The 69,806-nt window shown below is 34.4% G+C and overlaps 10 protein-coding genes, 1 non-coding gene and 1 pseudogene across 12 annotated transcripts; 6 read left to right on the top strand and 6 right to left on the bottom strand.

The window, feature by feature from the left end:
• Positions 1-1,035: 1,035 nt before the first annotated feature.
• Positions 1,036-3,485, bottom strand: LOC117925089 (protein STRICTOSIDINE SYNTHASE-LIKE 5-like). Its single transcript, XM_034843936.1, has 6 exons — positions 3,184-3,485; positions 2,875-3,087; positions 2,647-2,714; positions 2,108-2,344; positions 1,661-1,793; positions 1,036-1,561 (listed from the first exon to the last, which is right to left on the bottom strand). The coding sequence occupies exons 1-6, from the start codon at positions 3,364-3,366 to the stop codon at positions 1,289-1,291; spliced, it is 1,107 nt and encodes a 368-aa protein (XP_034699827.1). The 5' UTR covers positions 3,367-3,485; the 3' UTR covers positions 1,036-1,288.
• Positions 3,486-6,175: 2,690 nt separating this feature from the next.
• On the bottom strand, positions 6,176-9,920 carry LOC117925091 (annotated as a pseudogene).
• A 1,542-nt stretch (positions 9,921-11,462) lies between these two features.
• LOC117925130 lies at positions 11,463-12,169 on the top strand. Its single transcript, XM_034844012.1, has one exon. The coding sequence runs from the start codon at positions 11,575-11,577 to the stop codon at positions 11,983-11,985; it is 411 nt and encodes a 136-aa protein (XP_034699903.1). The 5' UTR covers positions 11,463-11,574; the 3' UTR covers positions 11,986-12,169.
• Positions 12,170-13,526: 1,357 nt separating this feature from the next.
• On the bottom strand, positions 13,527-20,599 carry LOC117925129 (aldehyde dehydrogenase family 7 member A1). The gene is made up of 14 exons (XM_034844010.1): positions 20,268-20,599; positions 20,075-20,161; positions 19,860-19,991; positions 18,674-18,746; positions 18,372-18,394; positions 18,205-18,268; positions 17,483-17,528; positions 16,653-16,833; positions 15,863-16,039; positions 15,600-15,764; positions 14,927-15,067; positions 14,731-14,828; positions 13,975-14,124; positions 13,527-13,854 (listed from the first exon to the last, which is right to left on the bottom strand). Exons 1-14 carry the CDS (start codon positions 20,400-20,402, stop codon positions 13,800-13,802), a joined length of 1,527 nt encoding a protein of 508 aa, XP_034699901.1. The 5' UTR covers positions 20,403-20,599; the 3' UTR covers positions 13,527-13,799.
• Positions 20,600-24,915: 4,316 nt separating this feature from the next.
• LOC117925717 (cation/calcium exchanger 4-like) lies at positions 24,916-27,596 on the top strand. Its single transcript, XM_034844805.1, has one exon. It carries the CDS (start codon positions 25,362-25,364, stop codon positions 27,360-27,362), a length of 2,001 nt encoding a protein of 666 aa, XP_034700696.1. The 5' UTR covers positions 24,916-25,361; the 3' UTR covers positions 27,363-27,596.
• Positions 27,597-28,237: 641 nt separating this feature from the next.
• LOC117925297 (copper transporter 5-like) lies at positions 28,238-29,094 on the top strand. Its single transcript, XM_034844283.1, has one exon. The coding sequence runs from the start codon at positions 28,396-28,398 to the stop codon at positions 28,840-28,842; it is 447 nt and encodes a 148-aa protein (XP_034700174.1). The 5' UTR covers positions 28,238-28,395; the 3' UTR covers positions 28,843-29,094.
• A 1,151-nt stretch (positions 29,095-30,245) lies between these two features.
• Positions 30,246-31,834, bottom strand: LOC117925296 (protein LURP-one-related 6-like). Its single transcript, XM_034844282.1, has 3 exons — positions 31,301-31,834; positions 30,675-30,920; positions 30,246-30,486 (listed from the first exon to the last, which is right to left on the bottom strand). The coding sequence occupies exons 1-3, from the start codon at positions 31,541-31,543 to the stop codon at positions 30,343-30,345; spliced, it is 633 nt and encodes a 210-aa protein (XP_034700173.1). The 5' UTR covers positions 31,544-31,834; the 3' UTR covers positions 30,246-30,342.
• A 7,834-nt stretch (positions 31,835-39,668) lies between these two features.
• On the top strand, positions 39,669-43,978 carry LOC117925295 (guanine nucleotide-binding protein subunit gamma 3). 2 transcript variants are annotated; one of them, XM_034844281.1, is made up of 6 exons: positions 39,669-40,502; positions 41,808-41,860; positions 41,988-42,032; positions 42,111-42,155; positions 43,147-43,535; positions 43,648-43,978. In XM_034844281.1, exons 1-6 carry the CDS (start codon positions 40,368-40,370, stop codon positions 43,848-43,850), a joined length of 870 nt encoding a protein of 289 aa, XP_034700172.1. In that variant the 5' UTR covers positions 39,669-40,367; the 3' UTR covers positions 43,851-43,978. The 2 variants fall into 2 exon arrangements, with proteins under 2 accessions (XP_034700172.1, XP_034700171.1); XM_034844280.1 differs by having other exon boundaries at positions 39,681-40,502; positions 43,147-43,821.
• A 690-nt stretch (positions 43,979-44,668) lies between these two features.
• Positions 44,669-47,727, bottom strand: LOC117925110 (subtilisin-like protease SBT1.8). The gene is made up of 2 exons (XM_034843975.1): positions 45,925-47,727; positions 44,669-45,655 (listed from the first exon to the last, which is right to left on the bottom strand). Exons 1-2 carry the CDS (start codon positions 47,537-47,539, stop codon positions 44,982-44,984), a joined length of 2,289 nt encoding a protein of 762 aa, XP_034699866.1. The 5' UTR covers positions 47,540-47,727; the 3' UTR covers positions 44,669-44,981.
• Positions 47,728-54,301: 6,574 nt separating this feature from the next.
• On the top strand, positions 54,302-54,383 carry TRNAS-GCU. Its single transcript has one exon. It is a non-coding gene; the product is annotated as a tRNA-Ser (tRNA).
• A 1,229-nt stretch (positions 54,384-55,612) lies between these two features.
• On the bottom strand, positions 55,613-59,247 carry LOC117925760 (RING-box protein 1a). The gene is made up of 5 exons (XM_034844864.1): positions 59,039-59,247; positions 58,877-58,927; positions 58,696-58,757; positions 56,100-56,169; positions 55,613-55,996 (listed from the first exon to the last, which is right to left on the bottom strand). The coding sequence occupies exons 1-5, from the start codon at positions 59,181-59,183 to the stop codon at positions 55,959-55,961; spliced, it is 366 nt and encodes a 121-aa protein (XP_034700755.1). The 5' UTR covers positions 59,184-59,247; the 3' UTR covers positions 55,613-55,958.
• A 5,317-nt stretch (positions 59,248-64,564) lies between these two features.
• Positions 64,565-66,295, top strand: LOC117924890 (trimethyltridecatetraene synthase-like). The gene is made up of 2 exons (XM_034843619.1): positions 64,565-65,479; positions 65,585-66,295. The coding sequence occupies exons 1-2, from the start codon at positions 65,081-65,083 to the stop codon at positions 66,206-66,208; spliced, it is 1,023 nt and encodes a 340-aa protein (XP_034699510.1). The 5' UTR covers positions 64,565-65,080; the 3' UTR covers positions 66,209-66,295.
• The last annotated feature ends 3,511 nt before the right edge of the window (positions 66,296-69,806 follow it).

The following is a 69,806-nucleotide window of genomic DNA, read 5'->3' as shown; positions in this document are numbered from 1 at the left end:
GGAATGCATTATTCTCTCTCTCTCTCTCTCTCCTTAATGGTCCCAAAAAGAAAGTAGAGTAGACAAAAATGCTTGCCACAAATAGCCCATTTTCATGTCTTCTACAGGATACATGTTCAGTTTGCAAGATGAATAATGGCATCCAATGCTGGTATCCTCGTGTCCAAATATTAAGAATTCTCTCTCTCTCTCTCTCTCTCTCTATCTCTCTCTCTTTCTCTCTCTCTATATAATGAAAACAAATATATATATTTAACTTTTTCTAAATTAATACTTCATAACGTTATTTAGTATTAAAAAATTAAATCAGAAAAACAAACCCACCTAAATTATTAAACTGACGTGGATTGGTCTAACCTTTTGGGAGTCATAAGCAGTGATACCATGGTGGTGATTCTGAGTGAAGTATCACCTGCAATATTCAACCTCCATTCCTCTCATGATCCATTAACTCTATGCAATATTTTGATCCACACATCTCTTGTAGCTGTATGCTCTATTCTCTCTTCATCAGCTCAAGCATTTTCTGGTTTGTTCAGTAACCATTCTCCAACTTAGGCTCTCGATTGGACATGTACGATATTATTTTATCTGATTTGATCTATGGATGAATATGCAAGATTTATGTTTATATATATGGATCCCGTAGCTTTGGTTCAAACTCGTGGCATTGGATGCTGATTTTAAAAGTCCCGAGACATATCGGTCTTGATCTCTCTAATCAACATCGGATAATACACATAGTATGCTAATTTAAAAAACTCTAAAAGATTAATTAAAATTTTTAAAAATAATTATAATTAGATTAAACTCAAAAAAATTCACATCACATTTAATGTAATGTAAATAATTACAAAAACATATCTTGGAATTGGTTTATGATAATGTTAAGAATTATGAAATTTTAAAATAGTGTCATATTCATTTTTGCATTAAATTCTAATTTTTAGTAGTGGTATATCTTACAAATAAAAATGATAAAAATAATTACTTTGAAAATTAATCTATTTGAATTTTTTTGTGTTGAATAGTGAGTTGGTAGAGTGATTCATATTTGAATGGAAATTAAGTTATTGTTGAACAAGACAATACCAACTTGAGTAATAGCCGACTCAAGCGATATGTGCCGATACTTTGTACCATTAGCATGGCAAAGTAGTAAGCATATTCATTGCTTTACCACATTTTTGAGGTCAATTGGCATCGGCCATTCTTCAATATTAGGACTAATCCCTTATCTATTACACACCTTTCTCTTGCTCTTCTTCTTCATTCAAGACTTAAGCAATCATGCAGTTTTCAATGGTAATTTCCCAATGAAGTTGGTGTTGAGACTTCCCAAGTAGAGGTGCTCCTCAAACTCTAAAGCATTGGTCACAAAGGACATAACACTCCCATTAGGATCATTAAACCTCTTCATCATCTTCCCATCAGCTCCCACTTTCACCACCATTGCTTTCTTCTGCATGCCTTGAACTAGCCCTTGCAGTTTCGGAAATGTTGCCACCAGGTGTTTTGATGCCTTGGATGTGTGCACAAACCCCATCCCTTCTCGACTCAACTATAATTCAAAACTTTAATTAAGCTTTTGATCTTCATTTCTCATCAGCTTTTTCGCGACTAATACTAATTTAGATAGGTCAAGTGTTGAATTTGATACCTCTAGTAGAGCGATCCAGAAGGACCCATCGGGAGCGAGATTGATGTTGTCAGGCCCACCGGGAAGGTTATCGACAAAAACTTCTGTTCTTCCTTTTCTCTCCCCTTTGAGCCAATACTTTAGGCACCTAAATCTGATCATAAAGTAAAATATCATCCACATGTCATTATAATTAATGGAACAACTCACTCCCTCCTATGTTATAACATTCTCTTAAAGGGGTTGAAGATCGATTTGTAATGGTTCACTCTCTTTCATGTGAATATCGTCTACTCTATACCTAATAGGTCATCAAAGCTTAAAAAAGCGTCTACACGATTAAAAGGAGAGCCCACTATGTGTATAGTGTAAGAAAGTTCCTCTAAATCGAGATAGGATATTATCATATTACAATAATACCATCATTTTCACTTGTTTTTACTCAACAAATGGATGAAACTCACTCACTTCCATGTTTCACAAACAACCAGAAAATCTTCATCTTGTGAAAGGGCCACACCATTTGCAAAGGCCAGGTTATCAAGTAGTATAGATGTCTCATTCAACAGAGGATCATACTTGAGAAGTTGCCCGTGAGGCTTTGCCTCAAGCACGTCCAAGTACCAGTCATGGAGTCCAAATTTTGAGCTTGCAACGCTGAAATACAGGCTCCCATCTGATGCTTCAATCACATCGTCCGCAAACCTGATCCAACCATTCTTCATTTTTCCAATAAATCAAAGATTATATGGACCACTATATCATAAATTAGGGCTCAAGGGACTCAAAAAAATGTGCGGAATTTAAGTCAAATCCCACTTTGAAGAGAAGGGATGAAGGGTATAAAAAAAATTCAAATCTACAATCTCCAATGTTTTGAACTTAAGATCGAAAACCTAGTTCATAACTACAATTTAATTACCATGGACTTTAATTTCTTCCAAATTAAGTATATATAGCTGAACTTTTGGGCATGCTACGATTGGAAATTAATGAAGAAGTGATACCTGATCTCGGACCCATTAACATGTGATGTAAGAAGAGACACTCCATCTTCTCCAACCTTAAGAAGACCCTGCAAATCACAACAATCAATTTCAGTTATCTGGCGTCAGGACCGAAAGAACAGAGCAGCTCATGAAAGTTGGGGAAGGCCCAAGTCCCAAACCCACCTTGTTCTCACTCAGAAATGGCCAATATTTTTGAGAAATTACAAGTTTGCAAGCAAGTCTAACCTTCTGGGTGTCACATACAATGATGCCACCAGTCCTTGTGGTGGTGACTCCTAGTAAGGTATCACCTCCAATCAGCCTCCAATCTTCCCATGATCCATTTTTATGCAATCTTTTGATCCACCCATCTCTTGTGGCTGTATACAGTATGCCCTCTCCATCAAAACAAACATCTTCCGGTTTGTCCAGTAATCCTTCTCCAATTTTAGCCACTTCCTTCAAAAAAAAAAAAAACAAAAACCCAAATAGTAAAACAGATATTGTCCATATATAAAGCTTCAAGCACAGAGCAAAGGAGGAAAACAGGGGTACCTGTAACTTGTTGCTCGTGGGAAGATTGAGGGCAGCTGAAACATGAGGAAGGTGAAGTGGGTCTGGGGATATGGGTGAGAAGAAGTAGATTTGAAGTGTGAAAGCAAGTGTGGAGGCCAGAACAAAGCTTGAACATGCCTGCAGGCAGTGTTTTGAGGGTCTAAAGCCATTATTGCCGGTCATAGCTAGAGGTTTGATGAGGCGATTGCGTTTTTGGTTGAGCGTTGATAAGGATGTGAAAGGCTCGGGGATCACGAAGTAAAGTATAGATCTGGAAAAAAAATTAGCAAGTTTGTCAGTGTCAGGCCTTCTGCTCTCAAGTCTAGTAATTTAACACGGAAAAGTTTGTTTTTATGTAGACCCTTTTTAAAAAAAAAAAAAATATTATTAGAAAAAAAATTATTACTCTAAAAAGAATAGAAATTTCATGAACTCTTTCATTAAATTAAAAATAGCATCCATTTAAATCAAAGTAGTAATGCATCCTGGGTCTCACTAAGCTGCCCGTCAAAGTGCAGTGTCACTCTTGTTTAATCTGAGATAGTGGCTCTGCCCAGACATCCAAGATTTTAAAGCATAAATTAAAAGACATAAAACAAAGAGAGAATAAATGGAGATTGAAAAGATATCTTACATTCAAGCTGAAAATAAAGTTGATACAAGCTCACACTAAGAACGCCAAGAACACTCACTTCAAGCTTTAGGAAGAACTTAAAAATAACTAAGAAAGGTGTACTAGTTCCTAAAGCGCTTTTGGATCAAAGTAGTAATGTAACATGATATCAGAACCCTAATTTACAGGAAATTATGAGTTCAAGTCCCATTGATTGTTTATTTCATACTGTTATTTCCAAATGGAAATGCAGGCAAGAAGAAAATAGAAACAGAGAAAACAAAGAAAATGGAAAGAAAAAAAAGCAGAGAATATTCTAGAATTCTAGTACAAGCACAAAATGAGTCGGAGACAAATTTATATAGTGTAGGAAAGGTAAAACCAACCATACACGTGGTAGGACCTGATACAAATTAACATTTCCTACTGTTGAGCATAACTAATTGCATTGTTTAACATCCCCCCACAAGCGGAGAGGGTTGTGAAGCATAGTCAGCTTGTTTCGTGGACTTTGAAAGCGAGGTGTAGGCAATGGCTTGGTCAGGATGTTTGCAAATTGCTCTTCAGAAGATGTAAATTTGACCAATAGGGGTTTATGGAACATACAATCATGAATGAAATGATAATCAATTTCGATGTATTTTGTATAAGCATGCAAAATGTGATGAGCAGTAAGATGTGTGGCGCTAAGATTGTCACAAAAGAAGACTGGGGGAGTGAAGAACGGAATGTGTAGTTCAGTGAGAAGTGTTTCAATCCAAATAAGTTCTGAAGCGGCATTAGCAAGGCCTCTGTATTCGGACTTAACACTTGAATGAGAAACAACTTTTTGTTTAGTATAAGACCAGGAAATCAAATTAGGGCCAAGGAAATCATCCGGGTAGTCAACCCAATCAACATCAATATAACAAGTGAGAGAGAGATTGGTAGATGGTTGAAGAGAAATGCCATGAGAAATTGTACTCTTAAGATAGAGAAGAATCCTCTTAACAACTTGCCAATGAGTTGTGGTCGGAGAATGCATGAATTGGCAAACCTTGTTGACAGAAAAACTGATGTCAGGTTGGGTGACGGTACAATGCTGTAGAGCCCCCACAATGTTGTGGTACAAAGATGGATCCAAAAGAGGCTCACCATCATACAAGGACAAGGAAGATGAGGTGCTCATAGGAGTAGAAGCATGCTTACAGTCAAACATTTGAGCCCGATAAAGGAGATTAGCAATGCACTTGTGTTGACATAGATGCAAGGATGATGAAGTACGAGTAACTTGAATGCCCAAAAAATAAGAAAGAGACCCTAAATCCTTGAGAGCAAACTGATTATATAGTTGGTCAATCAAGGAGTTCACCAAGACAGAGTGATTATCTGTGATAATAATATCATCCACATAAATCAACAAAATAATAATGGAGGATCCTTTGTTGGAATAGAACAATGAAGTATCATATTTGGAGCCTTGGAATCCACACTTCAACATATAAGTAGTGAGCTTTGTAAACTACGCACGAGGACTTTGTTTAAGGCCATATAAAGCCTTGTTCAACTTACAAACATAGCCTGGGATTAGTAGCACTGATAAACCAGGAGGTTGCTCCATGAAAACAGTTTTTGATAGGTCACCATTTAAGAATGCATTATGGACATCCAACTGTTTGATGGGCCATTGAAGAGAAAGAGCTAAACTTAAAACAATTCGGATAGTAGTGGACTTAACAACTAGGCTAAAGGTTTCAAAATAATCCAAGCTAAGTGTTTTTTGAAAACCTTTAGCAACTAACCGGGCTTTATATATTTCAAGGGAGTCATCTGGTTTAAGCTTGACCTTAAATACCCACTTGCAGCCAATTACTTTGGTAGAGACGTCAATGTCCAAGTATCATTTCTAATAAGTGCTTCATATTCTGTAGTCATAACCCTTTGCCAGTGATCATATTTGACTGCTTGGTGAAAAGAGGTAGACTAAAAAAGAACAAGATCAGCAGGGAAGTCAAGTGTTGCCACAAGGGTTTTAGGTTTATAAATTCTAGCCTTGGATCTAGTCACCATGGGATGAGTGTTGGTGGGAGGTGGGGAGTGATGGAGAACAGATTATGGTAAGTCAATAGGTACAACAAATGGAATTGGACGTATTGAAGTAGTGGGATGAGTGTCTTGTGAGAGACGAGGAGAGAGAGATATGGGAGGAGAAGAAAGAGAATGAGAAGACAATGGGAATGTAGATCAATGAAGGGAAGGAGAAGAAGAAGAAGGTAAGATAGAAATGGGATGTGGAGTGGTTGAGGAAGGAAAGTAGTGCTTGACATTTTTGGCTCTGATACCAAGATGGAAATGCAAACAAGAAGAAAATCGAAACAAATAAAACAAAGAGAATGGAGAGAAAAGAAAGCAGAGAATATTTTGCAATTCTAGCACAAGCACAAAATGAGCCAGAGACAAATTTATATAGTGTAGGAAAGGTAAAACTAACCATACACGTGACAGGACCTGATACAAAGTAACATTTCCTACAACTGAGCATAACTAAATACATAATTAATTGCATTGTTTAACATTTCCGAACTTATTATGATGATAGGCCGGGGATCGAAAATCCCTTGTTTCGGCTTTTCCAAATCTTGTTCTTACTAAATTGAAACATCAAGCAGCTTTGAGTGGTAATTTTCCTATGAAGTTGGTGTTGAGACTTCCCAAATAGAGATGGTCCTCAAACTCCAAAGCTGATGTCACAAAGGACATAACCTCCCTATTAGGATCATCAAACTTGTCGACTATCTTCCCATCAGCTGCAACTTTCACTACCGTTGCCTTCTCATTCGAGCCGTTAACTAGCTGGAACAGTTTCGGAAATGTTGCCACGAAGTGCTTTAATGCCTTGGAAGCGTGCACAAACTCAAAACCATCAGAAGCCAACTGTACAACAACAATACTTGTTAGTTTTCTCATTCCACACCCGTTTCTAGCTTTAATTGGGAATTAAAGTCATGACTTTTAAATGGTGATACAATATAATTTCACTACAGCAAATAGTAATATTTTCCGGGCTTTTTTATTAAGCTCCTTTTTAAAATATAAGCTCTTTCAATAAAACTAATTAAGTATAAAAACTTTTATTAAGCTTAAAAATGGGTTTTTGACTTTTGGTGTCAACCAGGCATTAACTACTTTTCACAATTTGAATGTTTAAATACCTTAATTAAAGCGATCCAAAACGACCCGTCGGGGGCAAGATTGATGTTATCAGGTCCATTGGGAAGGTTGTCTATAAAAGTTTCGGTTCTTCCTTTCCTCTCCCCCTTCAGCCAATACTTTAGACACCTAAATCTGACACACAACACATGATCATAAAGAGAATCAGCATTTTTTTTTTTTTTTTTGGGGGGGGAGGGTTAACAACATTCACTCACTTCCATGTCTCGCAAACAACCAGAAAATCTTCATCTTGTGAAAGGGCCACATTGGGAAAGGCCAGGTTATCAAGTATTATAGATGTCTCATTCAATAGAGGATCATATTTGAGAAGCTGCCCATGAGGCTTTGCCTCAAGCAGGTCCAAGTACCAGTGATGGAGTCCGAATTTTGAGCTTGCAACGCTGAAATACAGGCTCCCATCTGATGCTTCAATCACATCGTCTGCAAACCTGATCCAACAAAATTTTGAATTAGTGCTTCTCAGCTGTGTGAGGATTCGTAAAAACTGTAGTTCATAGAATGGACAAAATTATTTTCTTCCAAATGATATTCATCAATAGCATCCCTCTAATTTCTTAGTTTTTAAGTGTACAAAGCTGGACTTTTTGGCATGCTATGAATGGAAATTAATGACAAACTGTTACCTTATCTCGGACCCGTTAACATGTGATGTAAGGAGAGACACTCCATCTTCTCCAACCTTAAGAAGACCCTGCAAATCACAACAATCAATTTCCGTTATCTGGCATCAGGGTCACAACAGCTGAACAGCTCATGAAAGTTGGGGAAGCCCCAAACCTGATACACACGCGAGCGAAATAAACGACGGGCAAAAGACGAGATTTTAACGTATTTGGTATCTCCTAACACTCAAGATTCTCTTAATTAATCAAACACTCAAGAATCCATTAATGGTAAAAATATTAAGACCCTATTTAATAACTATTTTTAATGACAGTTCTTAAAAATAGTTTTTGTGAATAGTCTCTCAATTTGTTGAACAAATGTTTATCGGGAACTCAAACATTTTCAATCTATTTTTTATTTTAAAACAAAAAAACTTTTATATGTGGTGTCTTAATTTTAATCCTTTTTACATATTTATATAATTATTTTTAAAAATAATTTTCAAAAAATAAATAAAAAACAACTAAAAATGGTTAAAATTGTTTTTTGAAAATACTGTCAATAGTTTTTTTTATTATTAAATTTGTTTTCTCGTTTTTTTTTTTAATTTTGAAAAATAGAAAAATAAACCGACCTTAAACCTCTAATTCTCCGCTCAACTATGTTCGCAATCTCTAGGATAAACATAACCAAGCAAACTCAAAACAGTTGGACCACCACGAGTTGAGCCGGAACCTCGACACAACATCCTCTTATTAGAGCAATAAAACCGATGTAGGTTTCATATTGCAACAGAACCCACTTGTTACCAACATACCACACTGGAATGGCCACTAACTTTAAGGCTATGTTTGGTTCCCGGAAAATTTGAGGGAAAATGCGAGGGAAAGAAAATACAAAGGAAAAGTAGAAGGAAAGAAAAAGTGAAGGAAAATAAAAAAAATAGATTAAAAGTTGATAAATTATTATTTTTTTTTGTTACTTCAAACTCATTTTATTTATTTTAACTCATCAATATAAAGATTAAATAATTTAAAAATACATAAGTTTTTAATTAGTTTTAATTATATTTGATTTTCTTTGATATTTTTCATAGGACAACCAAACATGAGAAAATCATTTTCCTTAGCATTTTTTTTCTTTCCTTTGTACTTTCCGGGAACCAAACATAGCCTAAGAGACGACAAGTCTAACCTTTTGTGCGTCACATACAAAGATGCCACCAGCCCTTGCGGTGGTGATTCCTAGTAAAGCATAACCTCCAATCAGCTTCCAATCTTACCATGATCCACCCATCTCTCGTAGCTGTGTACAGTATACCCTCTTCGTCAAAACAAAGATCTTCTGGTTTATTCAGAAACCCTTCTCCAATTTTAGTCACTTCCTACAAAAATCAACAGTACACAACAGATATTATATACATAACAAAGCTTCAAAGAGAGAGCAAAGGAGGAAAACAAGGCTACCTGTAACTTGTTGTTTGTGGGAAGATTAATGGCAGCTGAAACAGGAGGCAGGTGAAGTAGATCAGGGGAAATGGGTGAGAAGAAGTAGATTTGGAGTGTTGAAGCAAGTATGGAAGCCAAAACAAAGCTTGAACATGTCTGTGGGTGCTGTTTTGAGGGTCTGAATCCATTGTTGCCGGCCATGTTGATGGCAAAATTCCCCTGCTACAGTAGTCGTGACCAGCAATGGAATCTCGATCAACGCGTTACAGTGAATCCTCCTTCCTCCTGCAAAAAAGATGTCCGGATGGATTGTCCGGACACACCCTCCGATGATTAAGTTAGTATTTTGGAAGCTGTTGGAAAGTAGGGTTTTCCTTTAGGAGTGTTGCTCCGTGATTTTTGTCAAGGATGTTTATCCCTTGTTGCTTATCTCTTACCTTCCTGAGAGTCTCTTTAGAGTTTATATACGAGTCAGAAATTATGGTCTCGTTGTGCTAGCGGGTCTCATCGTCATGATTACGGCTCATAAGGTGACGAAATAATCATGACGTTTTTGGTACGAGGTGACAGTTGTCAGGAAGATGTTTAGGCGATGGATGTCGCCTCAATTTATGACTTTAAATATCGGGGATGTGTCAGGAGACCTGAGAAGACTTGGGAATGTCTTGTCGAATGTATCTTGCATTAAAGATGAGTGACAGATCAGGAGACTTGCGGTTGTGAGACATCCGGATAAAGTGGGATGTTGGCCGGACAGAATTGCGGCTGTGAGACATTCAGATAAGGTGGGATGAGTGAGAATTTCCGTCCAGGTGGAATGAGCAATGTCACATGTCACAAGGGGGACCGTCTACGTGTGCAAGGAAGAGAAAGTCATGTGGCATTTTTTAGGGAGGATCCCACATGCCATACTTAGCTAAAGGATTGACGAGGAAGATTGCATTTTTGGTAGTGTTGATAAGGATGTGAAAGGCCCAGGGTTCTCTAAGCTACAGTATCTATCACACTGTAGCAGTTTTGTCAGTGTCAGTCTTTTTCTCACAAGTCCAATAATTTAACATGGAAAAGTGAGTTTTAAATTTTAATGCGATTTTGAAGAGCAAAAATATTAGAAAAAAATAATACACTAAAAATATTAAAATAATTAATTAAAATAAAATTACTCTACATTCAAATGAAATAAAATCCTAATTTAAAAATAATTCAATAACCTTAAACTTTATTGAAAATTTTATATTTTTTTTTATTGGAAAATTTTCCAAAATTTATATTTTGACCTAAAAGTATATAAAAACAATAAATATTTTGGAATCAATCATTTGAAATATAGAAATAATTTTTTTCTTCCCTTTGACATGGGAATTCTTGCTTGTTAAGGAAAAATATTATTGTGTCAATTCCTTTTTTTCCTTATAAATAGTGGAAAATATCATGGATATCATTTACATTATATTTTCTAGATATGTTTTTTATTATTTTAATTGGAAATTAAAACTAATGTGAAAGTCAACATTTCTAAAGAAAAATGTCGATTTTATAAAAGTTTTATTAAACATAAAATAAATATCATTGAAATTATGATTTATTATTGGCTTTAAATTTTAACTAAAAAAATATATAAAAAATCAAAAGAGATCAAAGTAAATAATAAAAGAAATATCACCAATAAAACAATTCAAAAGAGATCAAAATAAATAATAAAAAATACTTTTCTAAATTTCGAACTTGTACTTTTAGTGTATTTAAATTCTTTCATTTTAAACATTATAAATAGATCTTATAAATCTAAAATATAACTAAAAAATAATATCATTATGGAATATATTTTCCAAATTTTTTATGTTAGAGAAAAAAAAATTTTGGGGTAACGTATAACGCTATAACAAATATTAAATAATAAAAAATATGAGATAAATATGAAAAATAAATAAATAAATAAGATATAGTTATTAAAAATGAGGCTGGTATAAAATACAGAAAGATAATTTTTACGGGCGCGTGGGACTTTTAATTTTTTTTTTTTTTTTCTCCTTTTATAATATCAGAAACTTTTCATGCCTTGGATAAACCCCAGAAAAAATTTGTTTATCAATTATAGGTTTGTCTGTCACAGACTCACATAATCTTTGGTGACAGTAAGTGACTGAGCCGTTGCCACTTATATGCTTCGGAGCGTCAATGGTTGGTGACTTTACCCGTGTCACCAAAAAGGAGAAAACCGCAATCTAATAGACTAAGGCAACTAGACACCTGGAGCCGCAAAGAATATCCGTGCAACCAGGGTGAGATATCGACACGTGTAGGATAAAGTGCAAGGAACCACTCGTCCTAGATGTACAGTGCGTTGGTGCTACCGTTTCACATTCAGTTAAGCAAACATTTTTCATATGGAAAGAGCAACTCACCCACACATATCCCTCTCATCGTCTTCTTCAATTCTGGAGAGAGAAAGAGAGCGAGGTGGGTTAGAGAGAGAAACTGCAGTAATTGGATGCATTTATCATCGTAGCAATGGCGATTTCAGGGTCGGAGTCTCAACTGCCTCCTCTGAAAGTGGTGGTTCCGTCGACGGAAGCGGAGTTCGTGAAATGCGACTCGTGTGGATTCACGGAGGAATGCACGCCGGAGTACATATCCCGTGTTCGTGAGAAGTACCACGGGCTGTGGATATGCGGACTCTGCGTGGAGGCGGTGAAGGACGAAGTCATGAGATCAGAGAGTGTCATCACCATCGAGGAGGCGCTGAACCGCCACATCAGTTTCTGCAAAGACTTCAGATCTTTCAGTCCACCAAATGCAACGGAGCATCCTATCTCCGCCATAGGCCGCCTTTTCCGCCGGAGCTTGGACTCGCCGAGATCTCTCCCGTCCACTCCCTCTGGCGAAGTAGATGTTCCGCCGGAAAGCTGTTTCATTGAGTGACAATGCCCCGGATTCCAAGGTAACAATCATCGCTGCAAAATTTTGCAAGCACTAATTTAAGCCTCTATTGCTATATATATACTGTATGTGATATACGAAGTAACAATAAACCTACTAGTGTTGGGAGATCTTGTATATATAAATACATATATGTTTAAAAGAATTTCGAAATTTTAGGTTCCAATATCTTCTTTTATTTTCCATTATCATAAAAACGGAAGTATGATAATCCAGGGATTGGCTTTGGCCATTCAGCATCTGTATAAATACAACTGAGTGATTCACCTTCTACGAAAATTCTAGTTTTGTCGGGGTTGAATAAGTTAACAGTGGATGATGAGCTGTATCTGTGGGGCGATATAGGATAGATGGAATAGAGGAATCTTACCATGTTGGTGGTCTGATATTTTTGGTAGGATTAGGTGGTTTCAGGCCCGTTTAAGGATTGGCTGTTTGTATAAAATGGATTGTTTGGAAGTTAATTAGATGAGGACAATGGAGATAGTGGCTCAGTATGAATTTGCAGTGAGGAGTTGGAGAGCATGGCGAAACAGTGGGCTTAAGCTGATGTTAAGCATATTTACATTTAAGTTAGGAGCCTTGTATCCTTACATACGAAGGAATAGCCTCCAAAAGTACCCCAGAGAGAGTAGAAAATATTCTGCTGGCAAAGGGAAGGAGGGAAGGAGAATCAAAGCGAATAACAAGACAAAATTGCTTGCTCTGGAAATGGTAAAGCGTCCAAAGTCGAATTAATACCTGCCATCCCTATTCGCTTGCCCTTACTTCTCCACGAGAGAGTAATGAATGTGTTGGACCAACTCTATCATTGAATTTCAAGTACACTATGTGACATCAGTGTGGAGTGGTGAAGCGTAACAACCATGTAAGCCCCCAATTATTGCCAAAAAACCAGACTTCAGCTTGGAGCTTCGAGTTGGGCTTGGTTCCTTTTAGGTCAGGTCAGGTCAGGTCCACCGTTCGTTAAGTCATTTAGAAGTTATCAATGTAAATTGAAGGAAAATGCTAAGCCATAAAGTTTCGTGCCGGAACTTCAAATCTCAACTGTTTATGAAAATTATGTAAGCAAATGAAATCATTTTTATCAACGCAACGGTTTTGATCATCATTTTCCGGTTAGCTTTTGGCACCGTGTAATGACACTGAACTGAATTGCTTCTTAAGCTAAGATTCAGACGACTTAATTGCTGAAACAGTATGGGACCTTTCTCACATAAGTATATAAAAGACAAGTGACTAATCTCAGTCCAATAGACATTCCAACATTCCTTTTGGAACTTTTCACGTGTCTTAACACCTGCAAATCATATAGATACTCCAATGAAGTACCCCATAAGCGTGATTTTACCTGCTTCATCCCTCAGTACCTGTAAATGAATCCTATATTTTTGCATTTGACTGTTTGAAGAAGCTTTGGGGGCATTATAAAGATAACAGCTATTATTATCTGCAGCACTGAATTGACAAAAATGGGGTTCATAATTATGCGGATGCAATAATCCTGTGCCAGAATCAAGCCCTTCGCAAGTTTGATATTTACACCCTTAAAAATGCTGAGAAGTTCAAGTGGGGCCAATGGAACGAAGAGAGTCAACTCACGCTATAAAAATTATTGTTCTGGCTGGTTCTATTTTATTAGAACTGGAGTAAAAAACTAACAATAGTCTTAGAATCTCCATTTACATTGTTTTGACACAGAAGGCCTAAACTTGAAAGCAGAATTTATCTCAAACCATCAATCGGATGGGAGATTATTCCCAATGAACAGACAGTACATACCTCCACAGTGGTTGCTAGCCAAAATTGATACCCTGAGCCAGTGGTAGCTCATTTCCATAATTGATTGTACTGTGGAAGGACAACAATTATAGGTCTTTGTCAAATCCAAAAAATGCAACATAATGATAAATTACTTGAAATATAAGAAACATACACCCCCAACAAAATCAAACGGTTAAACCAAATTACCATGTTGAACGCCGCATGTATTGTTTCCAGGAGTCGCTTCCTGCTTCACGACCACCACCAGTTGCCTTTTCTCCCCCAAAAGCTCCACCAATCTCAGCTCCATTTGTAGGTATATTTACATTCACAATACCACAGTCACTTCCATGTGGCCTGTATAATACTCATATATGAACAAAATATTTCACAGTGACATTAATGCACTAGATCCACCAATCCCTTATGTGTCATGGCATTCAACAACTGCCTCTTCACTCACATTCCATAACAAATTGCAGTGATAGGGGATAAGAAAAATATCTCTAGGCTCCTAAGGTAATCAGAACTAAATTTCAGGAACAGAACATATTCTCCCCACCGCTCCTGTTATCAACTACAACGATTGTTTAAAGATAGAAACAAGGTATGCACAATATGTTACATTGGTACAAGTGTCAAAATATAAATTGGCATAAAGTTTCTAATTCACCTTCTTCAAAAAGACCTAGGATTTAAGGACATGTTGAGCTAAGGATAGCCCAACAGTTTTGAAAGTCCATTAAGTGGCCATGATATTGAGAAATCATGTTTGGGTTTTCCAAGGGCAACAGCTCCTACTCAAAGGGCATTAAAATTTAAAGCACAACAAGACTTGGATGCAAGAGGCCAAAAGAAAAATGAGTCTGATAATATGATACTTCATGCATTATGTTTTATCAAAATAATAAACAAATCATAAATGGCCAACAAGCCATCTTAATACAATCTCACAGTACTCACCCAATCCATTTGAAGATAACTTCAGGTTTGCGAGTGAAGATTGAACTACTCAATCCTTGTGGTACAGAGTTGTTCATTTCAACTGCTTCTTCAAAAGTCTGCACAAAGAGGAGTTTCCAAACATGAAAAGATAAATTTGATCAGGAAGAGAAATAGACCACCAATACGGAGGAGAGTGACATCATTAACAGACTACCTGAAATTTCATCACATAAAGAACTGGACCAAACAATTCTTCCTTAACTACAGAGGCATTTGGAGAAATCTCAACGATTGTTGGCTGCACAAAATTTCCCTCGGATTCTACAGTGGACCCACCAATCAGAATATTTCCTCCCTGAATGTCCTTGGAAGAGTTTAGATTAACAAAACCCAAGAAAAAACGACATTCTGGTAAAATAAATTATATCAAAAATCAATCCAAGCAGCTTTGAGATTAACCAACTAGTCTATAATCATTTTACAGCTTAATCTTTTAACCAGTGCGTGTACATATATACAGGTCCTTGAAGTCCTTGAAGTCCTGCTCTGAATTTCAAGAACCAGGAGATTTGTACCTATAAATTTAAGAACTTGTTTTATGTGTTTTCTTAAAAAAAAAAAAAAAAGAATCTGTACTGGAAAGAGTTTTTCTCATTGCAGCTTTTAAGTGAAGAATATGAAAATCTACGTGCATAATGAAATGGGTACATAGCAAATAATGTTTAGAAATAATTTCACTAAAAGATTACAAATGTACAAGTACAGCAAGGTATTGAATGCTTGCAGAAAAACAGATATAAATAATAATGGGTGCATGTGTCCATGGATGCATGTCCGTATGCTTGTAGAATAGTAACTCTATTTTTCTACAAGTGAAAGATACATGCCTGAAATTTTATGATCTCAATGCCCTTCTCAAAGTTCTCCTTCGAAGCACGAGTATGCAGTGGTCCAACAAGGGTGCCTTTTTCTAAAGGGTCCCCCATTTTGACTTGTTTATAGACATCAATCAGTTGATTCAATACAGTCTCATATATACTTTCATGAACTAGCTGCATCCAAACGGGCAAAAAATTGCCTGAAGAATTTGAACATCCATCTCCACACAAAAACTTATGACATTAAACATATAAAAGGAAATATACGTTACCAGCCTACGACACGTTGTGCAGCGCTGGCCAGCCGTGCCAACAGCAGCAAACAAAACAGACCGTACTGCTAGCCCAATGTCAGCGTCTTCCATGATAATGATGGCATTGTTCCCACTTAATTCAAGCAAGCATTTACCAAATCTTTGGTTGACAACTTGTTGGACCATTAGACCCACCTATAATTGCAAATGCAGAAGATGTGCATATGGTCATGCCCATGGAAAGAAAAACAGAACATGCAACTTAAAAAGCAGTGTAAAGTATAAATTATGGCATGCATGTTAAATCACAAACAAATCAAAGACAAAACTGAGTAAGTCATATGGCTTTGTAGTGAGGTTTACTAATCTAAACCTTTTGATCCAATTTTCACCTCATTTCATCAGGAATGGCATATATTGGCTGGTATTATGCAATCCTCATAAGGTAAAATTGCAATGGTTCAAAGATAGAACTATACTAATAAATCATGTGTGCAAGGCATCAGTAAGAAGGGAGAAACATACAATTTCTTTAATGCCTAAATCATACCCCAAAGTCATTCTGAGATGAGGCTCAGCAAGCACAGAAGACAAATATTAAAACTTGGTATCCACAAGATTTTAAAATGTGGCGTCATCCCAAGTATTTGAGATCGACACTATCAACTACATAAATCCAATTTTACAACTTCTCATAAGTTTAACATTGACAAACCAAAAAGTCCGCATACATTATGGTGAATAGATAAAAACTTGGCATCTCACATAGATGTAATTCCAATAGCGCACAAGTATGTAAGCAGGGTACCTTTGAACTCCCAGTGAATGAAACCAGGGGAATGCGAGCGTCTTTTGATATGGCTTCACCAATTTCAGCACCTCCACAAAAAGAGGTGAATATTGCACCTGGCAAGTTGTTTTTCTCAAGAACTTCAGCCACTAGCTTTGTCACGGCAATGGTGATTAGTGGAGTTGTTGGAGCACCCTTCCTATAATGTAGGTTATAGTAAGTAGTCATTTTCTAGCATAAAACATGTAATTCAAGGAAACAAGAATCTTCCTTCTTATAGAAAAGGATAAAGAGAACAAAATAAGTATTCTCTATTTTACCCATTAGCAATGGGTAACTAAAATTGTTTTGTTAGAAAAGGGAAAAAAAAAAAAATAGTTGGATGACTAAGTATCCATTTGGAACAAAAAATAGTCGTAACTTCTATATAGAATATAAGAACTCTTAAGAGATTTATATTGAAAATGTAATGATTTTTAAAAACTTATTAAAAAATTGAGGAATTAAAAATTTTTTGCTACATAAAATTTTAAAAATTTTGAAAGTAATTTTTAAGTACATAAGGAAAACATATACTTTCTGTATAAGAGTTGCTACTTTTTATATAAAAGTTTATATTTCATAAAACAAAAAACAAGAAGTATATCCAAACAAAACCTGAGTTTACAATTTTTTGAACATGTATCAACACCAACCACATCCAAAGGAGCGAGTGGGGAGTATGAAAAGTCAAGAACTCTTTAAAACACACATGAAAAAACAAGAATAGATGTTGAACAACATCATCTGATGTCATTGTTTCCAACTTATACCTCACACAGAACTCAAGAGACAGATATACAACTTACCACACAACACAATTACCACATACCAATGCGAGGCAGGCATTCCATCCTAAAGCACAACAGGAATAATGAAAATTATGATCAGAAAGGGCAGCAGTATCGGTTATTTCATAAAATAGAAGACAACTTGAAATTTAAAGCAAGACTACTCATAGTACTAACTATAAATAGTTCTAAAATCAGGGAAAACTCATATATTTCTTTCTGAATGATATACAGATTTTAAACTGACAAATTAAAGATATTCATGATTCTATTCAATTTGTAATCCTACAGGCATTACCAATTCAAATAACCTACTAACATGAATACAGAAAGAAAATCCCACCTAAAGAAGGGCTGTGACAAGATATGTGCTTGGCTATGATAATTTGAAATACAATTCAAAACCATCCTTCAAAATTAAACTCCTCCATTTATTAAAAGAAGAGAAAAATGCACTATTTATTGTTAGTAGGAATTAACTAGATAAGTAGAACTGGCTAAGTTTGCAGGTGCTTCATGCTTACTAGCTATGACAATACTATACACCTCTACTAAATGGCATTAAGACTGATATAAAATGGGTTAATAAAGAACTATTACGTTCCCAAAGATTCTCACACAAACGATAGACATGAATTATCACGGTTTTATCATTACATGGATTGACATCAAAGGGAAAATTAAAGTTTCAAAGCTCACTCATAATAAGCTTGTTGGTTAAAACAGGAAAAAGAACGCACCAAGGACAGCACATGGAAAGTTGAAAGCAGTAATCACACCAACTATGCCCATAGGATTCCACACCTGTGGTATGAAAGGCACATAAACTAGGAGCAATGAGAACATAAATAATGTTGACAGTGGCTTTTTAAATTATCTTAGTCCAAAACTGGGTACAGTACTGCACCTCACACATCATATGGTCTGGACCTGTAAAAAATAGCAGATAAAAAAGGTCAAATTTAAAGTCTTGGAGATTTACTTTCTGAGTAAATATAAAGACATCAAAAGGAAAAATAAATCATAGCTCCAGACTGTCTGAAAGCAAATCAAAGATCAGAAGTAAATTTAATCAATTTTCTGAGCTGCCTATAGAAAAGCTTTCATATATAGTCATTAAAGAGCTGTAATAATTCTTGAAGCTTTTCACTTAGCCATCAAGAGAAACATGAAATAAGAAATGACCAGTAATATAATGACTGAGCTCACGTTCAGAAGGTATGATGGATCCATTTATTTGTCGACTTAACCCAACAGCATAATCACACATATCAACAATTTCCTGCAAAGCAAAAATTAAAAAAAAAATTAAAATTAAAAAAATTAAAAAAAATTGGAGTTATTTGAAAATGGGAGAACGATAAACAAGGCCAAAAATTCATCTGAAAGATTATTGAGGTTTCCATGTGCTCATTCAGCTCTATGGACACTGTAAATCATTAAAATACACTCCTGCAAGTCTGTCCAGAGTTGACCTTCTTTAGGGTACTGTGACAGGGCCCATGGCAATTCTGAAATATGAACTTATATGTGTAACTAAGAGTCTGTTTGATAATGATTTTAAAAAGTGTTTCTAATCATTTTAATACTTAAAAGATAAAAATTCTAAGTGTTACAAAAGTTAAAAACACTTTTTAAAATTACTACCAAGAACTTTAAATCCATTGGTGAAATAGGCAACCAAAGAAATACACTTTGAAAAGTGTGTTGAAGACAAGCGGAGAGTTGGACCACCATTTCATAAATTCAGAATATGCTATCGATTAGCCAAATGTAAGGAACCATCCGAGCTATTGATATGTGTAGTCAAATCCAAACCATTGAATAAAGGTAAAATGATCTGAAATGAGAGTATAAAATATGAGATCCTATTAAAAAGAAATGGGACCGGTTGTGAGTAGACGAGACTTGGGTACAAATAAATCACATCTAGACTAAGGTATAAGCAATTGGGCCCATTTGCCATGTGGTCTTTCAGGCCACCACTTTTGTACGTTTCCAGCCATAGAATGACCCTAAAGATGCACCAATTTGGATAAACACAGTGACTGGATAGATTTTCCTCTTACTAAAAAGCCAAAATAGGTTGAAACTTCCTTAAAAATAATACAAATAACAGATGCGTCATCTTGTCAAGTTGGTTTTTGACTAGTTGAACATATGCAGCACAAAGTGACTAAGTAAACCCCTCCACAAAACCTCATTTCCGGCGGATGGACATAGAACGATGGCATGGAAATGAAAATGTTTCGATTATAACGCGGAAGTAGTTAAATAAACAGAGATTCATGCATTCACCTGAGGCTTGTCTTAATGCAGCACAAAAGGACAATGCCTCAAGGAACACTGTCAACATCAATTTCTAGCTCGCTTGTGAGTAAAAGAAAGGTTATACCTGAACCTCTCCGATTCCTTCAGCCAGTATTTTCCCCATCTCCAGCGACACAAGCCGACCAAGACTCCCCAATTTCGCTCTAAGCGCTTCCCCAATCTGCCTCACAATCTCACCTCGCTTCGGCGCCGGAATCTTCAACAACAACAAAAGAAACTGTCAACAAAACCAAAACCAGCCGCAAAATTTTCGCAACGACCATGCTCAATTCCACAAACCTTCATCCACATCTTTGCTGCTTCACTGCAAGCCATCAGCCCCTCCTCGTAATCTTCAATAGACGCCTCCGTCACCACCGCAATCCTCTACATCCAAAAACCGAAAATATTTTCACAAATTTCCAAAAACGAATCAATTACTCACATCTCCGTGATTCAAAGCTCCAAACCGATCGGATTCAAAGCGCGAAACCTGATTGTTCGACGGATTCACAGAAGAGACGAGCGGGCCGCGTGCCTTCCACTCTCCGTTGATGTAACATCCAGGATTCGCCGGACCGACTCCGATCTCCGCCAGAAATTGGTACTCTTTTCTCTCGAAAGACATCTCCACAACTGCGATGATTCTCTAGGATTAAGATCAAAACCTCAGATAACAAAAACACCTCAGAAATGCAATTGAGATTGGGAACGAGAGACGATGCGATCAGGGAGAAGAACGACAAGGATTCACCGATTTAAGTAACCGGTTGAAAGGATAAAATTTGTGTGAGTGTCTCCTTCTTCCATGTTTTTATTCGACTATTTATATGGGTTTTTAAATAAAAGGTTATCTTTATAAGAAAAAAACGAAGATATATCTATCAAAATAAGGCCAAAAATAAAATTATTTGAGGTGGGCGCCACTGGGAAACCAACCCGGGCCTAATGGAGCCGTGCGTGAACTGACCATGACGTCATGTGCACTGATGATGTGTCAAGTAGTGGCTGGGTATGCTTGGAGCTGTCGTGTCGCCCCGTCCAAATTGAACTTTTTTATCATAATGTACATGGGCTTTGTAATGCAGGCCCACGGTGGATCGAGCCCAACTTTGAGGGTGGGGCTCGGTAGTCCCCATCCGAAACAAAGGTTTCATTTTTGTACGTTATTGAATTCAAGTTAGAGCCTACTTTTTAAAAATTTAGGAAAACAATTCAAGTGTTTTTTTTTAACGAAGCATTTGGGAGGTGCTTTTTTAAAAAGACACTTTAAAATATTTCAAATATTCCTAAAATACTCTGAATGTTTCTTGCTACCCTTCTTTCTCTTTCGGCTCTCTTTAATTTTTTATGAAAATTTCTCATCAACAGTCAAATAATTAATATCTATTAATAATTTTGAAATTTTGTACAATTTCATCGAAAATCACTATAAGCTTATCATACAATAAATTCAATAATATCAATTTCTAATTTTTTTTATATAGTCTACATTATTTCTATTTTCATAATTATAAAACTAATTTTTTTTAGTTTTTTTAACAATATAAATATTTACATATTTTTTTGTAATAATTTTTTTTTGTAATTAATATCATTTTTAGTAATTTTTTAATATTAAAAAAGTTTTTTTCAAAAGTGTTGTAGGAAAAAACTCTTATAGTAAAAACACTTCTGCTAGAAGTACTATAAAATACTTTTCATCTTCGTTTGCATCATTCCTATATAATATAATAATTTAAGTTTTTGAGTTAAATTGTTAAAGATCATATCAAAGCCTAGATTTTCAATTTTTGACAATCATATCTAAAAAATCAATTAGTGTTTAATGACAATAGACTCAAATCTCCTTTGATGGAATGGGTGACCTATCATTGGTTTAAGAGTCAATGTTGTGTTCTTATATAAAAGTTGTTGTTAGTTTGGTAGCCTATTTAAATTAAATTAATAATTTTGTTTTATTTATCTTTGCTCAAGATTTTGCATACATTGGCTATAACAACTAGAGATAGCAGTGAAATCAATCCAAAATAAAAATAAAATAAGAATGATTGAATTTATTAAAAAAAAAAAATGTGAGAATTTCAAAGGGATAGTTTTACTCATCATCCTTAAATTTTTAGCTTAATACAACTAGTTTGTATTAGTTTAAAAATTCGTGAAATACCCTCATTTTTTCAATTAGTGAGAAGGAAGATGAAAATATGAAATGAGAAAAATAGGAAATATATATGACAAAATTTCAAATTAATGAAGGGTAAGTGTATTTACCTAAAAACTTCATGAAAGTAAATGAAATTAACCTAACTTTAAAATGAAATATTTTTTAATTACAAAAAAGTTTACTTATATTAGATTATAGTTGTGACGTATATTAAATTTATTAGGAATGTGAGAATTTTAAAAGGAAAATATTTTCAAATATTTTTTAGAAAGTTTACTTAGTTTTGGTTATAACTTGTTTTATATCCACAAAACCTCTCAAAAGCTTTTATGGATGGTTTTCATAAAAATTATATATCTTATAATGCAATTGAAATTCTTGATTTATTGACTAACGATTTAATTAATTAAAAAAGCTTTAAAATAAAAAAAAAGTTATAATTGGCGGATAAAAAACTACCTATTCACCGGCCTTTTTTAAAATGTACTTGATGGGTTTTAAAATGTACTTAATGTGGCTTTATATGAGTTTTTATAATTTTATTTTATTTTTTATTAAAATAATATCGGAATCTTGGTCGCTAGGAGTCATGAATTGTAAACCTCCTTGCTTTGAAGATTCCAGTTCCACTGGTGGAACTTCTTCCCAAAGTTTAAAAGAGCCTTTTTTGAGGGGCCCAAATTAATTTCATATATTTGATTTAAGGAAAAGTTTATAGCACTCAATAGGCATCTTGTGAAAGTTGTATATTATAATCATATTATACTATGATATTTTCACTTCTTTTAAGTTCAAATTTGGTTAAAAACATTTGAGGAATTCAAATTGGCCGGATTTGTTTGATTGAGACACTGTGTTATTATTCTATTCTAATTACATTGTTTTTACTTAATCTTGTTTGTCACATTTTTCATACTTTTCTCATATTCTTCAAACTCTTAGTTATATCATTCAATCCGTTGTCATATCGATCACATCCTTATTTTAAACATATCAATTAAGATTAGACAATAACATATCTGATTGTATAAAATTTTAAAATTTTAACCGTTGACCCCAATATAATATGCATTACAAGCATTTTCATAAATTTATGGAATTCACATTGATTTGATATATTTGATTTAGTATACATGATTGTATGTTTCTTAAACCCGACGGTTCATGATAAATTAACACATCTTTTAAGGATTACTTTGATATATATTGATAACTCATTATTTAATATTATCTTATTATTTCTTAAGAACACATGTGATATATTACTTGTCACATTTTTTATACTTCTCTCACATTGTCCAACCTCTTAATTATGTTATTTGATCTGTTGTCACATAAATCACATTCATATATTAAATGTTTTAATTGAGATTAGACAAGAATATTTGTTATGATATTGAATCTTTTGATATTATTTATTGACCCTTATATAATATATATAATAGATATTTCCCAAATTCATATAGTTCACATTGATTTTATATATTTGATTTAGTATATATTATTTTATATTTTTTAAACCCGATTGTTAATAATATTTGATCTATTATGATATCATTTCCCGATATTTTTTTTTAATATTAACTATGTAATTGGATTATTTGGATAAGTTACTTTCAAATTGCCTCTTATTAGACTTAGACATGAGACGACCGGCTATAAAGGGTTGAGATCTATTTTTGTAATTTCAAATACGATCCAAATTGTTTGGTAATCTTTTTACTATTAGAATTTGAAAGTTAGTTGATTATCGGATAGCTTCGAAGGAGCCATCGCAATAATTTGATCGCTTTTCAACTGCAAGTTAATGTTTTTATGCGAGTGCTAATGTTTTTTCAAGATGATGTCGTGTCAAGAAAAGTGACGCTGCATATTGGAATGAAGAAAAAAGGGAGATATTACGGTGCACGACTTCAATCATGCTATCTAATCATTTAATAAACACGTGGATCCTAGGATGGACATATGACTCACACGTGGTGCCAGAGAAGGAAGTAGGTTGGAAATTTCAGAGTCGTACTTACTATTTTATCATATTCATTGAGTGTAAGTTGAGGTTTCTTTTATTTTGTTTGAGGATTAAGCTATGGACTAGCCGACTCCCATCCCGCCTCCACCTCATTATTACATTTTATTTTTAATATAATAATAAAATTTAAATCATATTTGGTTAATCATGTAATAAAATTTATTTTGTTGATTATAGAAATAAGATATTATTTTTTATTATATTTTATATTCAAATATGAAAATATTATAAAACATTATATATATATATATATATATTAATATTAAATTAAAAGATGAAATATAATATTACGTGTATTATAATTTTATTATTTTCATATTTTTTATACTAACTTTTTAGAATAAATTTTTTGATTAAAAATAATAATTTATCGTTGAAAAAAAAAAATATATAAGAGAGATTTCTTCTATGATATAATATCATAATGCCATGTCATATTATACGATCAGTTAAGCAAATTAACATTATATTTAACTAATGAGATATAATATGAGATAAGATAAAATATCGGATAATATGTCATATAAAGGAGTGAAATGACATATTATAAATAAAAAAGTATTAATTAAAAAAATTATAAATTTGTGGTTACCAATTTCAAGCAAGTTTGGAGCATTTTTTTTTAAATTTTTTTATAAATTAAATATAAATACAATATAATATATGGATATCATATCCTTAAACATCCGTATCATATTTTACCATATTTATTCTATTTTTATATGGATAAGATATGCTTAAACATGCATATTATATTTTATAATATCAAACTAATAAAATAGAAAATTATAAATGAATACATAAAAATTAACAAAAACAATATATAATAATGGGGTTGGCCGCTTGAAAAAGCCATGCCATGCAGAGAAAATGAATTAAAAAATAAATAAATATATATATATATATATTCCAAAACCACAGGATCAAAAAGCAGACGTGTGCCACGCGTTTGTTAGATACGCCACTATGCACGCGCTTCATCCTCGTCGATGACAAACAAGAAACTACGCAGAAGCTGCTTCTCTTGTTCACGACGTCTCCTCCGATTCCCCCTTTTTCGTCTTATTCTTCCTTCTTCTGTAAGCAGTTTCTGATCCTATGCAACCCACCTCTCGCTTTACAAAGTATTCTCGTCTGTATTTTTTTTTCTTTTTATTTTTTTCCTTTTATTTTTTTTATTTTTTTCTATTTGGGTTGTGAATATATTCGAATTTTGGTCATTACGTCTTCGTCCTTGACTCTGGTTTAGAAAATAGGGGTCTGGTTTGCGGGAATTTGAAGCCTCCTGGACCTTCCGTTTTCTCTCAAATCAGGCTTTTGATTTCTGGGTATTATGGAACAGTGGGTGTCAGGGTGTTAATTTGGTGGGAAGTTAGGGTTAGAGGGAGCGGAAAATGACAGAGTCTAGAGGCGCTTACCGCACTAGACATTCTCGATTTCGTGGAGCTTTTAATGGAATTTGTGCTTTGGTTATGTTTCTGTTCTTGTTCTTTAACCGGAGCGATTTTCTGGCAAAATCGTTCGTGGTGAATTCGCCTTCGGTTCTTCATCCTCAGTGGAGATTGAGAGGCGGTTTCTACAGTAATGGGGTTGAGGTGATTCGCCGGAGAACTGCCCAAGAAAATGTTAGTTCGTCGGATTTTGATACCACTCTCGGTGATGATGACGACGAAGAAGACGGGGTGTTCCAAGGCAATTTGACGGTGAAAAATCCAAAATTCTGTGAAGAGTTGTTAGAACACAAGGGTTACCGGAGCCGGTGTGAGTACTTGATTGCCCATCCTGGCTGTAACTCCGGCGGAATTTTCAATTACATTATGTTCTTCTACTGTAACTGCGAGTCAATCAGCTTTTTGGGGTATTTGCTATTGGGAATTTGGCTCGTGACTCTGTTCTATATGCTGGGCAACACTGCAGCAGACTACTTCTGTTGCTCTTTAGAGAAGCTTTCAAGTCTCCTGAAGCTTCCGCCCACTGTTGCAGGGGTTACTCTCCTCCCACTGGGGAATGGGGCCCCCGATGTGTTTGCCAGCATTGCTGCTTTCATGGGGAAAAATTCAGGTGAAGTGGGGCTCAACAGTGTGTTGGGTGGAGCGGTCTTTGTTACCTGCATTGTTGTGGGGGCTGTTTCTCTTGGGGTTGCAGATAAGAGGGTTCAGATAGATAAGAAATGCTTTGTCAGAGATATGTGCTTTTTTCTATTCACTCTCTTGTCTCTTGGTATTGTTTTGCTTGTTGGTGAGGTGAGTGTTGGAGGGGCAATTGCCTTTGTTTCAATCTATATTGTATATGTTTTCTTTGTTGCTGCAAATGAGATTTTGAGGAAACATGCCAGGAGCTTGAGGTTGGATGCTGTAACCCCATTGCTTCCGGTCACAGCATTTATTTTCTCCCATGGAAACGAGGAGAATGATTCAGTTTACACCTCATTGCTCGAGTCTGACTCTGAAAATGATGTGCCGCATCTCCAAACCAAGCTGCCCCAGTGGATGTGGGCTTCCCATATGGCAATTTACTCGAACCAATCTCTGAAGTCTGGTGTAGAAGAGAATTCAAAGCCTGTCTGGGGTTGGAACGATGGGGACACGATGAACAACAACCCATACTTCTCTTGCTCTAGATTATGCTCATTTCTAGAGATGCCATTGATCCTGCCACGGCGACTGACAATCCCTATAGTTGAAGAGGAGCGGTGGTCGAAGGGGTATGCTGTGGCCAGTGTCACATTGGCCCCCATTCTTCTTGCATTTCTATGGAACACCCAAGATAGCCCATCTGTTTTGAGTGGAGGAATCACATATCTTATTGGTGTTGCACTTGGCGGTACCCTTGGAATTCTTGCATACCTTTACACTGTTTCTGAGGAGCCGCCTCGCAACTTCCTACTTCCATGGGTTTTTGGAGGGTTTTTTATGAGCATAGTCTGGTTCTACATTGTTGCAAATGAGCTTGTAGCTCTGCTGGTGGCATTGGGTGTGATATTTGGAATCAACCCATCAATCCTCGCGATAACTGTACTGGCATGGGGTAACTCAATGGGTGATTTAATGTCCAATATTGCTTTGGCAATGAATGGGGGAGATGGAGTGCAGATTGCCATGTCAGGATGCTATGCTGGTCCTATGTTCAACACACTTGCTGGCTTGGGGATCTCAATGCTGCTTGGAGCCTGGTCTAGCAGGCCTGCCTCATACATAATTCCTCGAGATGGCACCTTGTTCTACACAATGGGGTTTCTTGTATCAGGGCTTATCTGGTCACTCATTGTGTTGCCGCGAAGCGATATGCGACCTACCAAAACATTAGGATTTGGCTTAGTTACCATCTATTTGATATTCCTCCTAGTCAGGGTATTCACCTCTATGGGTGTCATGTCATTTGATGGTATTAGTTGATGAACCGAAAAACTAGTGAAGTTTGATGATAAAGGCAGGGAGCTGGAGCAGTGGGAACTGGGAAGCATCAATCCTTATCTCAGCAAGGATTAGAAGGATGAAAATCTTGCAGGGCTTGTACATTATTAAGTTGGAATGAGAATGTTGATGCCTTAGTTGTATCCCACAACAAGTAGATTACAAATTCCATACTAATGCAGAAGTTTAGTACCAAGTCGTTTTCTGTTATTCCTATTTCTCGGTTTTCTTAATAGATTTGGCTTCTTAATAGTTTTAGTTGAATAAAAATATGAAATAGGGTTCAAAGAAAAATGTGAAGACATACAAGATATCTAGCTATGAGACAAATAATGTACGGTGCAAAGAATATCATATTTTTATCATATGATTAAAATCGGGAATATGACAAAAGTAGAAATAATTATAATGAATATGAAATTTAATGAGTTATTCTTTGATTAATGTATTAATAAAAGCAATTGTGATGGAAAATACGAAGAGTATCATCGATAAATACAATAAAAATTATAATAATCAATCTATTTATTTTTTTATTGATATATTAATAAATGTGGATGTGACAAGATGTAATATAAGATACGAGGAATGTCATAAAAAATATAAATTATGATAAAAAAATATTTAAAGGTTTATCCTTTGGTAATAAAAAGGGCTGTGATAAATAGTAGGTATTATATGTAAATAGTTGAATTTTATTTATTTTTAATTATAAAAGGCCTTTATAAATATTTTAAAATTTACGACGGCCAGGATCATCCAGTGAAACAATGAGCGAGATCTGAGCCGTCAAACTGAACGCTGCAAGGGAGAATCTTAGCTGCGAGTCAAAGTGGAGTAGTTGGTTTTTAACTTCTATCCACTCGTGGAAACGCCAACCGCCTCGGCCCTCAGCTTCAGTTGGTGTACATTTCTTCCCCCGATCCAACCTCTGAATTTTCTGATTTGACGGAAAATTCGAGTCCGGCGCTGCAAGATCCGATTTGCCTCGTCAAATCCGGCTAAAAAACCGACCATGATGCACATGACTCTGTACTGGGGCACGCAGGTGACCCTCCTCTTCTCCTCCTGGAAGACCGATTCATGGCCGAGTTACGCCCTCACTTTACTCGCCTGCTTCCTCTTCTCCGTCTTCTACCAGAACATGGAAGACCGGAGGCTCAGATTCAAGACTCTCGCCTCCACCCCCGCCGCCGCGCCGCCCTCGCAATCGGCTGCCACTTTTCTCCTATTCAAACTCGGACGCGGCCGCACCCGCTGGGGCAACCCGTCAAGGATCGCTGAGGCGGTTCTGTTCGGAGTGAACTCGGCGATCGGATACTTGCTTATGCTGGCGATCATGTCGTTTAACGGAGGTGTGTTCGTGGCCATTGTTTTGGGGCTTTCGGTTGGGTACTACTTGTTCAGGAACGGAGATCAGGAAGAGGTGGTGGAGGTGGAGAACTCGTGTGCCTGTTCCTGAGATCTTGATCTCCGTTTGGATTCCGAGAAAAAAAGGGAAGAAAATTTACGAATTTGTGTTAATATCATAGGTTTTGGTTTTGTTTTGGCTCTGTTTGAATTGCTCTTGAAGAATGTCTGAATCCGAATTTTCCCTCTATATGTTGTCTGTGTTCTTGTAAATGCAATTCTTTCCTTTCTTATCTTACATTTTCTCACCAACCAAACATGCTTTTGTGGTGAAGTATAAGGACCTTTCCTAGGTTCACATTCATTTTGGGTTGCGTTGCTGATTAAGATAAGCACCTTACTTGTAGAAATTACTACTTACCTTTTTTTTCTTTACATTTTTCTCATTAACTAAGCTTGCTTATCATGGCAAATTATAGGACTTTTTTCTAGGTTCACAATTACCTTGGGTTGTATTGCTGATTAAGATAAGCACCTCAGCTATATAAATTGGAAATGACCTTTCTTTCCCTACATTTTCTCAGAAACCAAACATGCTTTCCATGGAACAGTATAGTACTTTTTCTAGGTTCAAATTCGATTCTGGACCTTCTGGTCGCATTCCTCATTAGGATGAACACCTTAGCTATAATATTAATACCCTTTCTTTCCTTACATTCTTCTCTGTAACCATACATGCTTATCATCGAAAAAGTGTAGAACTTTTTTTAGGTTCACATTCCATTTGGGTTGCATTACTGATTAAAATAAGCTCCCTTGCGATATAAATTAGTAATTACCTTTCTTTCCTTGCATTCTTCTCTATAACCATGCATGCTTATCATGGAACAGTGTAGGACCTTTTCTAGGTTCACAATCTATTTGGGTTGCATTCATGATTAAGATAAACACCTTAGCTATATAGATTAGTAATTTTCTTATAAATTAGTAATTACCTTTCGTTCCTTACATACTTCTATGTAACCATACATGCTTATCATGGAACAGTATAGGGCCTTTTCTAGGTTCGCATTCTATTTGGGTTGCATTCATGATTAAGATAAACAACTTAGTTATATAGATTAGTAATTACCTTTCTTTCTTTGAGTTTCTTATAAATTAGTAATTACCTTTCTTTCCTTAAATTCTCTCTGTAACCAGACATACTTATCATGGAACAGGATAGGACTTTATCTAGGTTCACACTATATTTGGGTTGCATTACTGATTACGATAAGATCCTTTGCCATATAAGTTACTAATTATCTTTCTTTCCTTACACATTCTTCTCTGTAACCATACATAGGACTTCTTCTAGGTTCACTTTCTATTTGGGTTGCATTACTGATTAAGATGAGCTCCTTTGCCATATGAATCAGTAATTACCTTTCTTACCGATCTATGTTCGATTTGGGTCATGTTGCTGATTAAGATCAGCATCTTAGCTATATAACTTGGTAATCACTAACACTGAGATTACAAGATAAATCATTGGCTTTTATTGCTAAAATTCCATATACATATAAGTACAAACCAGAAAACAAATGAAAGTATTATTTGCAAAATTCCCGATTCAGCACCTGGTAGATTCTCCATATATGTAGTCAAGAACTGCAATAACCCCGAAAACAAATGCCTGGTCAATGCCCGGTTTAATCACTACATGATACAGATCCTTGCTTCCCATGAACTCATCTACTTCCTTCTTCACTCCCACCTGTACTTAATTAACACCAATTCTACAAGTCAACATCTCTATATATTTTCTCAAGTTTGTAGTTTGTCTTTCAGATGGCCAAAATGATAAACTTTGCATGTATTTTGAAGAGTTTGAAATTGGGTATTGCTTCAAATATAGGTTTTACAGTTGGGCTTTGAAGAGGATTTTGGATTGTATAGTTTTACCTGTGCAACTGTATTGCCTTTGGAGTCAACAATGCTGCAATCTCTATCAGGGAAATACCCATTGATCTCAAAATCCCAGTTTTTGTGTCCCCTGTTGTGTTCAATGGATGTTCTGATTGTGATGTTGTTCCTTGCAAGACATGATTTGGGTTCCTTCAAGCTGAAAACCAATTTCTGCAATCCTTCGTAGTCAAAACTGTAGCCCTTCCATTGCCCATGAATGCTTAATGCCTGAACCACCCCTCCCTACAACACACAAAAAAGCAACTCAATATTAACAGCCTATTTCTACACCACAAATGCTATTGAGGTTTCTTTTGTTTCTCAAATAAAATATTGAATGATACAATATTTTCCATTGTTTTTAGTTTTAATGAAGCAGGTCTTTTCTTAGATTGTTTGCCCATCCCATCTCCCACTTGTTGATATGGTGTTTTTTTTCTTGTTTGTGTTCCTCTCTTTTGTCAAAAGGGTGTTAGAAAGCTAGCTCAAATTGACTGACGGATACAAGTAAAACACCAGAGCAGGTGTTGCTCGAACCATAGGTGTAAGCTTGATTTTTCCCGAAATTGACATGGTGATGGATAGAGGGTCTGCTAAAGTTTGTAGGGAAGTTGAGACTATACCTTCCGACGGATGAGAAGCAAGGCACCTCCATCACCATCCCTAACAATCAGCTCCCCTTTTGTGCCAAGAACCCCACATCCATCCACCTTGAACACAACCGTCTGGCTAGAGTCTGTAACCACAAAGCCACCTCCATTGATAACCCGGGGTCTCCTCCTCACCACAAGCACCACCTGAGAAGAAGAGCAGAATAGCTTGCTGATAATGGGCATGGCGTTTGTTGCCTTTCCACCCATCTCCATCAACAACTTGCTTCAATTTCAATGTTCTTCTGATCCCACCAATCTACTTATATAAAACCTTGTCAGGAAAAAAGGAAGGTTGCTTGGTTGCTCTGAATTCAAAGGTTTGGCAAGCTTTGACCCTGAAAAACTTGCCCCAAGATGGAAGAATAATCAGTTTTTTTGAGTGTTGGCATGCACCTCATCCACTTCACCTATGGCTTCACTTTACATTTCTTTTTAATTCAGGTTGCATCAGTTTCTTCAAACAACCTAGACGAGAAATTCAAATATAGGGTTAGTAATCTTTTTGAAATTTGGCACCCCAATGACCAAAAAGAGAATATGGAGAATCTTTGTGGAAGACTTCATTGAGTTATCCCACTCAAATTAATTTGGGCTAACGTTTGGGTCACTTCCAGCTTTCCTGCATGTGGGTTTTTTTAGGAAAGCATTCTTTTTAATCAAAGATGCTTCCAACAGACAACCCCATTTTCCTCTCTTGAAATTCAAATTATTGACCCACCAATTTCAAAATACAAATCATTGAAAGGTCTAGAATGGCATCCTCCTATTCCTTGTGGCTACAAGGGAGAAAATCATAACCGAAAGTATAAAAAATCTAAGGGTACCATAGATGTAATGAAAGTATAAACAATGCAATGAAGAAATGGAATTTTAGGCTTGGAATAAAGCCTAACTTCTATCTATATTTGATAGAAGTAAAAGTAATCATTTTTATTGTGAGATTAAATTTTGTAGTTAAAAAATAATAATTAAATGAATCTATATCCCACACCATGTTTGAGGGAAATCTTATATTTCCTTATTTCAAAATATAGATAAATGGAATTTATAATTAAGACTTTTATTTAACCTTCAATATTTTTAATGTTTCATAAACTCCCCAAAAAAGATTTGCGGCAATGACTTAAATTGTATTTCAAAATATAAGAAATTATATTACAATTTCAACATTAAGTAATTAATTTTCAATTTTATTTATACCAAAGAACGAGCTTCATTGAATTCCATCCTTCAATATATCTCATGACGAGTCAATTTGACAACCTCCCATCATGTGATTTTCACGTGATACTCACTTAATGGTGAGCCAGGCCACTTATTAAATTCACACCCATTTCATATTTCATGCATTTTAATGGTGTAATATTTCATATTTCCAATTAAAAAAATTAATTCTCCATACGTAATAAAAAAAGATTTTCCTAGGAAAATGAAAAACTGAATAATGGGAAAGGCGAGCTTTGACCCAAAATAATGCTTTTTAAAAAAAAAAATCCAAAAAATAAAGTTGTTTTGAAAATAATGCCCGATCTAATACGTCTGTGCCACATAAGCTGCCACGTCATAAAACCGTAGTTGGTGACTACGGTTTTATTTTTCTAAAGTGGTTAGAAACCGTAGTTACCAACCACGGTTTTAACTTTAAGTTTAAAGCCGTAGTTGGTGACTACGGCTTTGACTTTTTTTAAAAATGGTCAAAGCCGTAGTCACCAACTGCGGTTTTAACTTTATATATATTTATATATAACTTTAATTTTTTTAATAAAAATATTATATTATTTTGATTTTAAATATACTTATTTCATTATTTTAAAAATAATAATATACGAAATTAAATAATTGATATTTTTAATTTGATATAAAAATATATTTTTAAATTTTATTAAAACAATAGGCACTATATTTAATATAAATATAATTAATTAATTAAAATAAAATATAATAAATTATATTTATTTAAAATAAATAAATTATATTTATTTAAAATAAATAAATTATAAATGCCTATTTAGAAAAATAAAAAAGTAATATAAATTATTAAATTAATTAATAATTTTTTATATATTATATATAAGTGGTATATAATACCTCACATATACACACACATATATATATAAAAGTTTAATTTAAGTTTAAAATTTATCACATTTTTATTTAAATATATAAATAAATTTTATTAAAACAATTGACATTATATTTAATATAAATATAATTATTTAATTAAAATTAAATATAAATATAATATAATAAATTATGTTTATTTAAAATAAATAAATTATAAATGCCTATTTGGAGAAAAAATAATATAAATTATTATATTAATTAATAATTTTTTATATATTATATGTAAGTAGTAGATAATATCACATACAGATATATATATATATATATATATATATATATATATATATAAAAGTTTAATTTAAGTTTAAAATTTAGCATATTTATTTAAATATATAAATAAATTATTATCATATCGATATAATATTATGAACTTAAATTAAAATATGATAAATTTTAAACTTAATTGAACTTATATACATGTGACATTATATACCACTTACATATAGTATATAAAAAATTATTAATTAATATAATAATTTATATTATTTGTTTTTTAATAGGCTTTCATAATTTATTATATTTTATTTATATTTAAATATAATTAACTAAATATATTTATATTAAATATAGAGTATATTATTTTAATAAAATTTAAAAATATATTTATATCAAATTAAAAATATCAATTATTTAATTTCATATATTATTATTTTTAAAATAATAAAATAAGTATATTTAAAATCAAAATAATATAATATTTTTATTAAAAAAATTAAAGTTATATATAAATATATATAAAGTTAAAACCGCAGTTGATGACTACGGCTTTGACCATTTAAAAAAAAAGTCAAAGCCGTAGTCACCAACTACGGCTTTAAACTTAAAGTTAAAACCGTGGTTGGTAACTACGGTTTCTAACCACTTTAGAAAAATAAAACCGTAGTCACCAACTACGATTTTATGACGTGGCAGCTTATGTGGCACAGACGCATTAGATCGGACATTATTTTCAAAACAACTTTATTTTTTGGAATTTTTTAAAAAAAAACACTATTTTGGGTCAAAGCTCTGGGAAAGGCAGAAGGCCGGAGCTTTGACCCAAAATAATGCTTTTTAAAAAAAAAATCCAAAAAATAAAGTTGTTTTGAAAATAATGCCCGATCTAATGCGTCTGTGCCACATAAGCTGCCACGTCATAAAATCGTAGTTGGTGACTACGGTTTTATTTTTCTAAAGTGGTTAGAAACCGTAGTTACCAACCACGGTTTTAACTTTAAGTTTAAAGCCGTAGTTGGTGACTACGGCTTTGACTTTTTTTAAAAATGGTCAAAGCCGTAGTCACCAACTGCGGTTTTAACTTTATATATATTTATATATAACTTTAATTTTTTTAATAAAAATATTATATTATTTTGATTTTAAATATACTTATTTCATTATTTTAAAAATAATAATATACGAAATTAAATAATTGATATTTTTAATTTGATATAAAAATATATTTTTAAATTTTATTAAAACAATAGGCACTATATTTAATATAAATATAATTAATTAATTAAAATAAAATATAATAAATTATATTTATTTAAAATAAATAAATTATAAATGCCTATTTAGAAAAATAAAAAAGTAATATAAATTATTAAATTAATTAATAATTTTTTATATATTATATATAAGTGGTATATAATACCTTACATATACACACACATATATATATAAAAGTTTAATTTAAGTTTAAAATTTATCACATTTTTATTTAAATATATAAATAAATTTTATTAAAACAATTGACATTATATTTAATATAAATATAATTATTTAATTAAAATTAAATATAAATATAATATAATAAATTATGTTTATTTAAAATAAATAAATTATAAATGCCTATTGGAGAAAAAAATAATATAAATTATTATATTAATTAATAATTTTTTTATATATTATATGTAAGTAGTAGATAATATCACATACAGATATATATATATATATATATATATATATATATATATATATATATATATATATATATATATATATATATATATATATATATATATATATATATATATAAAAGTTTAATTTAAGTTTAAAATTTAGCATATTTATTTAAATATATAAATAAATTATTATCATATCGATATAATATTATGAACTTAAATTAAAATATGATAAATTTTAAACTTAATTGAACTTATATACATGTGACATTATATACCACTTACATATAGTATATAAAAAATTATTAATTAATATAATAATTTATATTATTTGTTTTTTAATAGGCTTTCATAATTTATTATATTTTATTTATATTTAAATATAATTAACTAAATATATTTATATTAAATATAGAGTATATTATTTTAATAAAATTTAAAAATATATTTATATCAAATTAAAAATATCAATTATTTAATTTCATATATTATTATTTTTAAAATAATAAAATAAGTATATTTAAAATCAAAATAATATAATATTTTTATTAAAAAAATTAAAGTTATATATAAATATATATAAAGTTAAAACCGCAGTTGATGACTACGGCTTTGACCATTTAAAAAAAAAGTCAAAGCCGTAGTCACCAACTACGGCTTTAAACTTAAAGTTAAAACCGTGGTTGGTAACTACGGTTTCTAACCACTTTAGAAAAATAAAACCGTAGTCACCAACTACGATTTTATGACGTGGCAGCTTATGTGGCACAGACGCATTAGATCGGGCATTATTTTCAAAACAACTTTATTTTTTGGAATTTTTTTAAAAAAAACACTATTTTGGGTCAAAGCTCTGGGAAAGGCAGAAGGCCGGAGCTTTGACCCAAAATAATGCTTTTTAAAAAAAAAATCCAAAAAATAAAGTTGTTTTGAAAATAATGCCCGATCTAATGCGTCTGTGCCACATAAGCTGCCACGTCATAAAACCGTAGTTGGTGACTACGGTTTTATTTTTCTAAAGTGGTTAGAAACCGTAGTTACCAACCACGGTTTTAACTTTAAGTTTAAAGCCGTAGTTGGTGACTACGGCTTTGACTTTTTTTAAAAATGGTCAAAGCCGTAGTCACCAACTGCGGTTTTAACTTTATATATATTTATATATAACTTTAATTTTTTTAATAAAAATATTATATTATTTTGATTTTAAATATACTTATTTCATTATTTTAAAAATAATAATATACGAAATTAAATAATTGATATTTTTAATTTGATATAAAAATATATTTTTAAATTTTATTAAAACAATAGGCACTATATTTAATATAAATATAATTAATTAATTAAAATAAAATATAATAAATTATATTTATTTAAAATAAATAAATTATAAATGCCTATTTAGAAAAATAAAAAAGTAATATAAATTATTAAATTAATTAATAATTTTTTATATATTATATATAAGTGGTATATAATACCTTACATATACACACACATATATATATAAAAGTTTAATTTAAGTTTAAAATTTATCACATTTTTATTTAAATATATAAATAAATTTTATTAAAACAATTGACATTATATTTAATATAAATATAATTATTTAATTAAAATTAAATATAAATATAATATAATAAATTATGTTTATTTAAAATAAATAAATTATAAATGCCTATTGGAGAAAAAAATAATATAAATTATTATATTAATTAATAATTTTTTATATATTATATGTAAGTAGTAGATAATATCACATACAGATATATATATATATATATATATATATATATATATAAAAGTTTAATTTAAGTTTAAAATTTAGCATATTTATTTAAATATATAAATAAATTATTATCATATCGATATAATTTTATGAACTTAAATTAAAATATGATAAATTTTAAACTTAATTGAACTTATATACATGTGACATTATATACCACTTACATATAGTATATAAAAAATTATTAATTAATATAATAATTTATATTATTTGTTTTTTAATAGGCTTTCATAATTTATTATATTTTATTTATATTTAAATATAATTAACTAAATATATTTATATTAAATATAGAGTATATTATTTTAATAAAATTTAAAAATATATTTATATCAAATTAAAAATATCAATTATTTAATTTCATATATTATTATTTTTAAAATAATAAAATAAGTATATTTAAAATCAAAATAATATAATATTTTTATTAAAAAAATTAAAGTTATATATAAATATATATAAAGTTAAAACCGTAGTTGACGACTACGGCTTTAAACTTAAAGTTAAAACTGTGGTTGGTAACTACGGTTTCTAACCACTTTAGAAAAATAAAACCGTAGTCATCAACTACGACGTGGCAGTTTATGTGGCACAGACGCATTAGATCGGGCATTATTTTCAAAACAACTTTATTTTTTGGAATTTTTTTTAAAAAAACACTATTTTGGGTCAAAGCTCCAGAAGGCCGGGCCTGGAAGCACAGCAGAATTACCAAAGTAGCCAAACCACACGTGGCATGCAATGCAGTGAAGACCTGTAAATATCACAAAATAGTAACCGACAATGATTGTTCGTCTTCACCCACTCCGATGCTCCGTCCGCTCACGTTAACTAATGGCCACCTAGAAGTTCTAAACTGCACCGGGCAGTCGACACCTCACCCCCAACTTGCCGTAGTACTTTGGAAAAGAGCGTTCTTTACCACACATCGCCGTGAGGGAGGACTTGTCTTTTCAGTCGGACCCCACTTTCCTCTCTCCCAGGCGCCCTTCCCCGCGCGTGGGCTTCACCTTCCGCAACCGTACGGCACACTCAACCAGAGCTTCAGGGCGTGGATCGTCCTCCTCTTCCATCTGAATGCGCGCCTCGACGCTTTTCAGAACTCGCTGCCGCTGAGTTTCTTCCCCTTTTTGATCTGTTTCGCGTTGATGAATTCGGCGGATTATGAGCTGTTTGCATCGGATTAGAATCCCGAGGCGATCCAGGAGAATGAGGCTTTCTAGGTGTGAACAGAGAAGCAGTTTGAGAGATTTGATGTGAAGGATTCAAATGTAGTTGTGACGAAGCAAAGAAGTGGAGTGATTATGGATGTGGTTTACATCACAATCACCGCTGTTTGTGATCCAGGAAAACAACTCATCGGGGATGTTCTGAAGATTCATTTCTGACAGCGATTTGTTGAACTTCATCAAATTGAAGAGGATCTCGTGACGAGTACGTTCCAAATGTCTTCTCTCTACGTGCTCTGTTCCTATAACAGGATTATTCTTTGTCGATTCTAATTATCTGCTTTGTTTGAAATATGAGAGAAAAGTAAACTTCATCCATTGATTCATCACGAGGATTATGATTTTTTTGAAATTGATATAGAAGCGGAACAAATTTTTACTAACTCATCTAAAAATAGCAATTTTTCGAATGGCCCGGCTGTCTCCTTTTTCTTAGGAACCAAACAGAGTGCTATCTTGGACTATACCAAATACGCTAAATTACAAACGGTACATAATTATAATATCTTGAAAACACCTCTTTGGAGATTAAAAACAGCAGTTCTAAAATTGTAATCAAATGTTTTAAAAAAAAAACCGAGAATGTTTCTATTATTGTCTTCCAAACGCTTGAATGATCGTTCCATTATTGTGTTCCATCGATGACTTGACATGACATGATTATACTGTGATGTTTGTACGTAGATGACCCTCTGCAAATCACAGAATTCACAGAAAAATATAAGAAAATTAAATCTAAAATTATATTTTGGTGCCTGAAGATATAAATTTTTTTAATAAATGATTAAAAAGGATTTTCTTCTATTTAAGTAATAATTTTAAAATATATGAAAGAAAAATAAAATATATTTAAAATTAATTAAAAATAATAAAATTTAAAATTATTTAATTTTCATAAAAAACAAGTGATAGTAAAATAAATTTAAAGAATTATATAAAATTAATTTATTAATTTTAAATCTTGTTTTTATTTTTATATCATATTTTTCTAAAAAAAACATAGAATAAATAAAATTTTATTAGAAAAACAATGGAAATAATCCTTGCAACAAAAATAATAATTAAAAGTAGTTTTAACAATTTTTGAATGTTTATTTATGGCGAGAAATTATATAAAATTAATTATCCAAACAAGGAATTAAGGATGAAAAAAATTGTACTATAGGAAGTTTGTTTAGAAAAATGGGAAGGGTGATTAGAATTTAGAAAAAATTTCTCTCTCCTACGCAGCGGTCACGTGCGGTCTGAGGTACGGCGTCGAGCTTTTCGCTCCTTCTCTGCAGCCACGATGCGACACAGACAGAAAACGCAGAGAGAAAGATAGAAAGAGGGAAAAAAAAAATAAGGGAGAGATCGAGTTTTTGAATCTCAAATTTGAAGAAACCTCCCCAAACGTGCTCATGGTTTCGTACTACCACCACCTCCAACTCCAACAACACCTGCAGGCTTTTCCACGGCCGTCTTCATCATCACTCTTCCCTCTATTATTATTATTATTATTTCTCTTTGAACTCCAGTCTCCACTCCACCGACGCGCTCTCGCAATAATGACTCCATTATTGCTATGCATTAGCTTTCAAATCTTGCATTATTTCTTAATTAAATAAATAAATGATTCATTCATTTCATTCATTCACTCTCCACCACGCAGCACTGTTTTCTCAGCTCTGCTCCCACTGCTACTGCAACTACTGCTCTGATGCTACTGTCACAAAACTTTTCTTCTGGCTCGCAATTATCCCCCACAAAGTCAGAAACCCTATTTTCTTTTTTATCTTCTTTTTTGGGATTTCGCATTCATACCTAACCATTTTTTACTCCGTTTATTTCTTCTCACCTACTCTTTATTGCTACTGCCACTCCCACTATTACTAATTTACTATTCACCGCTATTGGAGGAGTTTTAGTGCTTTCTTCTGCTACTACCACTGTCACTGCTTCTACTTCTTCTGCTTTGTTGTGTGAAAGTTCGTCGCTGTTGCCGGCGGCTTGGGGGAGGGGGAGAAGTGATGGCCGGTTCTTCGTCGATGCCGTCGCTGCCGCCGCCGTGTCCGAAGTCGCCGCCGGATTATCCGGATTTGTACGGGAAGCGCCGTGGGGCGGCCAAGGTTCAGATGCTTGAAAGAGAGATTGGCTTCCTCGAGGTGAGCTGTTGTTGTTTATTTTTTATTTTTCTTTTTGGGGTGTTTTTGTAATTTATTTGTTTACCTGCGGGTTGCTTTTTGTCGTTTAGCTGGTGAAAGATGTTGAATGGAGCTGGATTTGGAGTTGGGTGAAGAAGTTTGGGTTTTGCTTTGCTGAGAAATCAAGTGAAAACTTTTCATTTGATGTGGGTTCCGGGAGGAGCCCAATGGGAAGTGGAAAAAGTTCCACGAGTATATGATTTGTTTATTTTGGATGAAGGGATTGTTTTCTTCTAGTAGAACTGTAGAAATGGTATTTTTTTAATGCGAGGTTGTGGATTTTTGCATCAATCTGAGGAGAACATTTTGTAGGCTGGTGATCAATTTTAAAGGAGCAACCTTCTTTAATAATGGGTTGGGTAAAGAAAACAACCCAATTATGGAGTATGTTCATTTGCATACCAAATGGCTTTTCCGAAATGATTCTGCAAAGATGGAAAAAGGGTGGCTAAGCTAGGGCATGGTAGGCACCAACTAGTTTGTGGTGGCATGGATTTGGTGGGCTCATGAGAAATTTTAGGTCCTCACAACTGTGACATCTGAGACCAAAGGGGACTTCCCTTTTTGGATTTAACCAGTTAAAATTTGTTCCTCTGTTCGGATGTTGGGGAAATTTTAGTCATTTGTTCCACAGGCAAGCCCCACTTCCACATACCACATCAAACATCAACAATGAGTACTTTTTTCTTTTCTCTGTTCTTGTGGTGATCACAGGGAATTCATGGGACTCTGCATATTGTCACAGTAAAAACTAATTGATGGAGTTAACTTCATAATGGTATAAACAGGAATATAGTGACTATACGTAGCTAGTGTCTGCCTTTACCATAAGTTGGCTATGTGTCTGTCAACTAGTACACTCGAAAGTGTTGGATGAGTTTTTCTTTAGTAAGTCTCATGAAAGGAAGACTTTAGGACCTGATTTTTTTATCCCTCCATTTCTGGAAATTTTGATGTTTTTATGGAAGTTTTATCCATACTGTGATTGGATGGTCCTCATCCATACTCTGATTGTACGGTTTACTGACAAGTAGATATTGGTATAGCTTTCCTATCAATTCTAATTGGCACCAGAAATAGGATTCACAGTTGTTAGAGTATGAGATATTTTTATTTCTATGCCTTGATAATGCAATCTTCATTTTCAGTTTGCCTTTCTATATCCAAAGTTTACATATAGAAAAATTAGATTTTTTTTTTCTCTTTTAACTTTTTTTTATGTTCTCTTGTGCCAACTGTCCTTATTGATAATTTTGTTGTAAGCAGGAGGAATTAAAATCCATTGAAGGCCTTCAACATGCTTCTAGATGCTGTAAAGAGTATGTCTAGTTCTGCAATTTCCTTGTATAGCTTCTAGTTTCCAATATTAGCATGTGCACTAATTTAAGCATTTTTAATATTTATGTCGCTTTTGTTTGACAATAATAGTATGAAAATTTTTCACAGGGTTGTTGACTTTGTGGTGGCAAACTCGGATCCTATAATTCCCACGTAAGATTATTGCCATCAACCTTTTCCTTGAACTATAGAAGGTTTTAGTAATCATCATGTGTTTTCTCTTTCAAACAGAAATTCAAAGAGCCGCAAGTCTTGTCGTTTCTGGAAGTGGCTCTGGTACATTTTCTCTTTTCCCTTTTTTGTATGTTCTGCATTTAAGAAGCAATGTTCTCATGCTCCTATTATGCTGTGAAAAAAATTACACTATTATATTTGTGAGTTATTTAAATAATTGTTGAGCACCAATATGGCCTTATATCCCCATGGTGTAGTGCAAATCTTTTTTGGGGTAAAAAACAGATCTGTCCATAAAGAGAAGGTTTTGTTAGTATGTGAATATTCAAATGATGTGCAATTGCTACTTGTCCCACTTATTAATCATTATCAACTGTGTACTCCATGTGCCGAACTTCTCTACTTTGATATCGGGGAAACTTTCCACAATTTTCAATTTAGTCGTCAATTTTAATGCTGGGTTGCCAATTTCATGAAGCGATTGGAAAATGATCCAAGCTGAAATGTGTTCCTCTTGGAAGTAGTTGACAGTTTTCTTGATGGCTAAAGAGTGTTATTTTTATCAACCACGATGTTCCAACCTTTTAGGTGAATTTCATAATTTAGATAGGCAGTTATTTTTATCAGACAATGGCCAATACACTGTTTACACCATAAAGCTGGACTTAGATGAATGATCACTAAGGTTCTCATGAGAAATTCGAGTCCTCACCAAAAATTACTTTTGCACATTCAACTGGAAAAATAATTTGTAATTTGCATGACCTTCAGTTTCCATTGTGATCCTTTTTTTTTTATCTGCTTTGGTTTCTGTGGGTTGAAGTGTGTTATAATGATCTTATTCTGGTCAGAACATTGTTCTAAATGGAATCCACATTGCTTTTGTTGCTATGCTCTTGTATAGACATGTGTTTGATTTGCCATTGTTAGCCTTTAATGACAATTTTATTATGACAAAAAGCAAAATTCAAGACATGAGATTCAAATCCACAAATGTTTTAATTTATTTTTATTTTTGCAGTGATCTCTCCTGCAAGCAATTTAGCTTTAATGAGGACATTTCCCATTATAACATGAGTTCTCTTCATTGCAGTGGATGGTCCTGTTTCAATTTCTCATGGATATGCTGTTGTCCCCGGTGCTCTCTCCATCTACAAATGCCAGACTGCTGCGACTGCAATTGCAATCCATGTAACTGCTGCGACTGCAATTGCAATCCTTGTAACTGCTGCGACTGCAATCTATGTAACTGCTGCGACTGCAATTTATGTAACTGCTGTTCATGTTTCAGTCGTTGTTGTTCATCTATCGGCCGTTCCTGTTTCAGCTGTTGTTCATCTATCAGCCGTTCTTGTTTCAGCTGTTCATGTCTCAGCTGTCCATGTTTCAGTCGTAAATGCTTCAGCTGTTCATGTTTCAGCTCTTCATGTTTTAGCTGTTTACGACCCAAATGGCGCTGTTGCCGTTGTTCACTACCAAAATGTCGGTGTTGCTCTTGGCCTCGTTTTAACTGCTTTAACTGCTTTAAAAAGATGTCATGCAGTAGACATTGTTGCATTCTTCAATGTCCTTCATGCCCAGATTGTTCTTGCAGCTGCTGGAGATGCTGCTCTTGTCCTAAATGTCCAAAGGTACGCCTTTGTCCTAGTTGTAAAAAACCCAGTTGCAACCCTTTCTGCCTATGTTACTAGAATTTTTCCGCAATTCCATATGGATGCATTGTTCTTCAACATGCAATTATTTCTACTGCAGTTCAGTTTATTTTTGAGATTTTTATGGGTTATGAACTCCTTTTAAGTTTCTTGATTGCATGCTCTGAGCCCTTGGGTAGATCTATGAAATAAATAATTGTGTCATGCACGTTCTGCACTCTGGTTATTAGTACTGTATGGGTTGCGCAATTTCACATGTAGGGGATTTTCCAATTGATGGTTCATTATCTACAACAGTTTCTAATTACTGAAACAAGTTCATAGCAACCATAACAATCTCTTCAATTTCCATATAAAAGAACAGGATGTAGGCTGTGGGGGTGGGGTTCATGAAATCGGAGTAAAATGGAGGTCTTATATGATTGTTTCCTAAATCCAACAGGTCTAGGCTCATCTTATCCTCTGTATTGTCGTTCTGCAGATCTTCTGTTGTGAATGGTTATGGCACTTTCCTTAGAGCTTGACAGCTCCCTAAGTGTACATAAAAAGGGCTGTCTGTTTACCTCCATAATTCTGATCACCGGTCCTATATATAACATATTATTGATGTAAATAATTGATCTGACACTGAATTGCATAGTTTAGGTTTCCTGCAAGATTCCGACTCCACAGAAGGTAGGCTTTTTTTTTTTCCCTCTTTTTACCTCATCCCCTCTTTTATATCCATTCAAGCCCTAGTAGATGACATGTGAACAGATCATAGTGACCAACTAAGCGGAAGAAGCAAATGGTGGGCTTGTCTGGGTACTCCCCCCCCCCCCCCCCCCCCCCCCCCCCCCCCCCCCCCCCCCCCCAACCCCCCTCTTCCCTGGGTACAGTCTAATTTTAAAAATTGTACTGAAGAGTCCATGGAAAGTGCTTTTAATATAGCTAGTATAAGCTAAGTTGTAGAGATGGGGTTGATTGAGGTTTGAAACACCGAAGGCCTTGTCTATTAAATGATGTAAAATGCACAAGCTAAGAGTTTGTGCAAAAGTTCACTTCAAACAGATGATTTTGCGCCCAAATCTTTATGCTAAATTTGGTATGCCCCCTTAAATTATATTAGTTTCCTAACAAACAACACAAATTTCTGGTGCAACTCTTTTCACTCCACCATCCTCTCAACTAGCTGCTCCATCCCTGGTTATCCCCCACGAGTTAGAGCCATTTTGCCTCAGCGAGGCAGACCGCAGATTAGGATAACCCATAAAGAAGGAAAACTCAGCAAATGTTGTTACAACTGTGTCCAGGCATAGGCAACTGGGCTCTTAACTTGGTGCTGGGTGTTGCTCCAGACAATCGAGCCAAATGCACTCCTAGTCATGCGGTTCTGCACCTTTTTGCCCTTTTTCGCCACGAATGTTACTGTGTATCTCTGTTTCTCCCCTACATTTTTGAAAACGAGCGTTGAAGGCTTAACCACCACCCCCACGGATGGAGGCCCAGTCACGGCCACTTGATAGACGGAACCTGCAGCTCCCACATTCGTCAATTCTCGGGTGTACCGAACAAACTCTTTGCTCCCAAATAGGACTGAAAAGGACGGGTAGTTAAGTTCCCCTGGGTCGCTAAACTTCCTGGAACACGTGATGTTCTGCCGCTTGACGATGGCTCGCACATGTTCGATGGTGTAGTCCAATGAGCAAAGGAATGCGACGTAGTCTTGCGTTGAGATATCATACACCAAGCCCGGAGATAGAGCCTTCTGTGGATCAACATGGCCGGACCCATGCGCCAATGGTGTGGATAATCCACCATCCGCAGCATCACGCAGAGGAGATTTGGTGTTGTCACGAGTGTAGGCAGTAGTCATGAGAGCCGATTTGACGGCGCTTGGACTCCATTCTGGATGTGCCGCTTTGATCAGCGCGGCCACCCCACTTATGTGTGGGCAAGACATCGATGTACCTATGAATTTTCAGCACAAAAATCGAATTCAGTCAATATAACTTACCCCAATTTGATCGACAAGCTTAAATTATCAAATAATTATAGGTTATTAATAGGACACGAGTTCATGATTTTTTTGTTCAATGTGCAAAGGTTTTCAAAGTACTTTTGAAAAATGTTTTTAAAATTTGGTAAATACTGTTCCAAAATAAAACCTGTTTCCACGTATAGTTTCCAATCGGAACCTTTAAGTTGGTATATGAATGAAAATATGGCCGTTGGAATACCTGACATGATATTGAACTGAGTTTTCCTCGTGTCCTTCCCCAGCCCAGTGGGCCCAAGAGCCTCAGACCAAGCTGCTAGGATATTAACACCCGGTCCAATCAGATCGGGCTTCAGGATCTGGGGAGTCACCAGATTGGGCCCTCTCGAACTGAACGCCGCCACCACCGGTGAGGGCCGGACGTTCAACACAGTCCCACCAAAACTCAGCAGAGCCGTCGGATTCGCCACTGACTTCACGTAGGCTCTGAGCACATCACCCACCTTCCTCCCCACGGCCACTGCCGGAAGCAAGTGGCTGTCTGCCACCAACTCCTCGCCGCTCACGGCAGTGTTAGCGAGTATCATTCCCACGCCTCCGGCATCGCGCACCACCAAGCCTTTCTCAACACGAGCGTTGATTCCTCTGTCACAGATCACCACTTTCCCTCGTACGTACGCCGGTTGAAGCGAACCGGGCAGACACAAGTTGCTGGTGCTGTTGTTTCCTTTGCTGTAAACCAACGAAACCGGTTTTTTACCCATGCCTCGACCGCTGTAGAGAGATACGCCGGTGATTTTCTTCCCATTACCTAGTAGTGCGTAAGCCGGAAAATCCCGGTCCAGGGTTCCAGCTCCAACGGTCATTATCCATGGAGCGACGTTAGCCAATGAGGCTTTGCTTGGGCCACTGTTCCCAGCTGAGCAAGACACGAAAATGCCCATTTCCATCGCTGTGAAAGCTCCGATGGCGATGGTGTCACGGTAGTAAGGCCCGGAGCCGCCGCCAAGAGAGAGCGAGAGCACATCAACACCGTCAACTATGGCTCGATCCATTCCGGCAAGAATGTCAGAACCAAAGCAGCCGGTGCTCCAACACACCTTATAGGCTGCAACACGCGCGTGTGTGGCCATCCCGCGAGCCGTTCCGCTGGCGTACCCAAGGAGGCTTGCGTTTGCCACGTGTGCGCCGGCGGCGGTGCTCGCCGTGTGGGTGCCGTGGCCGTCGACGTCTCGTGGCGATTCCTTCTCTTTGGATTTCTTCACGAAATTCCCGCCGGAGGCCATGCGGTAGCCCTTGGAGAAGCTCTGAGCCCCAATAAGTTTCTTGTTACAGGACGAAGCCTGAAAATCGGGACCCTCCTCGCATTTTCCGTGCCACCTTGCTGGAACCTCCGTCATGCCGGAATCATCAAAGCTCCTGGAATCCGGCCACACGCCAGTGTCGAGAACTCCAATGATGACATCCTGGGACGCCTGGTTCAGGTCCTGCGTCCGATGCCCAGCCCACAACCCCAACTCAGTATCCAGCCCCAGAAACTCCGGTGACCGTGTCGTATGAAGACTATAAACCTCGTCCTCGTAAACGCCCAGAACTGAATCCGATTTCCGCAGCGCCTCAGCCTGCTCAGGATCCAGAGACGCAGCAAAACCATGGTACGCCGTAGAATACGTATACAGCAAATCATCAGAGTTGGAGGATATAGACTGAAGACTCGCCGAGTACCAGTCATCGTGGGTTGCATATGACAAAGGCTTCTGCCGATGATTCATTTGCACTATGTAAGTCCGCTTCGCCATCACCGACAGTGAAAAGCATGCAAACCAGAACGAGAACAGCCACACCACAGACGCCATGGCCACAGAGCCAAAGCGAACGTAACAAAAAGAAAGAATGTGAGTCGACAGCAGGTTTCTTCTGATCTTTAATGGCTTAAAACTAAACTCCCTTCACCCAGAGATTGAGAACAAAAGCGAAAAAGGAGAAAGTATCAGTCTCAGTCTCAGACTCACCTCTCCACTCCCATAATGCTCGTTATTCGAGCCTCCCTCTTTATCACCTCTATATTCTACTGATTCTCCGAAACTCGTCTTACACTTCTTTCTTTATCACTAAATTGCCACTATCATTCACTTCTATATATCCAAGAAAATTACTTTTGGACAAGCTTAGGAAAATTTTAATATTAGTAATTGATTTTTAAAATACATATTATTTATATTTTTCTGTCTATTTTTATTCATCCGTAATATTTTTTTATTTATTAATCTTTTTCTCACATTTTCACTTTATATTTCTAAAAAATTTGGTCATGAGTCATGAGCCCATTAAATATTATATTGAAAAGCGTGGTTCAGTATTAAATCCGACAGCTCGAGAACCAGCTTTAAAGTGACTAATTGTAAATGGGGTCATAATGCCCTTTCTTTTTTTTCTTTTTTTCTTTTTTAATTTTTTAAAAACAACTTTTAATAATTAGTCCATGGTCAAGGTGTCTCCCACAATTTTAAAAAGAAAAAAAGGTGAATCCCAAATTATGGATGTTGGAGATCCTCTTAACATGATTTGAAGATTAGTCATGGCTAATGGGTCCAAAGCATGATTAACAAAAAGCAGCTTTAATCAATGTACAAATTTTAGAAAAGAGTAATAATCTTTTTCATATAGTTTGAGATTAAATACTTTGGAAGGCACAAAATCATATGTTGATTTGATAATCCAACAAATGAACGATTAAAAGAAAAAGGGGGGAGGGTTAAATGGGATGGTGTCTACAAAAAGTAAAGCATTTGTGGAAGCTTTAGGCCCCCATGGGAGGCTGTAATTATAGGTGGACCTGTTTGTAAATACTCTAGTGGAAAAATGAAAGGGAGGGGTATAAAGGGAAAAAAAAGAGCACATTAATCAAGGAATATGGTGGGCAATTTATCCGTTATGATTTTGTCGTCTAACTCCGTGTGAATAAGAAGGGCCCACCGCCCCAACGTTTTATTTTCAATTTCCTATTTTCTTATTTTCCTATTTATGGATGTAACGGATCTATTTCTCCTTCGCCCTTTTTCTACTTTTTGACTGCTACATCATCACTTATTGAAGCTCAAAACAACCTCCTTCCGAAAGCGCGTGTATTCACCGCCAAGGTGAGTTACAATTTTTTTCGGGCATTGTGTAGTCTTCCTTACTTTCCTTTTGTATTTTAAAAATAAAAATATGATTTTTTGTTTTTTGCATTTTAAAAATATGGTTTAAAAAAAACTAGTATGATAAATATATGTTGAGAAATTTATCTAAATCATTAATTTTCAAATACAAGAATAACACAAAATTGTTAAAGTTTCGTACTTCTTTTTTATTTTTTTTTAAAATAATAATGTTTATATAAAAAAAAAATAGAAACTCTCATATAAAAAATTTTAGATTTGAATTAGTATAATTTTTTTTTTTGCTTTAACTTTTTAAAATAGATTTTCAAAATTATTACTTTTTAATATATATATATATATATATATTGTTTTATATAAAAATTATTATTATTTTAAATTTTTAAAAATAAGGGTTTAAGTGTTTTTCTCCTCATCAAACCTTTAGAATTAGTCATTACATTTTAGATATTTTTCAATTAAGAAATGAAAAAATAGCTTTAGCCAATCAAAAGCTTAATATACAAAAGAAATATCTCATCTTCATTTTTTAATACAAATATAGATATTTTTTTTATGTTTCAAACAGATTTTAAACTTCTTTTTTAATTCTAAATTTATATATAAATTATATATTTCTAATATTATCAGTTTTATCACTATTCAATTACCGAGCCAAATATTTTCGATATATTGATGAATCCGATTTTTAAAATATTGTCTTAATAATATTATGAAATGAAAAACTTTTTAAAGTATTTTATATTTTTAAATTAATATTTAAGATATTTCATAAAAAATTAGTTAAAAATATCTCAAATTTATTTAAAAATAACCTATTTTCATAAGAAATTCTCAAAAAATCATTTTGGGTCAAAAATAATTTCAATAACAATAAATTACTAATCATGGCCACAACGGGAAAAAAAACGTGGGCATAGCGCGTATGCAAAGAGAGGGAGGGAAGAGGAGCGAGTAAAGAAGGGTGATTGAAATTGGCAGGTAGCAAAGGGGCACATGGAAGAGAGAGGGAGAGCGTGGCCCATCGCCATCGCCACAGCCAATCCACCCCCAAGTTCCCAACCCCATCTCATCCGGTAGGCGCCGGTGATGGCGCGATTCATGTCACCATCGTCCCTCAAAAAGCTCCTGTATTCCCGCACGCTTTGGTCTTTCTTCTCTTCTTTTTCAGGTTTTTTTCTCTCTTTTTCCACGCGTTTTCATCCTTTCACATTTGCCTTAATAATTATATACGAACTTTCCATAAAGATATTTCAACTTTGAAATAAAAGTCGGGTGACGCTTCCATCATACTCCTAACTGAAAAAAATAATTTGTTATCAAAATAAATTATAAAAAATTAATTTATAATTTTCACACCTCCTATGTGAAAGGATCAAAACGCGTGAAAAAAAGAAGAAAAAACCGGAAAAAGAAGAGAAGAAAGGCCAAAGCGTGTGGGAATGCGGACACTGATTTCACACCTAATTATAAGATATAAGATTTTTTTTAATGATTTTAAAAAATATTTTTAATTTTTTTAATACTTAAAAATTAAATATTAAAAAGATTAAAAATACTTTTTAAAATTATTATCAAACATACTCTTAATAAACTCGTGTATACTAAGAGTAAAATTTGAAAGATTATTAAAATAGGTGAGATGAGGTGGTCCAACAACGATGGGAGGATGCAATTATGGGACGATGCCTTATATCTTATGGGCTTTGAACTAATGGAAATTAAAGAAAAAGGTAAGTGTTGTGGCTTGCAAAGAGAGTGGTAGATTATTTTGAATCTTTAATTGAAAGTCCCAACCCCACGTCTTTCAACAACAGCCACTATTATACACACACCCATGTGGTTGTTCAAATCTTTTGAACACCCATCTTACTTTAGTGGGATTTTTGTTTTGAAGTGACTCCCTTAATCTTCTTCTTTAGAGGTGGGACCTTATACACACCCATGGTAGTAGGATGAATCCCACTCCCCGTTTTTATGTGGATTCTGTTCTTGGTGAATCATTTTTTGATAGATTTTTAGTGTTAGTGGCCTCTGCCTACCCTATATCTTTTAAGGGCTGCCATTATTTTGATGAATAATGTCTTACATATTGGACCTCCTACGGCCTAATGAGGTCACTATGAGATTAGTATAGAGCCACGCCTATGGTCACTGACCTTCAAACCACTATAAAATATTCTATTAAATAAGAAATAATCATTATGTAATTTTAAATAAATTTTTGTTAGAAGAAATAATATTCTCCTTTTAACTTTCAAATTAAATTTGTTTAAATTTATATATCACAACTACTTTCAATCAAAATTACAAATAGGAATAAAAGTTTTTACTGAATTTGTTGAAGAGCTTATGATTTTTTGGAAACCAATTCAAATAAAACTTAAAAAATAAATCCTTATTTATTTTTTCCATATCATAGAATTTATATGCCAAATTTTACGTTCCCTTTAAATTTGCTTAAATTCAAGATGATTTCATAAAGCTTTGAAAAGATGGAAAAATATAAAAAGTTATTTTAAAAATAAATGACAAAAAGCAAACCTCTTCTCTCCTCTTTCCTAAATTTCGTTTAATCATATACTACTAAACGGTATAAAATTTTATTTGAACTGATTTCTTAATTCTGATTGTAATATCCATATTAGGTCGATAAATTTTTTTTAATGCTATATAAATATGAACTTTTTTTTAATTATATAAATGCGTCTTAAAATTATGAGAGATCTTTAAACCCAAAACAAATAATATCTACACTGTTATATTGATTACGTTTCTTTTCATTATATCTTAATTCAGTTTCCTTACAACTTAGGATACATGCGAGCAAGATTTTATCATATCCCAAAACTTAGCATTCATATATTATTACAAACTAACCATCCACGCAAAGCTCCATTGCATAACTTCAAATAGAAACAAACATGAATCAAAATCTCTATTCCCTATACCACTAAAAGATCAATAGAGTGAGAAGCAAGGTGTTGAAGATTCACATACTGCCACATTGAGAATGATGAACCATAATACATTTATGTTGATAACCCAGAATGAAACACAAGCTCTATTAATTGATATATTATTATGTATCTTGGGTATGTGCATTTCAAGGTTGTATTAATATTCAAAAACCACACTCATATCCCACTTTCTCTGGGCATCTTTTATGGGTTGAAGGCAAAGAGATAACCAAGGAGCTAGGAGTCTGCAAATCAGAAAGTTCAGCTCCTGTTTCCTCCTGTTCGCTTGTGAAGAGCACATGGGGAGATGCTCTCATCTTACCCAACAAAAGCTTTGGTTCTTGATCAGCTGTCTCCCAAAATTTTTCTTATATTTTACTTGGCATCTACCCAGAGAGAAAGAGAGTGGGGGAGTTATTTTATTGTAAATCTAGAGGCAAAGGAGAGACTTTAGTTAGAAAGGAGTATGATTGCATTCATGTTCTAAGAGGTTTCTCACATCATAATTTCTCTAACAGTGAACTCCAGCTATTAAAATCAATTATTTTTCATTTGTCTGATATGCATAGAGCCAAATAATCAGAATAAACAGTATAGGGAATAAGACATTTTGCCAAGATAGATGCCAATGCCAACATCAAAGCAAGGAAAATGGTATAAAAGTTGAGCTACTAGTGTTTGCTAAAAAACCATCTTTTTAACTTTGGAAATGTTGAAATCAGAAGTGATCTTAGTGTATTGAACATTATGAAATTTTTGACAAGATCACGAGTTAAGCTTGACTTAAAAAAATCTTCTATGACATTACTCATGAACCTTGGCTTTTATGTTTACTTGTTGGATTAAATTTAATCATTTTATTTGAAAATTAATTAATATATAATGATAAAAGTGAAAATTTTTATAAGATTCGATGTCACACTAATCTTGAGTATATCTCTAAAGCAATGATGAAGGCCAATCCGCATTACCAACAACCAACAAAACACAACTATAGTAATGACATCTAGAAGGAGTGGACTTTATTACATATATGAAGGCCAATAATATCCAAATATTTTTTTATTTGATAACCAGATGCTCGGGCCAGCTTACACGCACCTCGACTAAGCCCATGGGGCCAATAATATCCAAATATAACGACTTGTATGCTTCTCCAAAAATTTTCTTTCTTTAAAAAAATTCCTTTATATATTTCCCCTTATATTTTTGGACATCATATCTTCTTAGCTCATTCATCCATACCAATAAAAATATCTCAAATGACAACATGCTGACACTCATGCCGTCTTCCACTAAAACAACATAGCTTTCAATGAATGATAAGAACTCTACTTTTCAGTTGAAGCACTTAAGCATGAGGATAAGCAAAAAAAAATTAAAAAAAAAATGATGACAATACATGAAGGGTTCTGCCATCAAGTAAAGAAGCTGGACTCAGACTTGGGATTCCATCAAGAATCATTACCCATTTCCCTAATCCACTCATATGGGTTTTTGAAAAGAACAGGCCAATCCTCTGGCTTCAAGCAGCACAATGAGAAGCTCTATATGATATAGTACATTTGGACAGCTTATCCCAATGATGCTTGAGGAAAATGGTAGATTTAATTATATGACTAGCACTCACTAGAAAGGCCTCCTTGATATAGAATGCAGAAATTAAATATAAAGAAAAGGCACGGAAAAGTAGAGCACAACAGTGATGAATTGAAAGAGGGGTAACTTTCCAACAAAAGGGGGAGAATAAGTTAATCAGAGTGGTGTACTCAGTGGCAAAGTGGAGAGTGCCATGATTCTACTATGAAAACCCATAGTTAAATGAATGTGGAGCTTGAATGCAAAACCTTTTAGGGGTCTGAGAATATTTAAATTAATTGGGTGGGTTGGTTAGGTATTTGGAATTCTTCCAATGAGGAAAGAGAAATGGTTATCATTATTATTATTATGCAATTGCATTTTTGTTTGAAAACTATATTTTATAAATATTTAATAAGAAACTACATGATTGAGGACAAATATGAATCTTTTGGTTTTTTGACAAATGATAATGAGAAATTTATAGTCTTGAGAGTTTTATCTAAATTAAGACACGATTTGAATGAATTGGTCTAACTTAACCCAAATCTAAAATGATGTTTATATATGTTTGAATAATCTTTTATAATAAACAAATTGAGTTTAAGTTAAAAATAGTTAAGTTTGAATAAAGTGGTTTTAAAATTGGGTTCTAAGTTGAGTGAATGATTAGGTTTGGGTCAAGTGTTTTGGATTTAATGTTTATAATATTTGTAAATAACAATATTCATTTCCAAAAAAGATAGATTTTTTTTTTTTTGTTAGTAGCTCAAATATATGAATAGATCTTAAAAAGTTATTATGGGCGGAACCGAACTTTAACCTTAACTAGACTCGTATAAATTAGGCAAGTCCAAAATGAGCTTAAAAAAAAGCCAAGAAACGGTGTAAGAAAAATAGAGAGGCATGCAAACACCAAGTCGCTTTGGCCGAGTGGTTAAGGCGTGTGCCTGCTAAGTACATGGGGTTTCCCCGCGAGAGTTCGAATCTCTCAGGCGACGACCTTTTTTATTTACTTTTACCTCTGTCCATGTTAAAATTGGTGACTGCAGAACAAAGATTTTTCGTGTGAACAAAGTTCTCTTACACTACACATACGGAATAAAGACAAAAAGGGTGGAAAATATGCCTGACAAAAAGTAAAAAACTGATCCCAAAAGAAGCCGGACCTCACCTGAAATACGCCTTCTCCGCTGGAAAGGTTTCAGTTATGGTAGTGGGCAAAGGCCACCTCTAAGCATCCGCCACGTTTCTCTGGATCAATCGGTCCCAGGAATTTGAAAGAGAAGATAATAGAGGTGCATATTGGGCCAAACAGAGCCCATAAGTTTTAAGTAATTTCAGGCCTCATTGGGAAGTGAAAACCCCTGGCATATTAGTGGAATAACCACTTCCATATTGCTGCTGCCCATCACTCATACAAGAGGAGGGAGAAGAAAGTGGGAAGCTCAAGGTCACAAGCCCCACTTTACTAGCATACATATGGGAGTTTCAGCCTTATTTTGCAACTATTATTGATTTTTTATTTTTTAAAGAAAACATTAGTTTAAATCTCGTTTTGATAAAGGACCATTTTTAGCACTAGTTTGAAGAACAAAAAAAGAAAAAAAAAAAAAGAAGACCAAAATAAATATTTTAATAGCTGAAAAGGCCACTTTAAACCAAACTCTTGGTCTTGTTGAAACCTTCATAACCCAAATCCAAATGCACCAAAAATCTCCTTTAAGAGTGGTGTTCTTATTAAATTACTTTTATATAAGGCTTCCATTAAAAATGTTTTAAGAGTCGCTTGACATTTATATATAAATTTTAAAAAATACTTTAATATTATAAACCAAAACTCTTAGCCTTGTTGAAACCTTGATAACCCAAATCCAAATGATTTTTTTTTTTTTTCAATTAAACCTCTTGCCAAAGTGAATGTCAGAAGGATTCTTTCAAATTTTAGAGATGATTTCAAAACAATTTTATTTAAAAAAAAAAGCTTTTAACCTCTTTCAAAATCACTCCGCACTTCAAGTGAAGTTCAAATTCATCAAAAGCAATGATCAGCTAAGGTAAAGGTCTATTCCCAGTCCGCCAAACCCTTGCAACCCTAATGACAAAAAGATTTCCGTGGCATACAATTCAGCATAAGGGGGGAGGGGGAAGCAATCCAACTTTGCATGCACCAGAATGGATTAGCAAAATGGGACGAACCGACCGACCAACCACCCGAACCACCACATGGTAACAAGATGAAATAAAATAGGCAATAACATAACAATACAGACGTTCATCCAACAAGGGGAACAAATTAGAAAAAGGAGGAATCAGCAAACATGGAAAACAATCTGGCTTGCTGCATAATGTTCAAATAAACATACTACACTTCGTATACTGCACTCTGGTGCATGTCCAATTCTGAATTCAGGGTTAGACAACCAAATGCTTCTTGAGAATTTTAAAACTTAGTTGCATTAACAAAAACAACTTAGATTTAGAGGATAGAAATCCAGGACTTGGATAGCAATTTCTTCACATCACTGAAGCAGAAGTTGAATACAAGGTCCAACTGCACAACCACAGAACGGACTCTAATGGCCGTACTTCTGGAACTCCCATTCGCTGTTATCTGTGCGGACACAAAAAACCAAGCAGAAAGAAAATAAGAAAAGCTAAAAATGTGGACATAATAAAGGCATGGAAGGGGATTTGGAGTTGCCAAAACGACATACCCAGCGGGCACACTTGACGGGTCTTGAGCCATCGGCTGATGCAGTGGAAGTGAAATGCATGATTGCAAACCCCTAGAGAAACAAAAAAACCAATTTTAATTTCAACATGTAAGAGAGAATTTCTCTGCAGTATAGCAAGAACTTAAATCTATAAAAAAATATAATACAGGAAAACAAGGAAGAACCAAAAAAGTGTGAACCACATGTCCAGCCAGGTTAATACACACAAGAAGTTACAGACATCTACTTTCAAGTAAAGATCCACAGGCACTGTATATAGCTAGTTATAATCTCAGAACCACCAAATTTGCAGGAAGTTTGGCATATTAACACCCTAATTAACAACCAACTTGGACACCTCTGAAGAGCTCACTACTCTCCGAGATATTAAACCACACAAACATTTGTCAGTCAAATAAATGTACATGTGTATCCATGAAAAGGTATTAGTATTAACTATGATTGACACCCTGTGTGTAATTAGAAGACTTTCAAATCCATGGATCACAAAATTTAAAGTCTCTCTTCATCTTAAAGTCAATTTAAAGAGGTATCTTGGAATAACTTTGGTTACTCTGTCCACAAATAGTGTTGAAGATACCATAATCCATGAAAACTACTCAGCTCTAAGTTTCATATAATCAGTCCTTTACAGGATACTACTGTTATCTCTGAGATATTAAACAACAAACACATATTATCAGTCAAACAAATGTAAACATGTGTATCCATGTGCAGGTATTAGGATTAACCATGTCTGACACCCCTTGTGTCATTAGAAGACTTTCAAATCCATGGATCACAAAATTTTAGGTCTCTCTTCATCTTGATTCAATTTAAAGAGGCATCTTGTAATAACTTTGGTTACTCTGTCCCCAAATAGCGTTGAAGATACCATCACCCATGAAACCTACTCAGCTCTAAGTTTCATAATATCAGTACCTTACAAGATACAACTGTTAGCTTAAAAATAAGAAACTTCTGTTTTCAAACCAGCCTTAAGTAAACAAGACCTCCTTGAATAAATAATAAAATGAGTACACAAACAACCATAACAATCATAGCGATTGGATCTTAAAATATTCCCAAAAGTTACACTATAACAGAAAATTTCAAGAGGAGGACAAGGGTAAGTGCTCTTTTAGATCGTCATGCGAGCTTGTTCATATTCAGCACCCTAAGGTTGACTGGTATAATTTGATTCAGTATCCAGCTCTTTTCCTAGGTTCTCGTTTCTTTGCTTGGAAGTCTTGTAGGTAAGCCTTATTGTCCTATGATAAACTAGTAAAAAAGTGTTATTAATAGGTCAAGTAGTCTTGTCCATAGAAGGTCATCATAAGATAATATTCACCTTGTTTTGGGCATTTATGTGCCCTTTTGAAGATGTTGGAGAAATGAAGACATGTTGCTTCTATCTGACCTCTAGAGATTATGTGGCTTAAGGATCATGAGGATCTCATTGGTTGCTCATGTGAAAAAGGACTTACCTTATTTGATACCACTATATTTGCGAGGAAAGAAATTGAACCATTTTCAAAAATGAGTAACGGCAAAGAGAAATCTTAGTCTATTACATAATTCAGGATACTAGGTTGAAGCTTATTGGTTCTTTTGCACAGTAGATGATAACTGCAGAAAGCAAGGATTCTTTTTTTTTTTTTCTTAAATCATGGGCCATAATTGTGAATTTTCAAGTAAGAAGAACAATTAACTTAGAAGCCCCCAAAGTTTGGCTGCTTGTGTTGCAAATGTTGCATTGCTAAAGTAGTTAGCACAACCCTCTTTTTGGTAGTGATGGCGGCCAATGTAGTTAACTTGGTTTTCATTCAAGAGCTTGAAGCTATTAGACAGGGCTTGAGTGAAGCTAGAATGCGGTACCTCACCAATTACCTTATAGCACAACCCTCTTTTTGGTAGTGATGGTGGCCAATGTAGTTAACTTGGTTTTCATTCAAGAGCTTGAAGCTATTAGATAGGGCTTAACTGAAGCTAGAATGCGGTACCTCACCAATTACCTTATTTTCAGATTAACTGGTTGTCGTAAGCTATTTTGTGAGATTATCATATGGCCTTCAAGCCGTTTATGGCAATAGGATTCTTTCTTGAGTCGTTTCATTTTTTGTTTTTCCTTATAGGGAGGGTATATTTATTGCAGATTATTTTTCTAAAACTTATTGCAGTGACCAAAATAGATCTTCATTACCGAGTGAATTCCCCTCTAAGTTACATAAATTACAATAGTTGATGAGCGATCATGTGCTTAAGTGCATCCTAATGTCATGCTATGCCGTGCAACAGCACAAGAGTGTGCAGATTGTGTCACATTAATCTCTCTTTTCTAAGATGATTATCTTTCCTTGCCAAAGAGCACCGGACCACTGAAATTGTCATATTTTCTAACATGATTTTCTTTCCCTTACATTAAATTTTCAAAAGATTACATGAAAATAAATTCCCATAAATTAATGTGATTCCCTATAGTATTTATATATACCTAGTCCAAGATACACAGGTACCTGGTAATAGGAGCAGATAAAGGAGCAAAATAATTCTATGCTAATCACCAAAAACTAGGTTTAGAATATCAGATGCATACCCCCCAAGCTACGGTGCATTCCTCGCTCGTGGCACTAGCTTGGTTAGCTTGACACTCGATGCCTAATCAAACCATAAGACATATTAAAAATAAACAAAAAAAAATTCACATTAGCGAAATCGGAAAAAGAAAATTGATCGAGTTAGAGAAAATTGGGATCAAATCAGAGAAACAAACTAACATAGATCCATAATATGGTTCCGGCAGATCGCACAGTTATCAACAACAATATCTGCATCCATCGATCAACAAAAGTTAGGATCAAAACCACGAAGACGCGCAAATTTCAAACCCGTAAGAAAAATCGTAAAAGAAGTTAGGGTTAGGGTTTAGAGAGAGAGACCCCAAGCCCAAAGGGCAACAGCGTTCCACTTCTTGATTTCAAAGCGCTTAGGCTTCTTGGAGGAGGAGGAGGAGGAGGAAGGACCGGCGCTGCCGGAAGGCTCGCCGACGGGGACCATGGTGACGTCAGAGTCCAGTGAGGCCATTGCTCAAACGCTAGGGCACAGTCGCTGGCACGAATCGGGATAGCTTCGTCTGAAACGAAAGGGTATTGGGCCTGGCCCAGCTTATATTTGATTTTGTTAGCTATGTGGTCATTATGTGGTAATGGAATAGAAAACAATATTTGCTTTTAAGAGCCCCTTTTTGTAATTTCAGAAAGTGTTTTTAATATTTTAAATATTTAAAATTTTTTATCATTTAATTATTAAAAACATTAAAAACATTTCCTAAAATCATTATCAAACATACTCTAAATATAAAAAAAAAAAAATGATTTTTTCAAAAAAAAAAAAAAAAAAACCTAGAAACAAAGGGTTCATTGTAAACAAAATTTTAGAAAATCACTTGAAGTGATTTCATAAAAATATAAATACAATTTTATAATAATTTTAGAAAGTGTTTCAAATTTTTTTAATGCTTCAAAGATAAAATTTTTTATTTTCAAAAATTACAGTACGTTTGATAATGATTATAGAAAATGTCTATTTCATTTTTATATTTAAAAAATTTTATTTTTTAAATATTGAAAACATTAAAAACACTTCGTAGAATTACTCCCAATTGTTAATCGCACATTTAAAAAATTTAAAAATATTTTTTAAAATCATTATCAAACATGCTCATAATTAATTAATTTAAAAATCACTTTCTAAAATGCTTTAATCAAAATAGTCAAACATGCCCCTAAGTTTGTATTGATCATTCAGGTAGTGTATTCTACATAAAATATTTAGATGCATTAGTTTTTATTACAAATTTTTAATTGATGACTGCATTTATATATAATATCCTTATATGCTGACCTTACTCTAATAAGTTAATTCACATGAGTTTAGAAAAAAAAAAGGTTTTTTTTTACATTAATAGAAAAAATAAAAGAAATTTGAGTTGGAACTTGGAAACCTTGGACCCGTTCTTCCATATTTGGACCAACCTCAAATTGACCTTGAATTCAAGCAGACCTTTATTTGGGTCTGCAGGTTCCACATGATCAAAATCAACAGTCAAAATCAAACATACGAAAACACCATCTCTTTTATGTTCTCTCTTTAATAATTCCCCAAAAAAAAGAAAAAAACAGAAGGACAACGGTGAACATGTTCTATAACATCAAAACCAGTGTAGTAATTTCATCTCCTAGTCTGATTATTGAACCCAGTAAATGTTCAGAAGAAGCCAAAACATCCCACAAAATAATACAAAAGACAGAACAAGACAGTGATGAAGAGGATGACACCCACAAAGAAGACCACCAGATTGGGGGAGTTGCCGCCGCCCACATGCTCCACTCTCCGGCTCCGGCGGCGTTTCTTTTTGAGGGGCTTGTCTATGCTTTTATCTCTTGGCATGCCTTGCCTTTGCCTTGTCCTGTCTTCAAAACACCAATCAAAGAGGAAGGGAGACAGGAAGAGAGGGTAAGGAACTTGTGGAGAATGTTGTGCTCTCCAAGTATGGTTTAAGCTTTTGGAGATGGAGAAACTTCCCAGAAGTTGGTGGGGAAGTTCATGGGCACTGCCCAGCAGCTGCCATGGGCCGTCGTTAGATCCTCAGTTTGGATGTTTGTGGGTTGACGCTTGAGTTTTGGTTTTAAATTAAACTGCGTTGATCAACGCGGTGGCCGTGTAGGACTCGTTGAATACAAAGTTTTGACTAACCAAAATCACCCAAAGCTTAATTCTTGAAAACTTTTGGGTTTTGTTTCCTACATACAAATATATCATATACAAAATATTAATTTTTTTATTAAAAAAATATGTAAATAATATTTATATGCTTCTTTTCATAACTTTAAGTCATAAATTATTTTACGAATTTTATTATGACAAAATATAAATATAAAAACGATGTATCTTCAAAGTATAAAATATTTTGAAATAAATATAGAAGACAAATTTAATTAACAAAATTTTTAGATTTTTTAATAAAAATAAAACCATAAAATCTTAAGTTTTTTAATTGCTCTAAATCAATTATAATTTAGAACTATAGTCCTTAGTAGCATGAAATCAGGGTGTGCCCAAGGGGCATTGGTCTTCGAATAAGGTCTTTTGTTTCATTGACTTATGTCTGAATTTCTTGAAATTCTAGAAGTTCCTTAGCATATCATATGATTTGGATTCTTCATTATACAGTTGTGCTTTAAAATCAACTTGGGTGCATTGACCCAATCCAACTAAACATAGGTTTGGGTTAATTTTTCTTAATTAATTCAGACTTATTGAGTTGAGATAAGACTAAGATTCATCATAAACACATGAAGATGCAAAAGACTTTTACTTCTCTGATTAGAAATAAGAATTTTCCTTAAGTTACAAAAAAGTTAGCTTTCCGTCTTATAATCGATTCTTATGTGTACCTCTAATATATATACTGAACCATATCTTCTATGGAGGCAATAGCCCTAGACCGCCAAAAATACAGAGACAGGCCCACATAGCAATCACCATCATTTTGAAGGTTGCTGCCCTTTCTTCATCATAAATAGTACTGTTCTTGTCCCACCTCCAACTCATTTACGCATTCATGAGGGTAAAAACCTCACACTGGCTACTGTCTGCGCTGCCTTCTCGACCACATCTCCTCATTTCTAATGGGACATGGGGTGGGTTAAAGGCTCGTGAATTCGCATGGCATATGGGACATGTGGGAGGCGATTTTTATTCATTTTCAAGAAGATTAAGTTGATGTTTGTTTTTCGTTTGAATAGAAAAAATTAAAATATTTTAATTTTTTTATTTAATTAAAACTAATATGTTGATATCAATTAATATGATTAATATAAATTTCATTATATCGATAAATTATTTTTAATTAAATATTTTAATTTTTTCTATTTAATAAAAAAAATGGTCATCTTATTCTATTGATTGCTCATTATAAAAAAAGCATACAAAATATCTAAGACTTTTTGGTAGGCTGCCATGCATGCATATCATATGCTATAGCATTCTTGTTCTTCAACAGATTTAGTCATGAACCCAAAACGAAGGCACTTTCTTTGATCACTCATCAATCTATTGTAACATCCTATCTAAAATTTAGGCATATTTATGTAATTTAGAATTTCATAATGACCTAATTTTATGAATTTTTATGTAATTTAAAAATAAATAAAAATAAAAGAGTGAAAATAAGTCTGAGATTTTTTGTCCTTATAATTGCCCATGATCTTTATCCGTTTCCTCTATTATCAAAAACTAAAAAGATAAAATAAAAAATATGAGAATAATATTAATGCAAATAGTATTAAGAATGTCAAATAATAATTTACAAAAAAAACCAATTGAAATAATTATTTTTTGAATTATGTTTATGTTAGGTGTGAATGACATATTAAGTGTGGATTAACTTCTTCATGATCAAGTGCTTCTTAAATTTGAGTGACTTCTTTAAGGTAAGGGTTATAATTTCTTATTTGTTTTTAAAGTATCAAAATATTTAAAAATTTAAAATAGATCAACTAATATTTTTTTTATTTAAATTTTCTATGATTTGTTCTTTAATTTATAAAATAAATTGAAAATATCATATGATTTGTTGATTTTTGTGTAAGGGGACTTTAGCTTTTAATTTATTATGCTGACTTTAAAACTTTGGCTATTAGTGAATCTTGTTAATAGGGGATAAATTATTAAATTATCGACCTTTGTTACTTTTGACGGAGATAGTGATTTAATGTAACGATAAAGTGTTATTAGTCAAGTTATTATTAGTGGGTCGGACTAAATTGTTTGCTTATTAAAATTTTTTATATATGAATTGATTATGTTAAATGTATAATGTTGTTTTATATTTAAATAGAAAGTGCCAAATTTTTGTTATTTCCAATCTTTACGCATTTTAGTGCTCCACCGGAAATTTCCTCTACCTCTACCATACTCCAACTTGGTAGTTTCCACCGCTTGTCCAAGGTTGAGCCCTGAGATTTGACGATGGACTTAAAAAGTCATCTACAGATACTTTATATCAAATCATTCCAAATAACGCTTGCATCATTTGTATTACTGTTGACACAAACTTAGATGATGCTTATTCATATATATATATATATATATATAAAATGATACCTTCGAAGATTTAATTTTGTATTATACTTAATTCTCTTTATTTTTCTTTATTGAGTTATCGAGTTTACCCTTTTTTATTATCCCACTTTTTAAGAACAAGTGATCTTGATATAAAAAGATCAGAAATGACATTTTGATTAGAAACAACTTTAGAATTGATTATTTAGGATCTTAACTTAAAGATTAATTTCATTTATAACTCCTATAATTTTTTTATTTAAATGTTATTATTGAGATACTTTAATTAGTTTTGAATTTATTGGTCAAGATAATTCATGTATTAAGCTCTGACATGTTAAATGAGTCTGGTACCTTTAGCTTTTGCGTTGGAGGTCTCAAAGCCAGTTTGACTTTCAATTGGGTGGGCTTGGCCGAAGTCCCACTCTCAAATCACAGCCACAAAAGTTGTTTCCTTGTGAGGAGATATGTCCAAGAAAATTGCAGAATGAGGCCCAATGAATGAGCAAGTGGCTCAATTATTGAAGCACTCATTCATTTAGGTGTTGTGCAACTTCTGTTTATGCATCATCTTTATATAAAAAGTTTCATGGGAGGGCCAAGAGGAGATACATATGATCAGGCATGGATAAAAGCATGGTGTTCCCATACACTTTCACATGATAAACAGGGCAAGGATTAATGAGCATTCTTGTAGTAATAACATCAAGAAATATTCCCCAATTGAAAGAGACTAAGGTAGTATTTAGTTTTGTAACTTAATACCCAATGTAATTTACTTTCAAATTTTTTTTGATTTGTTTTATTGAATACAAAAAACCAAAATATTTAATAATAAAAAATAAAAAATTTAATATTTAATAGTATTAAGTCAAATAAAATTCCATTTAAATTTAAGTAAAAAAGCCAACACGAAAAGTATTAAACTATAGTATCGAATATTAGCCTTGGCCATTAGTTGAGATTCGAGAAGGTTGCAGTCCTTCATGGGTCTCCAATGACAGATTCTTCTGTGTTAAATTTATAAATTTTTTCTCTATGCTTGTGTCATCTTGGTGGACATGGAAGATCCAGCCATTTAAGTAAGACATTTTTATTGAGTTTTGGTGAATGAATGATATCTTAAATGGGAAGGTGGTTGTCCATTTCTGCGGTGATATAAGCTTTTACCTTATATTCGATTGCGGAAAGTATAAAGGTAGGAAAAAAAAATTGTAAAGAAAAATATTTCATTTTAGTACTACCAAAATGTGATTCGCATGGGTTCAATATGTGGTATCCACCAGCTTAATTGCTCACAAATAATCCCCCATTCCTCAAACTTTCACCACCCACAACCACCACCACCACCAATGGAGGCTCCTTGTGTTGTTTTGGCCCTAGTGTGGCTAGCTGCAGCAGCCCTTCTCTCAAAACTTTTCAGTTTCCGGCCACCCCACAAGCAAAACCTTCCACCAGGCCCCAAACCATGGCCGATCATCGGCAACCTAAATCTCATTGGCCATCTCCCCCACCTGTCCCTCCACAAACTGTCCCAAAAATATGGACAAATAATGCAGCTTCAATTCGGGTCTTTCCCAGTTGTAGTGGCCTCGTCTCCTGAAATGGCAAAGCAGTTCATAAAGACAAACGATCACCTCTTTGCCTAGAGGCCTCAGACTGCTGCTGGCAAGTACACTGCTTATAACTACTCCAACATCACCTGGGCACCTTACGGTCCATACTGGCGCCAGGGGCGTAAAATCTACCACACAGAACTGTTCAGTTGGAAAAGGCTCGAGTCTCATGAATATATTCAGGTCGAAGAAAGGCGGGCTTTCATCTCCCGTCTCTATGCATTGTCAGGAAAGCCAGTCATGCTTAAAGAACATCTCTCTCGCGTTACTCTCAGCGTTATAAGCAGAATTGTACTGGGGGAGAAGTACTTCAATGAGTCTGAATCCGGGAGGTCAATAGTCACGGTGAAAGAGTTCCAGGAGATGCTGGATGAGTTGTTCTTGCTTAATGGTGTGTTGAATATTGGGGATTGGATACCGTGGATTGCATTCTTGGACTTGCAAGGGTATGTGAAGAGGATGAAGGCTTTGCGCGATAAATTTGACAGGTTTTATGATCATGTGCTTGAGAAACACAGGGCCAGAAGAGAAGCGGAGGACTTTGTGGCTAAGGATATGGTGGATATGCTTCTTAGATTGGTTGATGATCCTGATCTTGAGGTTAAGCTCGGTACTGATGGGATCAAAGGGCTTACCCTGGTTAGTGTTATATGAGTTATGAACATATCGATCCAGCCATTCAAATTAGGCCTATTCTATTGAAATCTCATGATAATTTTGCTTGTTTTGTTGTTTCATGGTCAGGACCTGATTGCTGGTGGTACAGATACCTCAGCTACGACGATGGAATGGGCGATGTCTGAGATCTTGAGGCAGCCAAGCATAGCTAAGAAGGCAACTGAAGAGCTGGATAGAGTCATAGGGAGAGATGGATGGGTGGAAGAGAAAGACATCCCCCAACTTCTTTACATAGATGCAATTGTGAAGGAGACAATGAGGCTACACCCTGTCGCTGTCCTGCTAGCACCTCACCTGGCTCTTCATGATTGCAATGTAGCTGGCTATGATATTCGCAGAGGAACCCAAGTCCTAGTAAACGCATGGAGCATAGGGAGGGACCCCAACATATGGGATGCACCAGAGGAATTTCGACCAGAGAGGTTCCTAGGGAAGGCAATTGATGTGAAGGGGCAAAACTTTGAGCTGCTGCCATTTGGTTCAGGGCGTAGGATGTGTGCTGGATACAGGCTTGGCCTAAAGATGATTCGATCAAGCTTGGCTAACATATTGCATGGATTCCACTGGGAATTGCCTTGGAATATGAAGACAGAAGAGCTGAACATGGAGGAAGTTTTTGGACTGACAACTCCAAGGAAGGTCCCGCTTGTTGCTGTCATGGAGCCTAGACTCCCAAGTCATCTTTACTAGTCGTGCCTTAGACCTATGTTTTCTTAATCTTATTCAGTTGTGTGCGGTGGTTTTAATCTGTTAATTGTATTTCTCCTGTTCTCTATCCATGAATGCATTAGTGGCTTGCTCAATTAATAACAAACCTTAGAAAAATGAGGTTACTGATGTTGTCAAAGAATACACATAATGCCAAACTTATCAGTTATGCCAATGGTGTATATTGTTGGGATTTTATTTCTCCAGCATCTTCAGTAATAAACCGAAGATGTGATTCGGAATGTGGTCCACATCATTCTATCAATTTAGGAACGAGGATTCATGCTTCAAACCATGTTCGCATCACTACCCCATGTTTTGTGCATGTTCCAGGTAGACTCAGTGATGGAGAGAGTATTTTATAACGAGGCAAAACACTAACGGGAGGGTACCCTAAACCTGCAATCTCTTTTCAGTTTTCAAAACACCATCTAAATGGAAATTGTGAAGGTTTAGAAGCACTTGAAACCCGAAAATAGCAAAACCCATTTTAACTTGTAAAATGGCAATGGCGGGAGGTATGTTTTCTGATCAGTCTATAATTCCGTTTATGATCTAATTGCTATTTAATGGTTTTTTATGGCATGTTTAGATTATTAATTAAATGTCCATCGGTTGGTATTAGAGCCTTGTATGCCTTTGCCTTGTTTATTTTACAATTTGCATTTTTCAATCAAGTGAGTTTTGGTATTTTAGAGTTTTTGATGAAAAATATTATTAGAAATCATTAGGAGATGAGATTTCTAACATTTCGGTGTTTTAAATCATCATTTTGGTGTCTGGAATACCTGGAAACCGTCGGGTTTCATTTCGGGTTGCAAATGGGCCAAACAGACCCGGTTGAAGGTAGGGGAGGGCTTATCATTTTGACTGTCAATAAGATTTAAATAGGTAAACAAGCAATTAGAGAAGGGGCAGTAGACCAGTTGGTCATAGCCTTATCCTCATTCATTCATTGCACAGGTTGAGTCCTCCTGCATCTAGATTTAGTGAATTGTAATAATAATAAAAATCATAAAATTTAGTGTTTTTTAAAATATGTTAATTTATGGATATTTTATGTGATAGATTATTTATTTTTTCTAGTTGAATGTATATTTCTATTTTTAATGGTTTATTGTGCATACAACATTAAATGAAATAATTTGCACATTAAATTTATTCTTAAAGGCTTTTATGGTTTTAATTTTAGATATTAATGTGCTTATAATTTATACAATTTCAGAAATTTTGCACATTGATATTGAGTTATGTGTAAAAATTGATTATGGTTTCATGCAATTTATATAAGTTTTCTTGTGAATTAATTAAATGTCAAGTGATCCATATAATTTTAATTAATTAAGGAGTAACCACAACATCTTTAATTATACAAAATTATATATTAATTGTTTTAGGATCACATATAGGAAAATGACATTATGGGTCATTAATTATATTTGATATAATAAAATTTTATCCCACATGAATTTTTTATTAAATTTGTATAATTAATTAGGGTGGAATATCAAATTATATTTCTTAATTACCCACAAGAATTAGGGAATGAAACATAATTTGATAGTTTTATCATAAGGTTTTACATGGATCTAATTGAATTAAAACTTTAGCCCACAGACAAGTTTTATGTCATTAGATTCCTAATTTTTGAACATGAGTTACATTGGTAAAACATGATATTTGTTTATTAGTCTCAAATTTGAATTATAAGTATGTATGTTTAATTTTTGTGCAGTCATGCAACATGCGAATTTCTCTAATATAAAATGTGACATTCCGAATTGAAAAGTGATAACTATAAGGTTTGGAAGGAGAGAATTCTCCTTCATTTGGGGTGCATGGACATTGATTATGCTATCAGGAAAGACAAACCAACCATTATTGACACCAGCACTACAACAGAAAAGGCTCTTTATGAACAATGGGAATGATCAAATCGCCTTAGTCTGATGTTCATAAAGACCAAAATCTTTGATGGTATTTGTGGTTCTGTGGATCAGCATGACAATGTCAAGGCATTACTGAAGGCTATTGATGAACAATTCGTGACTTCAGATAAGGCACTTGCCAGCACCTTGATAATGAAGTTTTCATCTTTAAGGCTCATCAATGTGAGTGGTGTGCAAGAGCACATAATGCAAATGAGGGATATTGCGGGACAATTGAAAACACTTGAGGTTGAAATGTCCGATTCTTTCCTTGTGCACTTCATTTTAAACACTCTTCCACAACAATATGAACCCTTCAAAATCTCCTACAACACACATAAAGATAAGTGGTCAATTAATGAGCTTCTGACCATGTGTGTTCAAGAGGAGGGAAGGTTGAAAATGGAATTGGCTGAGAATGCATTAATGACAATGGAAGGAAATGATCATAATCAGGCCAAAAAGAAAGGGAAAGGTAAAATATCGCTCCAAGGTGGAATCAAGGAGGTCAATAGGTGCTTCTTCTGCAAGAAGAAGGGGCACATGAAAAAGGGTTGCACCAAATTCCAGAAATGACTTGAGAAGAAAGGTAAACCAATCTCATTTGTTTGTTATGAATCTAATATGGTTGATGTTATTTATAACACATGGTGGATTGATTCTGGTTTTACAATCCATGTTTCGAATACCTTGCAAGGTATGTGAAACCTAAGGAAGCCAATGCTAAGTGAGCAATGCATTTATTCAGGAAACAAGATGCGGTCACATGTGGAGGCTGTTGGAACATGCAGTTTAGTTTTAAGTAGTGGTTTTATTTTAAATTTAGAAAAAACATTTTATGTTCCAAGTTTCTTTAGGAATTTGATTTCGGTTTCAAGAATTGTACATTTGGGTTATTCCTTTAGTTTTTATGAGACATCTTTCAGTTTGTTTTATAAATCTAATCTTATTGGAAATGGTACATTGTCTAATGGTATTTTCTCTATCAATTTGCAAAATGATACCACTAATAATACTATGCATGTTCACATTGGTACAAAACGATGTGTTATGAATGAAGATTCCTCTATGTTGTGGCATTGGAGATTGGGACATATCTCCATACAGAGAAAATTAAGAGATTAGTAAGTGATGGAGTACTTAGTACTTTAGATTTTACTGATTTTCACACTTGTGTGGATTGCATTAAGGGAAAGCAGACCAACAAGTCTAAGAAGGATGCCAAGAGGAGCACAAACATATTAGAGATCATACATTCAGATATTTGTTGTCCAGACATGGACGCGTATGGTCCGAAATACTTCATCTCCTTTCATAAACGATTACTCACGATACATATATATATCTACTTGCTTCATAACAAGAATGAAGCATTGGGTGCCTTTAAAGTTTTTAAGGTTGAAGTAGAAAAACAATGCAGAAAGAAAATAAAGATTGTGAGAACGGATAGAGGTGGAAAATATTATGGTAGATACACCGAGGATGGACAAGCACTTGGTCCCTTTGTGAAGTTTCTTCAAGAGCATGGGATAGTTGCTCAATACACCATGCTTGGTTCCCTAGACCAGAATGGTGTGGCTGAAAGAAAAAACCGAACATTAATGGACATGGTTAGGAGTATGCGTAGCAACTCCAAGCTTCCTGAATCCTTG

This window comes from Vitis riparia, chromosome 11 (assembly GCF_004353265.1).
Source record: "Vitis riparia cultivar Riparia Gloire de Montpellier isolate 1030 chromosome 11, EGFV_Vit.rip_1.0, whole genome shotgun sequence".
NCBI lineage: Eukaryota > Viridiplantae > Streptophyta > Magnoliopsida > Vitales > Vitaceae > Vitis > Vitis riparia.
The sequence above is the reverse complement of the archived record's forward strand: the minus strand, read 5'-3'. Positions and strand labels throughout refer to the sequence as shown.

Coding starts and splice junctions, on each gene's coding strand:
- LOC117925089 (XM_034843936.1), bottom strand. CDS start 3,366: ATGACCGGCAATAATGGCTTTAGACCCTCAAAACACTGCCTGCAGGCA. Junction 2,345..2,646: donor GTTAATGGGTCCGAGATCAG/GTATCACTTCTT, acceptor TGGTTGGATCAG/GTTTGCGGACGATGTGATTG. Junction 1,794..2,107: donor GTTGTTTGTGAAACATGGAA/GTGAGTGAGTTT, acceptor CTTTATGATCAG/ATTTAGGTGCCTAAAGTATT.
- LOC117925130 (XM_034844012.1), top strand. CDS start 11,575: ATGGCGATTTCAGGGTCGGAGTCTCAACTGCCTCCTCTGAAAGTGGTG.
- LOC117925129 (XM_034844010.1), bottom strand. CDS start 20,402: ATGTCTTTCGAGAGAAAAGAGTACCAATTTCTGGCGGAGATCGGAGTC. Junction 19,992..20,074: donor CAGCAAAGATGTGGATGAAG/GTTTGTGGAATT, acceptor TTGTTGTTGAAG/ATTCCGGCGCCGAAGCGAGG. Junction 17,529..18,204: donor CTTTCCATGTGCTGTCCTTG/GTGCGTTCTTTT, acceptor GTTGTGCTTTAG/GATGGAATGCCTGCCTCGCA.
- LOC117925717 (XM_034844805.1), top strand. CDS start 25,362: ATGACAGAGTCTAGAGGCGCTTACCGCACTAGACATTCTCGATTTCGT.
- LOC117925297 (XM_034844283.1), top strand. CDS start 28,396: ATGATGCACATGACTCTGTACTGGGGCACGCAGGTGACCCTCCTCTTC.
- LOC117925296 (XM_034844282.1), bottom strand. CDS start 31,543: ATGGAGATGGGTGGAAAGGCAACAAACGCCATGCCCATTATCAGCAAG. Junction 30,921..31,300: donor TGCTTCTCATCCGTCGGAAG/GTATAGTCTCAA, acceptor TGTGTGTTGTAG/GGAGGGGTGGTTCAGGCATT. Junction 30,487..30,674: donor AAGGCAATACAGTTGCACAG/GTAAAACTATAC, acceptor AATTAAGTACAG/GTGGGAGTGAAGAAGGAAGT.
- LOC117925295 (XM_034844280.1), top strand. CDS start 40,368: ATGGCCGGTTCTTCGTCGATGCCGTCGCTGCCGCCGCCGTGTCCGAAG. Junction 42,033..42,110: donor TCGGATCCTATAATTCCCAC/GTAAGATTATTG, acceptor TCTTTCAAACAG/AAATTCAAAGAGCCGCAAGT. Junction 42,156..43,146: donor CGTTTCTGGAAGTGGCTCTG/GTACATTTTCTC, acceptor TCTTCATTGCAG/TGGATGGTCCTGTTTCAATT.
- LOC117925110 (XM_034843975.1), bottom strand. CDS start 47,539: ATGGCGTCTGTGGTGTGGCTGTTCTCGTTCTGGTTTGCATGCTTTTCA. Junction 45,656..45,924: donor TCAGTTCAATATCATGTCAG/GTATTCCAACGG, acceptor GAAAATTCATAG/GTACATCGATGTCTTGCCCA.
- LOC117925760 (XM_034844864.1), bottom strand. CDS start 59,183: ATGGCCTCACTGGACTCTGACGTCACCATGGTCCCCGTCGGCGAGCCT. Junction 56,170..58,695: donor AATGCACCGTAGCTTGGGGG/GTATGCATCTGA, acceptor GTTTCTCTAGGG/GTTTGCAATCATGCATTTCA. Junction 55,997..56,099: donor CCGTCAAGTGTGCCCGCTGG/GTATGTCGTTTT, acceptor GTGTCCGCACAG/ATAACAGCGAATGGGAGTTC.
- LOC117924890 (XM_034843619.1), top strand. CDS start 65,081: ATGCTTAAAGAACATCTCTCTCGCGTTACTCTCAGCGTTATAAGCAGA. Junction 65,480..65,584: donor GGATCAAAGGGCTTACCCTG/GTTAGTGTTATA, acceptor TTTCATGGTCAG/GACCTGATTGCTGGTGGTAC.